Below are 65,112 nucleotides of genomic sequence, written 5' to 3'. Positions count from 1 at the left end.
GTGCTGTCCTTGGCTGGAAGATCTAAGAGAGACAGACACACGGTATGTCCAGAGACACCCTGTTTGGGATCCTCCTCACCATTCAGACTGGTACTGGTTTCCTGGGGAACTCCTTGCTGTTTGCTTTATACATGCACACCTTCTTCTCTCTGCCACGCAAGAAGAAGCCTGCTGATGGGATCCTTGCCCACTTAACTTTGGCTAATGCCCTGACCCTTCTATTCAGAGGGTTTCCAAGTATAATTAGTTCCTTTGGAATGAGTCCTAGATAGGTGACACCGGGTGTAAAATAGTTCTCTACACTCAGAGAGTTACCCGGAGTATTTCTCTGTACACAACCTCCCTCCAGAGCACATTGCAGGCAGTGACCATTGCTGTCCGTGGTTGTAAGTGGGCGGGGCTCAAGAACAACATCTCTACACTCATTCAACCCTCCATATTTCCCTGCTGGGTCATCAGCATGGTCATCTATTCTGAGATTATCTTAAGAGTTGTGGCCAACAGGAATAAAACTGATGTTACATCTGGGTATTATGGGTTTTTTTGGAAGGTCAGTACATATGATCACCAGGTAGCCGTGACATTTCTCAGTACAGTGCTCATTCAGGATGTGCTCTTTTTCTCCCTAATGGCGTGCAGTGGCATCTACATGGTGACCGTCCTTTCCAGACACCCCAAAGTAGCTCGGCTCATCCGCAGTAGTGTCCACCCCTCACGAAGCTCTCCTGAGCACCGAGCCACCCACGTCACCCTCAAGCAGGTTTGCTGTTTCATTTTCTTTTACTGGACCAACAGCTTTCTTACTGCTTATTCACAGTTTGGAAATAAGAGGAATTGAAAACTGCAGAATGTTAATACCTTTATTTCTACATGTTACCCAACCATCTGTCCTTTTGTACTGATGAAAAATGAGAACAGGATTGCCAGAATGCATTTCATGAATAGAAGAACCAGAATTTTCTTTTCTCAAAGTAAGTTAAATGATCCTATGAACAGTCCTCTGTATTTGTCTTCACAACATGATTCATTTATATGTGTCCAGAGTCACTACGTTATCAACGACCTCATGAATATATTTAGTCCCCATTGTGCTGAGTTAACAGGAAGTAAAATCAATGCATTGTCCATTTATGAAACTTTTTAGACATTATATGTAACATTTAGTGTTTAGAATAACACTGTTCTACGTGATTGAAGCTTTAAAACAATAGCATATGTAATCTATGGTGTTTTCTAATATTGGAAACTTTATAAAATCATAAAATTATAAAAACTAATAAACCACTCAAAGGGCAGTGTTTTCTTTTGAATGTAAGTTCATTATAACCCTAAGTTAGGTGATGAAATATATGTGTGTGTTAAATTGTACTCTACACTTTAGTATGTCAGAAATAATTTTGGTTTAGTTTTTTAAAGCTAAATTCTTTAGATGTGTATATCAATTCAGAAATGCCTTCAAACTTGCAATAATTATTTACCTACAGTGAGGTAGAGCAGGGACACTGAGAGATAAACACCATTTTTCATGAAGACTGTTGACCACACAGGCAAACTATGTCTTTGAATATTCAAGATTCAAAGAACAAAGGGACCAAAAGGTCCATGCTCTAGACCTAGGGACGCCCTCTGGGCAGAGACAGATTGAAGGGCTTCTCAGTGTTACCTGTTCCTCCAAGGGGCGCATGCTAACATGCAGAATAGCGGCAGTGTCTTTGTCAGTCCCTTTGGTCTTCAGGTGAGGGGTCAAGTTTAAGTTCAGGTTCAGGTTTGAGGTTAGTGTCAGAGTCCAGTTTGGAGTTTGCATTCGGGTTAGGATTAGAGTTGGGGTTGGTGTAGGGACCAGGGTCAGAGTTAGGGTTAGAGTTGAGGGTGCAGATTTCGGCTGGGGATAGGGCTGAGTATATGGCTTAATGTGAGAGGTTATGGTTGGGTTTGGTGTTAGGGTTTGGGTTAAGGTAGAGTTTGATTTCTTTCTTGCTTGTGCTTTTGACTTCATGTTTAAGAAGGTTTTGCCAAATAAAGATTATTTTGTTTTCCCTCTGTTTTGTTATATAGTTTTATAGATTTCCTCCTACCTTTGGAAATGAGATGTTTTGTTTCACTTTTAAACTTAGGTTCCAATTTTCTTTTTTTTTTCATTCTTCACCCAAGAACATGCTTATTGATTTTAGAGAGATGGGAATAGAGAGACAGAGAGAGAAAGGCAGAGATAGAGGGAGGGAGCGAGAGAGAGAAGGAGACAGAGAGAGAGGGTGGGAGAGAGAGGAGGGGAGAGAGGCAGAGAGAGAGAGACATCAATGTGAGAGAGGAACGACGATGGACCCCTCTCAAATACACCCTGACTGTAGACTGAATCTGCTACATAGGCATGTGCCCTAACTGAGAATGGAAACCACCACCTTTCAGTCTGTGGGACAATACCCAACCCTCCGAGCTACAATATCGCAATAATATAAAACTAACCTGATTTCTAAAACAGACTAAAGACTTAATAGACATTTCTCCAAAGAGGACATATGAATGGCCAATAGCAATAGGAAAAAATGCTCAACACCACTAATCATCAGAGAAATAGAAATCAAGACTTATTATCATTTAGCACCTGTCGGGATGGCTGTTATCCAAAAAAGAGCAATATTGGCAAAGATGTGGAGATATTTAAACCCTTGCATTCTGTTGGTGGGAGTGAAAAATTGTGTGGTCACTATAGAAACCTGTATGAAGACTCCTTAAATATTAAAAATAGAATCACCACATGGTCTAGCAATTCTACTTCTGGGTATTTATTCAAAAGAATTATAATCAGGACCTCAAAGAGATATTGGTGCCCATATGCTCACTGGACCCTGTTCACTAGAGCCAAGATGTGAAAACAACCCAAGTGTCCATGACAGACACGTGAATAAAGAAAATGCCCTGGAATATTATTCAGCCATAGGAAACAGGGAAATTCTGCAGTCTGTGAAAACATGGCTGAACCTCGAGGATATCAGTTTAAGAGAAATAAGCCATTCACAGAAAGGCAAACGCTGCATGATCCCATTTATATGAGGCATCTAAAACAGCCAAATTCACAGAAATAGAGTGGAAGGAACAATGGTTGTCAGAGGCAAAGGGGGTGGAAAAATGAAGAATTACTAATCTCAGGACACAGAGTTTTAGATCAACAAGATGAATAAGTTCCAGAGACCTGGTGGCCAACACTATACTGTCCACTCAAAATCTCACTAGTTAGGTCTCCTGTTAAGTGTTCTTCCCACTGTAAAATAAGCTCAAAATGCATACTGGTGCTATATATCAATTAATAACATTATCTGATAAAAATTAAGCAAAAGATGCTAAAAGAAATCATAACAAATCTTTGCTGTTTGACTTCTTGTCTAAAACGCTGGCCACCTCTGGAGCCTGCTTCTTCATCTATGAGATGTAGACCATTCTGCCCTCCTTGCAGACCGATGACACAATGGAGTGAGGTCATCCCTTTAAAGTGTCTAGCACAACGCCTAGCACACAGTAAGAGCCCAATAATGATTTTTAAATGCTAGATGATACTTGAGCTTCTTTCCAGCCCAGACATAAGCAGCCAGCACTGCCTTACTGTTTTCTCTCTTTCTTTCTGACCCCATCTGTTCCTTCTTAAAATGCTGCAACATTGTGGTAAAGAAAAAAACTGATCCAGTCATTTTTGAGCATCAAAAATCCAACCAGCTGACACCAATAGCCCAGTGATGACTCTAAGTGCAACGAATGGGCCCCATCTTCTCTGATGGAAAGACGAGGACACAGCTCATTCAAGGTCACACATGTGAAGGAAACATGCAAGGGAGGTTTGAGGCTCGACCCCCACCAGGCCCTCTGGCTCTACTTGTAAACTTGTAAATAACTTACTAGAGTTACTAACACACTATTTCTCTCTCATTTGGGTTGTTTTCCAATTATACTTATAAACATACCCCTCTGCTCACAGCTCAAGGCCAAGTACTCAGTAGGCTGTATATTCCCACAGCCAAAGACTCTGTTTTAAACCTTTCTCTGTAGAGCCTTCTTTATAACATTTAGACCACTAGTACAAACAAATTAATATGCTAATGAGATATTTTATAATGTTACGGTTAAATACTAAAGGAAGCACTCCACACCTGAACTAGACATTTACATAACTGCATTACCAGCATTTGCATGAGCCACGATGAACATTAGGGGAGGGAACGTGCATATTTCCTATTAACTCCAGAATAGAACGTGGTTCTTCTTTGCCCTTACAAACAAAGCTTCACTGCTGTTTTAAAACCAGACACTACACATGGACTATTTTATGATTCCCAGGTACTATTGAGAAAACAGCAAATTTCATAGGAAGGAAGAATGTTTGCAGGGAAGTTACAGTTATTCCAAATGAATTGCATCAAATACTCAATTTTATTCTGTTTATGCACTTGCTTCCTGACTTTTGACAGATCAGCTTCTCACCTCACATATTGTCACCTGTAAAGATTAATTTCTCCAAGGTCAGATTTTCCCAAATCTCTTTATGTATACTCAGTAGATAAAAAGATCAGATGACAATCCTGGCCAATCCATACAATTGATTAATCAGTAAATACTTATCCAATATCCCTAGAGCCAACCCAGCACGCACTCAATAAGTGCATTTTAAAGGGAATTGGAATTAAATTCCTTCTGTTTAAGAAAGCAACTTTTGGTGCCTGTCTTGGTTTGGATGGCCCAAATGCAGACCTTTAGAGATAGAATTGGAGCGCAGGCACTTTATGTGGGAGATGATCCAGGAATCCTGACTGGGGCAGAGGAAAAAGAGAGTCAGGGAAGGCAGATAAACTAAACAGTACCAAGGAGAAAGGTAATTGCTCTGGGCTACTGGGCTTCGAACCCAGAAGGGACAGTAGGAAGAACCACATGAACAGAACCTTATGAAATCCCAAGCAGCCAACCCTACTCCCTTGCTGCCATACACGCCTCACCTGCTTCCCAGGTGCGGAGGACTACAGTGAGGGCTTGGGTTCTGCCAGTCCTCACACCACACTCTGCAGGTTCTATCATCCCCAGCCCCAAGCCCCATCTACCAACAGGGACAAGTCAGTTGTTCTTCCTAACGATGTTTTCCACAACCCCAGCCTATGGGTAATTAATCTCACTTGAAATCTCACTTTTAAATCATTATGGGTGATGCTTATGATCTAGTCCTCAACCTGTTTTGATCATATATTTCCTAAAATAGTTTCAAAAGACTGTGCACACCCTGCTTAAGTTGACATCTATACTTTTTTTTTCAAAAATTTAGTTCCTAGCTGGGACTTCCAGTGAGTTATAAATATTGAAAATCTAAATAAAATTGTTACTCCATTCTTTTAAATGTTTCCAATGAAATATATATCCAAGAAGAAATTGATACTCACTATGGTCCATTCAAAAACATAAATGCCCATGTGTTTCTTGTTTTAGAATGGCCCATATGTATCTTGTTTTAGAATGTTCCTTCAAGTCATATTTTCATTTCATTGTCCCCAGAGAACTTTATCATAATATAAGAAATATATCTGAAACAATTTGGCTAAATAAGCCTATCTCATGATTGAGTGAGAAAAGGTATAAATTGGCATTCATTTTTAATTTCCTGTGACCATACAAGTTCAAACTTTTTATTTTCTTCAGATAAAATGTCATTATACTTCTCATTTAGTACACAATTAATCAAAAAAAATCAAATACACTTAAAATGTTGATAAACATACAAATTCTGCCAGAAAATTATTTCTCAATGAAATGGACAGGATTAGTTTGTTTTTCCTAATTAGTCCATCTCTTCATGAATGAATAATAGTTGTTGCTAGGATGAGACAAAGCCATAATTAATGTTATTCCTCATTTTAGAAACTGACACTGAAAAGACTTGTTTTTAAACACATAAAATGAAGTGTGGCTGGAAATGGAACAGATTTTATTACAGCAATGTCTTTCAATTCTTTGAACTTTTTAAATTATATCCAAACATAGCCTAGAAGTGTGTCATCAGAGGTTAGTTTGAATAATCCTTAGTAGGTCTTCAGTTTGGTGTGGAGTGAAGCATTAAACCTGTCTGAACTGTAAGAGGATGTGCTTGCCAGTAATCAGAGCAGTTTGCCTTCTCAACATCAGCGTTTCCAACAGTCCCTGGTTGGAAAACCAGGATTTTTTCTTCACAACAAGCCCAAGGATGAATAAGGTAGATGGGAGTGGGAAAAGGGCAAGTGTGAAAAGAAAACAAGAAGAAACCCTACAGAGAGTAAATGTATCTATAGAACAATCCCCCCAAGAAAGAAGACACAGAGAATTTGAGGATCGGACAGGCTGACACTGCCCACGTCCCCACACAACCTCTTGGGGAGCCTGAATCCTCAGGGTGTCATACACTCTCATACACCCTGTTCACAGTTCACTGGCACTGGTAGACTCTGTGACCCCTGGGTCCTTCTGACCCCTGCCTTGTGAAATTCAAAGGCTGGCGTTTTGAAAACCAAACACTGAGAATTAACTCCTTGGTTTGGCTATATCATCATCCCTGGACAAGTTAATGAAACCCTAATGCTCTGCCAGCTGTCTGAAAAGGAAGGAAGGAACAGGGGCCAAAGAGTTACCCGAAAAAACATAGTGCATTAGTTAACATTTCAAAGTTGCACCTTGCCACAAATTAAAAGAGTCTGCTCAAAATAGTAAGCAAACAGCCTGCATCCTGAATGTAACAGGATTAACCAAGTCCAGATCATTCAGCAAATAATGTTGATTTGGGTTGCCAGTTGAGACTCAAGATTCCCATAGTAGACAAGGCAGAGGGCAACAAGATGACAAAATAAAGGTGCTGGAAATCACCCCTATTCAGGAAAAAGTGAAGAGAACAGTTTGGTTGATGTTCATACAACAGACAAAGGGGAGACAACACAGGCAAAGTTAAAGGGGCAGTGAGGAATCCGTGGAGAGGCCTGGACATGGGAAGTGCCTGCACTGCCCATCGTTAATGATCTTGACGTTCATTCAGGCAGAACCAACACAGGTCATGAGGATTTTATGTCTTTGAAAGTATGTCAGGAAATTGAGATTTCCGGCAACATGGAGGCAAGGAGGATGCACCATACCTCCACGCACAACCAAGATTAGAACAACAACAATTTAGAGGCAGAATAACACCCAGAACTGACAGAGAATTATCTGAATGGAAGTCAGATAGCCAAGAAGTTGAAGTAGACCCGTTCATCCAGACCAGAAGGAAGTGCGGAAAGGAGCAGCTGGGCCCGGGTCACGGCTCGCTTAGAACAGGGAGAACTGGGCGCATAAGGCAACCGGGAGCACGTAAGGCACCTGGGATATGCAAGATCACAGCGGGTGCATCCTGAGTAGGCAAGGAGCAACTGGCAGACCCAGTGAGGCGACGAGTGTGGACCAGGACAGAGCGCGCAACCCAGGATCCCAGAAAAGGGACTGAGGACCCAGGAGAACAGAGCTACCGCCATTGTTACCTCCCGCACCCGCCCCCACATACAATGTCACAATCTAGCGACTGGGGTGCCAATCCCTGGTGAATACCTCAGGCTCCACCCCTCACTGTAACAGGAGCAACCAAACAAAGACAAAAAAAGGAAAAAAAAGAAAAGAAAAAAAGAGAGAGAGAGATATGGCTCAAACAGAAGAACAGATCAATGCCTGAGGACTCATTATTTTAAGCGACGAAGAGATAGCCAATCCATCAGATGCACAGTTCAAGACACTGGTGATCAGGAAGCTCACAGAATTGGTTGATTTTGTTCGCAAATTAGATGAACAAATGCAGGTTACCATAAAAGAGATGAAGGAAAATGCACAGGGAACCAAAAGGGATGGGAAGGAAACTGGGACTCAAAACAATAGAGTGGAAAAGAATGAAGAAAGAAACAACCGAACAGGAAAGAATGGAGAAATGAGAATTCAAAAAACTGAGCAGAAGTTTAGGAACCTCCAGGACATCTTTAAACGTTCCAACATCTGAATTATAGGGTACCAGAAAAGGAGGAGGAAAAGCAACAGATTGAACACGTACTTGAACAAATAATAAAGGAGAACTTTCCCATTCTGGCAAAGGAAATAGACCTCCAGGAAGTCCAGGAAGCTCAGAGAGTCCCAAAGAAGTTGGACCCAAGAAGAAACACACCAAGGCACATCATAATTAAATTAGCCAAGGTAAAAATGAAGGAGAGAATCCTAGAAGCAGCAAGAGATAAGGGGACAGTAACCTACAAAGGAATTCCCATCAGACTGTCATCTGATTTCTCAAAAGAGACCTTACAGGCAAGAAGGGGATGGAAAGAAGTATTCCAATTCATGAAACTCAAGGACCTATGTCCCAGATTACACTATCCAGCAAAGCTTTCCTTTAGAATGGAAGGGCAGATAAAGTGCTTCTCAGATAAGGCCAAGTTAAAGGAGTTCATCATCACCAAGCCCTTATTTTATGAAATGTTAAAGGGACTTATCTAAGAAAAGAAGATACAGAAAAAACACATATAGTAAAAGGACAGCAAACTCACAATTATTAACAACCACACCTGAAGCAGAACCAAAAGAAACTAAGCAAACAATTAGGACAGGAACAGAACCACAGAAATGGAGATCACATGGAGGGTTAGCAACAGGGGAGTGGGAGGAGGAGAGAGGGGGAAAAGGGACAGAGAATAAGTAGCATAGATGGTAGGTTGAAAATAGATAGGGGGAGGGTAAGAATAGTACGGGAAATGTAGAAGCTAAAGAACTTGTAAGTATGACACATAGACATGAACTAAAGAGGGGGGATGTGGGTGGGAGAGGGTATACAGGGTGGAGGGAACTGAAGGGGGAAATGGGACAACTGTAATAGCATAATCAATAAAATATATTTAAAAAAAAGAAAGTATGTCAGAAAATTAAATAAAATCCACAGGCAGGTAAACTCAAAACAATAGGCTGGCAGGTCTTGCCTCTGTGTCAACTTTGCAGTGATTGGGTTAGATTTGGAAAGGTGTTAAATGGACCCTTATTTCACACGGAGTGTGTGCACACAGGTAATAATCTGCACGGGTCTGCTGCTGCTTCATCACAGCAAGGCACGTAGTTTCGGGCGGTCTCAACCAGGTGGTTCCTAATGATTTCTTGACTGAACGGTTTATTTACTGAATTCACAGGGATTCCTCCTATCATAGGGCAAGTTGGCATACCACAATGGTCTCAGATTGAGTTGAATCACCAAGATATTTCCTGGAAATTTAAAAGAAAACAATAAATTTGATATTTCTTTTCTAAACAATAACAATAAGGACTTTGTGGCATCCTACCCTTGACACCAAAGTTCAGCTAGAGACACTGGGACTCTCTTCTATTATGACACCGAAATAAACTTTCTTCCCAGAGCACCCGTGGTGAAGAGACTGATGCCCCCTCCACCCGGGGAGATGCCCACAAACTCATGCCCGGAGCCTGTGAGCATGTCCTCTTGTAGGCAAACGAGAGTTTGCAGAGCGATGAGGGCCTAGAGACAGGGAGGTTTTCCTGGGTTGCCTGAGGGAGTTCCATGGAACCACAAGGGGCAGTAAGAGTGAAAAGAGGCACACGGGTCCGAATCAAACGGAACACGATGGTGGAAGCAGAGACTGGACAGATGCGGGGCTGTGAGCCACGGAGTGTGTATGACATCCCGAAACCAGGAAAGGCAAGAGAGCAGATGCCACACCCACACCCCAACTCCAGTCTTCAGAAGGAGCCGGCCCTGCTACCACCTTATTTCTAGGTCAGCAAGACCCATTTCAAACTTCGGGACTCCAGAACGGTGGGGTAGAAAAAAACATGTTCTTTTAAACACTCAATTTCTGTAAATTTGTCACAGGAACATAGGAAACTAACACAGTACCCTAATTAGGTATTTTTATAAATTAACTGTGTAGGCATACTGCATATTAACTATAGATTAAAATTAGATGTCTCCTAAAATGCAATCCTTTTTAATAATTATCACCTGTGACTTTTGATTACCCTATGTAATCTAATGCAGATATGAAAATGTGTATATCACCAGGGTAGGCCCAAAGGAAACAGAGAGAGGAGGGTAGCAGAAACTGGGGGTTAATTCAAAATCGTAGGCCTCCCTAAAGGATGGGAAATTTATCAACTGTGCTTTTCTCTTCTACTCAAGAAGCTGCAAGTGTTTGCCCCAAAACCCAAGAATAAGAGAGAACTCTATGTATGTCTTCAGTGGACATATACATGTTTATTTTTTCCTAAATTCATGGTATAGACAACCGGATAAGAAGTCAGAGATCACTGGATGTGAAAAAGTATTAGGATTTTTAAAATGGATGAAATCCAAATATCATGGACCAACTTGAATTCTAGTGAACCTAATGATTTTTTTTCAAATATCTCTTAGAACTGCTCTCCATGCCAGGCCCCAGGGTAAAACCATCAGTAGAAACTGATTTGTTGGGTTTTGTAAAATCCAGATTCTGTTTTGTTTTTAACTTTACAAAAAAAAATCTGAAAGAGGATGTCATGGAGGAAATCCAAACAGCACATTTTAATCTTCTCAAGTGTCAAGCCACAAATTCCCCCCGGTGTCTCCAGAGGGGGTCAGGCAGTGCCCACCCTGCCCCCTCCAGGGGGCTGTGGCTCCTAGCGAGAAGCTATGTGTGCAGTGTCCACTCCTAGACCATGTTTGAAAAATGTCCAGGATTGGCCAAAGCTTCAGAATTGAGTTTGGGCCCATTTAAACACACAACTAAGAAAGAACAAGTAAGAAAACACTGAGGGTATCCAAATGATTGTAGCCTTGTTAATACTTTCTGGAAAGTGTTTAACTGTTCCATAATACTCTTAGTGTCTCGTTCTTTTTTTAATATATTTTATTGAGTTTGCTATTACAGTTGCCCCATTTTCCCCCTTCACTCCCCTCCACCCTGCCCACCCCCTCCCACCCACATTCCCCCGCTTTAGTTCATGTCCATGTGTCATAAGTTCTTTAGTCTCTACATTTCCCGTACTATTCTTGCCCTCCTCCTGTCTATTTTCTACCTATTGTCTATGCTACTTGTTCTCTATATCTTTTCCCCCTCTCTCCTCCTCCCACTTCGCTGTTGCTAACCCTCCATGTGATCTCCATTTCTGTGGTTCTGTTCCTGTTCTATTTGTTTGCTTAATTTGCTTTTGTTTTAGGTATGGTTGTTACTAACTGTGAGTTTGATGGGTTTTTTTAACATTTTTAAAATTTTATTTAAATTGTTGTTGCAGTACAATTTTCTATCTTTACTCCCATCCCAACCCTCCCCTCCTCCCTCCCATTTTCACCTGCCCCTAGTTTTATCCATGTGTTCTTACACTCGTTCCTGTAAACCCTTCCCCTTTTCCCCTGAAATTCCCCTGAAATTCCCTCTTCTCTCCCCTCTGAACTCTATCAGTATGTTCTTTATTTCAGTGTCTTTGGTTTTATTTTGCTTGTTTCTTTGTCTTGTTTTTTAGGTTCCTGTCAAAGGTGAGATCGTATGGTATTTCTCTTTCACTGCCTGCTTATTTGGCTTAGCATAATACTTTGCAGTTGCATCCATGCTGTTGCAAAGGGTAGGAGCTCCTTCTTTCTTTCTGCTGCATAGAATTCCATTGTGTAAATGTACCATAGTTTTTGGATCCATTCATTTACTGATGGGCATCTAGGTTGCTTCCAGCACTTGGCTATTGTAAATTGTGCTGCTATGATCATTGGGGTGCATACGTTCTTTTGGATTGGTGTTTTAGGGTTCTTAGGATATAATCGTAGCAGTGGAATTGCTGAGTCAAAAGGCAGATCCATTTTTAGTTTTCTGAGAAAATTCCATACTGTTTTCCATAGTAGTTGTACCAGTCTGCAATCCCACCCACACTGTACTAGGGTCCCCTTTTTACCACAACCTCTCCAACACTTGTTGTTTGTTGCTTTGTTTATGATAGCCATTCTGACTGGTGTAAAGTGGTATCTCATTGTAGTTTTAATTTGCATCTCTCTGATAGCTAGTGATATTGAGCATCTTTTCACGTGTTTCTGGATCCTCTGTATGTCCTCCTTGGAGAAGTGTCTCTTCAAGTCCTTTGCTCATTTTTTAATTGGGTTGTTTGTCTTCTTAGAGTGGATTAGTGTAAGTTCTTTGTATATTTTGGAGATTAAACCCTTGTCTGAAGTATCATTGGCAAATATTTTTTCCCGTACAGTTGGTTCTGTTTTTATTTTAATACTGTTTTCTTTAGCTGTGCAAAAGCTTTTTATTTTGATGACATCTCATTTGTTTATTCCTTCATTTATGTCCCTTGCTCTGGGGGAATGTATCAGTAAAAATGTTGCTGCATGAAATATCTGAGATTTTCCTACCTGTGTTTTCCTCTAGGACCTTAAAGGTGACATGGTTTACATTTAAGTCTTTTATCCACCTTGAATTTGTTTTTGTGTATGGTGTAAGTTGGTGCTCGAGTTTCATTTCTTTGCATGCAGCTGTCCAGTTTTCCCAACACCATTTGTTGAAGAGACTGCTTTTACTCCATTTTATGTTGCTGCCCCCTTTGTCAAATATTAATTGACCCTAGAGACCTGGGCTTATTTCTGGGCTCTCTGTTCTGTTCCATTGGTCCATGTGCCTGTTTTTATGCCAGTACCAGGCTGTTTTGATTACAGTGGCCTTGAAATACAGCTTGGTATCAGGTATTGTGATCCCTCCTACTTTGCTTTTTTGTTTCTCAAAATTGGAGCAGCTATTCAGGGTCATTAATGGTTCCATATGAATTTTTGAAGTGTTTCTTCTATGTATGTGAAATACGTCATTGGTACTTTAATAGGTATTGCAATGAATGTGTAAATTGCTTTAAATAGTATGGACATTTTGATTATATTAACTCTTCCAATCCATGAACACGGTATATGTTTCCATTTGTTTGTGTCTTCCTTAATTTCTCTCTTCAGTGTTGTGTAGTTTTCTTTATACAGGTCTTTCACTTCCTTGGTTAGATTTATTCCTAGGTATTTTATTTTTCTTTTTGCTATGTCAAATGGGATATTTTCCCTGATTTCTGTTACTGCTGTTTCATTGTTGGTATACAAAAATGCCTTTGATTTCTGGATATTGACTTTGTATCCCGCAGTTTAGCCAAATTCGTTTATTAGGTCAAGCAGTTTTTTAGCAGAGTCTATAGGATTTTCTAGGTACACTATCATGTCATCTGCAAACAGTGACAGTTTTATTTCCTCTTTTCCAATTTGGATGCCTCTTATCTCCTTTTCTTGTCTGATCGCTGTGGCTAAAACTTCCAATACTATATTGAATAGAAGTGGTGAAAGTGGGCCACCTTGTCTTTTTCCTGATCTTACTAGAAAAAATTTTAGATTTTGCCCATTGAGTATGATGTTGGCTGTAGTTCTCTCATATATGGCCTTTATTGTATTAAGGAATGCTCTCTCTATTCCCACTTTGCTAAGTGTTTTTATCAAAAATGGGTGCTGTACTTTATCAAATGCTTTTTCCGCACCTATTGATATGATCATGTGGTTTTTGTCTTTGCTTTTGTTTATGTGATGTATTACATTTACTGATTTCCGAATATTTAACCAACCTTGCATCCCTGGGATGAATCCCACTTGGTCATGGTGTATGATCTTTTTAATGTATTGTTGGACGCGGCTTGCCAATACTTTGTTGAGGATTTTAGCATCTATGTTCATCAGTGATATTGGCCTGAAGTTTTCTTTCTTTGTTGTGTCTTTAACTGGTCTTGGGATTAGGAGGATGCTGGCTTCATAAAGAGTTTGGGAGTCTTCCATCATTCTGGATTTTTGGGGAATGTCTGTGAAGGATAGGGATTAGCTCTTCCTTAAATGCTTTGTAGAATTCACTGGTGAAACCATCCGGACCTGGACTTTTGTGTGTTGGGAGTTTTTTGATTACTGCTTCAATTTCATCTGCTGTTATTGGTCTGTTCAGGCTTTCTGCTTCTTTTTTCTTGAGTTTTGGGAGATTAGATTTTTCTAGAAATTTGTCCATTTTACCTAGGTTTTCTAATTTCTTGGCATACAGTTCTTCATAGTAATTTCTTACAGTCCTTTGTATTTCTGTGGTGTCAGTTGTCATCTTTCCTCTTTCATTTCTGATCGTGTTTATTTGGATCCTTTCTCTTTTTTTCTTAATAATCTTGCTTAAAGGCTTGTCAATTTTGTTTGTCTTTTCAAAGAACCAGTTGCTGGATTCATTGATCCTTAGAATTGTGCTTTTAGTCTCTATGTCAATTAATTCTGCTCTGATCTTGGTTATTTCCTTCCTTCTGCTTGCTCTAGGCTGTCTTTGTTTTTCCTCGAGTTCTTGTAGATGTAGGGTTGGGTTCTTTGTTTGAAAAGTTTCTATCTTTTTTAGGTAGGCCTGTATCGCTATGAACTTCCCTGTCAGGACTGCCTTGGCTGTGTCCTATAAATTTGGGGTTCTTGTGAGTTCATTTTTCTTTGTTTTGAGAAACTTTCTGATTTCTTCCCTTATTTCATTCTTGACCCATTCATGGTTTAATAGCATGCTATTCAGTCTCCATGATTTGGAGTGTTTCGGGTTTCTTCCCTTGGGGAGGTTGGTTTCTAGTTCTTCCCTTGGGGAAGTTGGTTTCTAGTTTCAGTCCCTTATGGTCAGAGAAAATGCTTGGTATAATTTCAATTTTCTTAAATTTGTTGAGGCTTGTTTTGTGTCCTATCATGTGGTCTGTCTTTGAAAATGTTGCATGTGCATTTGAAAAGAATGTGTATTTTGCTTCTTTGGGATGAAGGGCTCTCTATAAATCAGTTAAGTTCATTTCCTCTAGGGAATTGTTCAATGCCACAATATCTTTGTTGATATTTTGTTTGGAAGATCTGTCCATTTTAGACAGTGGGGTGTTAAAATCCCCTACTATAATTGTGTTGCTGTCAATATCCTTGTTAAAGTCCTCTAAGATTTTCTTTATGTATTTGGGTGCTCCTATGTTGGGTGCATATATATTTACAATGTTTATGTCTTCTTGGTGGATTCTTCCCTTGAGTATTATGAAGTGACCTTCTGGGTCTCTTTTTATGGCCCTTTTTTGGAAGTCTATTTTATCTGATATGAGTATTGCTACCCTGGCTTTTTTTTTTCCTGTCCATTTGCTTGGGAAATTTGTTTCCAGACCTTCACTTTTAGTCTGGGTAGACTTTTGTCCTGAGGTGGGTCTCTTGTAGGCAGCATGTGTGTGGGTCATGCTTTCTTAACCATTCAGCTATTCTATGTCTTTTGATTGGAGCATTTAATCCATTTACATTTAAGGTTATTACTGATAGGTACTTATTCATTGCCATTTTCATACCTGTGTTCCTCACTCTCTCTCTCTCTTTTCCTTCTTTTCCTTAAAGCAGGCCCTTTAGCATCTCTTGAAGTGCTGGTTTGGCAGAGGTGTATTCCTTTAGACTTCTTTTGTCTGGGAAGCTTCTTATTTGACCTTCTAACTTGATTGAGAGCCTTGCTGGGTAAAGTAGCCTTGTTTGCAGACCTCTGGTTCTCATTACTTGGTATATTTCTTGCCAATCTCTTCTGGCTTGGAGTGTTTCCATTGAGCAGTCAGCTGTTAACCTTACTGGGGCTCCCTTGTATGTTACTTCCTGTTTCTCCCTTGCAACCTTAAGATTCTCTCTTTGTTTTGTAATTTTGCCATATTAATTATGATATGTCTTGAAGTGGACCTCTTTGGTTTCCTCTTGATTGGGACTCTCTGTGTTTCCTGGATTTGTGTGACTTTTTCTCTCATCAAATTAGGGAACTTTTCCATCATTACTTTTTCAAATAGGTGTTCTATCCCTTGCACTTCTTCTTCTCCTTCTAGTATCCCTATTGTACGGATATTATTACATTTCATATTGTCTTCCATTTCTCTTACTCCCTCTTCATTCTTTCTGAGCCTCTTACTTTTCTTGCTCTTTCTGGGTGTTTTCTTCTACTTTGTCCTCTAGTTCACTGATCTGATCTTCTGCTTCATCGATCCTGCTTTTCATTCCTTCTACTGTGTTCTTCAGTTCAGAAATTGTATTCTTCACTTCCTCTTGGTCCTTGTTGATAGTTTCTATTTCCTTTTTCATCTTGATGTCGTTTTCAGTGAGTTCATTGTAGCTTCCCTGTAGTTTCTGGCTAGCTTATTGTGAGCTCATTGAGCTTCCTGACAATCATTGCTTTGAAGTCAATATCTGATAGTTGAATTGCCCCTATTTCATTTAGCATTCTTTCTGAGGCTTCCTCCTTTCCTTTCATTTGGGGATTGTTTCTTTGTCTTCCCGTTGTTTGTGAGACTCTTCTTGTTAGCCTCAGCTTCTTAAATTGATCTGTTCTGGCTCCCTGGGTTTGTGCTGTGAACTTCTGTAGTAGAATAGCAGTGAGTTCAATGGTGCAGTTTCCTTGATCTCCTGAGCTCACTGGTCTTGGGCTTTCATTTCAGTTGGCTTTGTGTTTGTCTTTGGGTTTTTATTGTTGCTAGGTCTTTCTTTGGTGGTTCCTACCCACCAGCTGGTTAAATGAGGGTCACTCTCGCCACCACCTGTTGCATTTTGTTGTGCTGGTGAGGGCAGGTTGTGTTGAAGCTGGTTCTTCCGTGTGTATAAGGTTTAAAGAATTGTCTCTTGCTCTTGTTCAGTTGTTTATATTGGATACTGTCTCTACTGTTTAGTTGTATTTCCAGATAGGTCCTGGATGGAGGTTTGTGTGGTTACCACTCCTTCCTTCACCTTCTTCTGTTGTTATCTGTTAGTGGTTCCTTTGTTGTTAGGTTTCTTCTTCCAGTGGGTATCCTGGTGTTCACTACCTCCACCCACTCTTTTTTGTGACCAGTTGGAGGGGGAAGGCAAAATGATTTAAGACAGCAAGAGAGTATTCCATGCTATTTACAGTAGTAGCAAGTAGAGAAGAGACAGGAGATCCTCTGACCATGTTTAGTGTTAACCGTGATCTCCCACCCAGCTAGCTGATTTTTAGAAAGGATGGAAAGAAGATAAGACTCTTGTTGGGGAAGGAAGGATTGTGAGTTGGTTCTATAAAGCAATGAGGTGGTGGGAGATCAGATTCTGAGGTAAGATGAGAGTAAAGGATAGTAAATAGGTGTAGTGTGTGAGAGAATAGAGTTAACCACTACAGTAATAAAGTTCAGGAAACTTTGAAATGGGCTAAGATCTGGGAGGGGTGTTGTGAAGTAATTATAATTGCATGGAACAGAAATTATTTACAATAATATTAGGGCAACACTTATATGACAGAATCTATGAGATTTAGGTAACACGAATAGGGAGTAGAGAACCTCAAATAGTGTGCTAATGGGACACAGGTGAGGTATAGGACAGTAGATTAGCAATACACTATGAAAGAGATATCAGGGAAAATGTCAGGTCATACAATATAAGCAGCCTAGCAAAGCAGACTATACAAAAAGAAGAGGGATACAAAAATACTACTTAAAAAAGATGTAAGAATACTGGAAAAATAATAGTAATACAAATATGCAATAACTTGCAGGTTATCTGTAATAGCAGGGTGAAATTTGTCTCACTGTCCTAGCTGTTGTGATGCCCCTTCTTTGGGTTCAACTTTGGTCTTTTCACAGATCCAGGATTTTGTCTCACTTGTTGGTATTTAGGAAAAATTTTTAAAAATAAAGATAAAAGCCCTGGCTGGCGTAGCTCAGTGGATGGAGCGCGGGCTGGGAACCAAAGTGTCCCAGGTTCGATTCCCAGCCAGGGTACATTCCTGGGTTGCAGGCCATAACCCCCAGCAACCACACATTGATGTTTCTTTCCCTCTCTCTCTCTCTCTCTCTTTGTCTCTCTCTCTCTGTCTCTCTGTCTCTCTCTCTCCCTTCCCTCCCTAAAAATAAATAAATAAAATCTTTAAAAAAAATAAATAAATAAAGATAAAAAAGGCAGATGAAGGAAGGAAGAAGAGATAAAATTGGAGGAAAGGAAAGAGGAAGGAATAAAACAAGAAAGCAGGAAAGAGAGGAAAAAGAAGTCAAAACAGAATAAAGACAATAAAAATTAAAATTAAGAATTGTTAAAAAAATAGAATAAAATTGAAAAGTCTCTTGGATTCAAAGTGGCCACACCAGTTTTTCTGCTCCTGCTGACTGCGGCAGGCTGAGGGATGATTGGTATGGCTTTTCTTCCTCAGTCAGCAGCCCGCACTGGCTTCTGCACTGTCTGGGAAGCTAACTTGCCTCCTCAGCCTTGTGCCCTGGGTATGTGAATCAGGCTTTTGCCCACGGTTACTGCTGTGGACTGGGGTGGGGGGATGCTCTCTGTGTGTCCTCGGCTGGGTGTCAGGAAGGCTGGAGCAATTGATCACTTTAAGAGAATTCCCCAAACAGTGCCTGTCTCTTCTCTCCTTCCTCTTGAGAAATTCCTCCTGTTCAAGCCTGTTGCTCCACACAATGACCTGCCTTCTCCAGCAGCCAAACTCTCCAGCCAGACCAGTGACAATGGGGATCAGGGCCCTCTGTGACCCAGCCCCTTCGGTGTTTACAGCCTCCAAAAGTGCTCACAGCCCTTGTGTGTTTGCTAGCACTTGGATTCCTCCCAGTGCAGCTCACACCTTGTTTGGCTGTGGAGAGAGCACTTGTCCGGTGCTTTCCCAAGGACTCTGTGGCAAACCCAGCAGCAGGTGCTGGGCCTGGGGATGCAGCCCCCAGACCCTGCGCGTGTCCCTGGGACCCTACCTTGTTGCAGCACTCTTTTTAGGGTCCAGTTTTTTGGTTCTGCCAAAATCCTTGGTCCCCTATTTTCATATATGCTGAAGAATATAGGTTACTTGCTTCTCTACTCCATAGATCAGCCAGAATTTTCTCCACTGGGCAGAGGGAAGCCAAATCTGCTCCTTCCTACTCCGACGCCATCTTCCTAACCTGATGTCTTTTTTTACTGTTCCTATTTTTTATCTTCTTTTTCTTAGATAAGTCCCTTTAACATTTCATAAAACCGGGGCTTGGTGATGATGAACTCCTTTAACTTGGCCTTGTCTGAGAAGAACTTTACCTGCTCTTCCATTCTAAATGAAAGCTTTGCTGGATAGAGCAATCTTGGATGTAGGTCCTTGAGTTTCATGATTTGGAATACTGTATTCCAGCCCTTTCTTGCCTGAAAGGTCTCTTTTGAGAAATCAGCTGACATTCTGATGGGAACTCCTTTGTTGGTAACTGTCCCCTTATGTTTTGCGGCTTCTAGAATTCTCTCCTTCATTTTTACCTTGGCTAATGTAATTATCATGTGCCTTGGCATGTTTGTCCTTGGGTCCAAACTGTTTGGGACTCTCTGAGCTTCCTGGACTTCGTGGAAGTCTATATTCCTTGCCAGGTTGGGGAAGTTCTCCTTTATTATTTGTTCAAATAACTGTTCCAGTTCTTGTTTTTCCTCTTCCCCTTCTGATACCCCTATAATTCGGATGTTGGAATGTTTAAAGGTGTCCTGGAGGTTCCTACCCCTCTCCTCAGTTTTTGGAATTCTTGTTTCTTCATTTTTTCTGTTTGGTTGTTCTCTTAGTTCCTGTTTCCATTTCCCTCCAAAATGGCATGGGCATGCTGCTGTGATCATATGGGAAAGGCTGTTGTCTTCTTGAAGTGATCTCAAAGTTCAGCAGCTACTCACGTCTCCAGATTCCTTCTACACTGTGGCCATCTAAAGGTTCAGCAGGGTGAAGACTGGCTTCCTATCACTGACAGTTGGCAGGATTGAGCTCCTCACAGGCTGTTAGACTGGGGCCCTCAGCTCCTTGCTGGCTGTAGCCAGAGACATTAGCCCCTTGACATGGGAACCTCTCCATGGGACTACTTCCTCCAGGGCAGCCTGCTTCCCTCCAGAGCAAGGGCTTCATGACAGAGAGGAGAGAGAAGGCCAGAGAGACAGGGTCAACACCTTTTTGTAACCTTGTCTCAGAAGCAATATCCCATCACTTCTGCCACATTGTACTCATAAGAAGCAAGTCACCAGGCCAGCCCACACTCGACTAGAGTGGAGATTTGCACAAAGACCTAAATGCCAGGAGGCAGGGATCACTGGGAACCTCCTCAGAGGCAGCCTGCCATGGTAGAAAAGCCCTCGTCCTTCTAAGCAGCTTGCCCCCAGGACAGAGGATCCAGAAGGGGATACACTACACATGCTCTTCCATGCCCACTAATTGGGTCAATGAATTCAGTGAGGGAGGGAATAGTGGAGAGAGGCTATAAGCTTGGATCTAATAATGGGGAGAGCAGAAGGGGAAGGGACGAGGTCTTCCCCGTGGAAAGAAACACCAGGAGTGAGGGATGAGCACTTTCCAGCACTCACAATACCCTCTTCACACTACAAGGCCATTTTCAATAGAAAGAAATTCAAGTTTGGAGAGACTGAGTAACTCAAGGTCACATAGACACTACATCATGGAACCTGAATGTATAGCTGCCCGATCCCTAAAGAATTGCTCTATCCTGGATTATAATTATAGTTCTGCATATTCCGAATCTGTTAGGAAGCAACTCTTTGATGAGGACACATATACTTACCAGTGAATATATGTCATTTCAAGAACGGAAGGAAATTATTTCTTTTGTGTTTTTAAATGTCCCCCAAACCTGAATTTCTGTGACAGTGACGAAACAACAAATCTGCCAGAAGTTAAAATACGCACATGGGTTGGAAGTGAGCAGTGGCTGGAGCCCACTGCTGGCTCTCTGGAAATGCTGCAGGACTTCTGGTTGGTACTGTTGGGGTGTTCAGCCCAAATATGTGCCAAGAGCTTGTAGCAGAGACAGACATGGTGACATCCAAAGTTTGTCCAGAGTGCATGGACAGGTCACTCCTGTTAACTTAAGAGATTACAAAAGCACTGCTGTGAACTTGAAAGAAGATGCTTATTTTCATCAACTTCTAGTCTCTGCTGCCCTTTCATTCTTTTATATAGACTATAGATCAAAGATGGTGATGCTTAGCCTCCCCTGACCTTTGAACTGCGGGGCTGTACAGTGGCGATTTCTAGCCCTCTAGCTGCTCAAAAATATAAAGCCTAAGGACCTTTGTGTCTTCATAATTTTACATTCTTTTAAAAGGAAATAGCCAAAAAATATTTTAGCAGAAGTATCAACATAGGTGTAATCTCATATTTGGTCTCATTTTTGCCCTTGATACGTGAGTGCCCATTGCCTGCCAGGCACTGTGATGTGTGCTGCAACTCAGAGAGAACAAAACAGAAGACATGTGGGCCAGGAGCACAGGCTTTTGGCGTGGGGAATGGGGGGCGGACTCAAGCTGCCTCCCAAGACAACGTGGTGAATGCTGTTGTAGGATTGCTGATATCCTAGGTCGTGTGGGGTCTCTGAGGAGGGGCTGCACATGTGAAGGGGACTTGAAAAGGTAGAAGACTCTGGGTCATGGACATTCCTACATGTCTCTCTCTGGGACACAGTCCACAAAGCTGGTCTTCCCTTGCCCAAAGCAAAAGCCTTTGAGAGGTGGGGTGTGGAAAGTGACTACAGGTCAGGGTGAAGGAACTTGTGTGAATAATGATTCCCAGAGAGACTGGTGTAATGGATGATCAGCACATAGCTAAAATATATACCAAATCCTCTGTAATTTCCCATCCGCCAAGGGAAAAAATTCCATCTGAACAAGAAAATCCTAGACATTGGATGAGTCTCAGTTCAGATTATTATTCCCCTCTTTGGAATGCCCCAAGAAACCTGCATCTCCCTCCAGATCAAATTTTGCTTGTTTGTAATACACAGATTCTTCTCGAATAGGGACTATGCAGGACTGAGGCTTTACTGGGAGGTCAGTTTGCATCTGCTCATCACCTCCCCCTGACAAACAGTACAAGGGAGCAGCCAGAGTGTGTGTGCAATTCTCAGTCTTCATTTACGCGGATGTAGCAGAACACCTCTTAGGTAACATCGGCTGTTTCTTATCTAAGCATCCACAAGAGTCTCCAGCTGAATATCCTGCCCAGCACACTCAGCATCTAGTAGCCTCTTTTCCTGAGACACGCCTGCTGGTCACCGTACTGGTGAAACCAGTGATGCCCTGATGGGCCTCAGCAGTTGGACGTGAATTACTCACATCCTCCATCCCTGCCTCTCATTGTGTTCTCCTCTTCTCTATGGGTTACCAGTGTTTTCAGGTAACTTCCCTACCCACTCCCCACCCCACGTTTGTTCACACACAGATATTTGTCCTTATCTGTCCTTTTAATAACCTGCTTGTTCTTTGTCAGCCACTGTCTGCTGTCCTGCCTCAACACTCTCCCTTCCCAATCCACCGCCACTTGAAACTTCTAGACCCCAAATCCCCAGTTGCATATCAGGGGTTCAAAATGAAACTGCATCTGTGTTTCACAGACCCACCTGGTCACCTAGGGAATATAAAATAGGTCAAGTTTGCAAAACAGGCTCCCTGAGTTTCCTGAGGACACTTGAGACTCTCATACAGAGACACATTACATTTACTTGTACAATAAATGTCTGCAACTTTCAACTCTGACAGCCAGAGTACACCATTGAAATCTTCTCATCTTCACAGTTGTCTGCCATAGTCTGTCTGCTGTTGGCCTTAATCAGAAATGTGCCAAGGCAACCTTTTTTTTAATGTATAAGCATATTTACAATTTTGAAAACTTGGGTTGCTAAAATAATTTACCCTGAGCTTCCAGTCATGACAAATGCTTCAAAATGGGTTATGCTGCACAAGTCAGAGGGGCAGTGAGGAACTGTGCCGAGGCCTGTGTACTCACATGGATCAAGCCCGTACCACAGCCAGCACTCTGAGGTGATAGGCTGCCTTCATAGCTCGAGTGGTCACTGGGAAGGGAAGAGCTTCGCATTCTCAGCACAGTCCATTCCATCCTTTCTAACTGTGCTAATGTACATGTTTGCATTAGGTATAGACATTCAAACTGTGGTACCTGCTCATCAAGGTAGACAGTGTGTTAATTAGGTGCTGCCATGTAACACGCTGCCCCAGAACATACTGGACCCTAAAAACAGCCCTTTATATAGCTCAGTGTCTTAGTACACTCAGTTTACTGTCATAGAATTCCACACACTGGGTGGCCTACAACAGCAAGCTTTCATTTCTAACAGTTTGGGATGCTGGGAAATCCAAGACCATAATGCTAGCAGATTTGGTATGTGGCAAGGGCCTGATTCTAGGTTCATGTGGCCATCATTTCACTGTAACCTCAAGTGGCAGAAGGGGCAATGGATCTTGCTGGAGCCTCTTTCATAAGAGCATTAATTCCATTCATGAGGGTTCTTCTCTCACGTGTTAATACCTCCCAAAGGCCACACCTCTTAATACCATCACATTGGGTGCTAGGATTCAACACAAGCATCTGGGGGGCACACAGACACTCAGACTACAGCCTTCAGGATTCTGCAGGGGAGCAACCTAAACTACAATAAGCGAGGTGCTTCTAGTCTGGGCCAAACAACCTCAGGCATCAGGGATTAGCTACAGGTTGGTTTGTGGCTGTGCTTCCAGAAGTCAGCAGGCTGTCAACAGGGCTGCTTGGCTCTGTGCCATGTGTTCCCTCTTTCTCCAGCAGGCTACTGGGCATGGCCTGGTGACCTTGGAAAGGCCCCAGGAGAGAACAGAAGGGCCCAGGTATTTTGAGACTGTCTTAGCTTTATATGTCTGCATTACAATTACCATGAACTTAGCATCTTAACACAAAAATCATTTATTCACTCATGGGTCTTTAAATCTGAACTTCAGCACAATGTGACTGCATTCACAAGGCTACAAACAAGTCAGGTTGATTTCTTATCTAGAGCCTGGGAGGGAGTGGGTGAGAGGAATCTGCTTTCAATCTCATCTTGGTGTTGGAAGAGTTTAATTCCTTATGGTTGTAGGACGGTAGGCGCTGTTTCCTTGCTCGCTTTCAGTCAGAGTTCACACTCAGCAACCAGAGGCTACCCACACTCCTACCACAAGGCCTTCTCCAAGAACAAGGGCACTCCATAGCTTTCTCATGCTTCAGATCTCCAACTTCCTCAGTCTCTGACCTCTACATCCAGATTTTAGGGACTCGTGTGATTTGGGCAAGGGCCAACTGGACAATTTCTTCATCTTGAGGTCAACTGATTTGGAAAGTTAATTATATTTGAAAAATCCCACCTGCTAGAACATGGGTCTTTGTGTTCACAGGTGCTCGCTGCAGTCAAAATGAGATTGCAGCATGGGTGAGGATCACTGTGTTCCTTGTAGGCAACTCTGCCTCCAGCAGAGGCCTGGACTCTGCTGGCTCATCATCAGGTCAACCACATTCTAAAGACTGAGGGAGATGCGCCCAAATGCAAACTGTGAGGAACTAGATGCTACCTTTTGGTGGAAGGAACTGCAAAGTCAGTTTGTACAGGGACACAGACAGAGGAGAAGTGAAGGATTGAGTCCCTTTTTTTATTTTTTGCCATCTGCCAGAAAGAGTATGCCTGAGACTTGCTTTCAAAGTCCATGCAGCCATACTTACCATAGCTCTTACTGCAACAAGGCAACCTGGAGAGCAAGCCCATTTCTAATAATGAGGATGAGGATGCGGACAGGCAGACAGTAAATGTCTGGCATACACTGTTCCTAGGGCAGACCCAGCCTCCTTTACCTCCTGATCTTTGCCCCCGGCTCTCTATTCAGCAATAAAGCATCAGGATGCTCTCCCACCTCACCTAGAGAGGCTCCAAGTGGGGGAACTTGCTGCAGCCAAACCAGAAACCCGAGGAGGTTAATATCCTTTCTAGAAACCATGCTGAACCTCTTCCCAGAGGAAAGGATGAGAGAGGCAGGTGCAAAGGAAATAAACCAGCCCAGATGGGAAAGTCAAAATGTGTACATAGGTTTCTATCGAGATTTCAAGATTCCTAGGGTTCTAAATATTATCTTTATCATAGTCCTAGGAGCCCTCGTCTCCCTTCCACACTTCAAATGAGAAGAGGGGGAGGTTTAAAAAGAGCCACATGTCAATTCTGAACTAGAATAGAAAGAAGCAAGGGTCTTGACTAGTACAAAACTGTTAGAAGGAAAATATTTTCTGTCCTTAGTGAAGTTTTATCTATTTATATTTAATGTTTTTGAGCCTTTGGGGGTAGGTCCAAAGGAAACAAAACTTCAAATATCAATCAGCCTCTTTTTTGGTGGGTGGGGGTCAGGTGTTGAAATCATGGCCTATTCATGTTTAAATGGTTTTTCAGAGCCTAATTAGTTTATAGGATGTTAAAAAAGAAAAAAGGTAAATTGCTCTATGATTTCTGGGCTGCCTTGGAAATACACATGTATTTCAGAATGAAAGCTTACAGGGAACATGTATTTCTTTTCAGAATTCTCAGCAGCTGTACAGAATCATGCCTTTACATACATCACTTTACTGCTTTCACGTCTCAGCCAAATGGACTGAATTTACCAAGCTCTGCATAATTTCACAAGCTGGGTCTGCCAAAACCCTCAGGAGTTTTGATTGCTGATTGGAATCCAACCAGCAATACACACCTAACATTCAAGAAGGGCAAGAGGGAAGCTCAAAACAAAGAATCACATTCAGGAGAAATGCAGTGAAGAGCAGGTTGAAGAGAGACACAGAACAGTGAATTGCACTGTGTTTTTATTTATTTGGAGATGGAATTATTGGAGGGCTCCAGGGTTGTCTGTCAGCTTCTTGAGATGCCACTCAGGTCTTCATTACAGGTGGAGAGGTTGGAATAGCAATAACTTGCTGGCAAATTTGAGCCCCTTTCTATGTACTATTCTTTTTCTACCTTCTATTTATGTATGTTTTTAAGTAGCAACAGGCATGTTTAATTTCCTTTTTGAAAAACTATTAGGTTAGCTGGTGGTCTATACTATTTCCATATTTAAGCAATAAACCAGTGTTTCTTTTTAAAAATCCCACTCTTTGTTTCAGTTAAGGTGGTTGCCAGATAGCCCCAAAACACAGCTGAAGTCTATTAAATATGTTGATCGCTATTATTCAGATGAGGTGTTGCCACTCTCAAAAGTGGGTCACAATGTGGCTGAGGTATTTATCTTCCAGTGTAAGGATGAGACCAGACAAAGGGAAAGGAACAGAACCTGGGTTTTGATGTAAAGCTAGGGAATGACTCCCCTCTCACTGTCCTCCTCCTGCTTTCTACCAATCAGAAATGTTGGATATCTCTTGAAAGAGTAAATCCCGGCAGGGACACTCAGGTCAGCCTTTCAGAATCCTGTCTCTGACCCAGGAAACAGCCCCATGGAGAGGCTAGAAACCTAGACCCTTACTGTCTGGACCCCAAAACAATAAGGCCTGGGACCTAGAGAAACCCTCCAGGAGGACCCTGGACCCCAGTGTTTCTACTTCAGATCATTCCTCACCCCATGGTGATACCTAAACTGACTCTCACATTTAAACTCATTCATACAATAGAAGCCAACAACAACACAGACATTTTAGGGACACTTGGGTTTACAATGAGGACAAAACAGACAGCACTGGTGCCTTAAAGGGCTTGCTAGTAATTTTAATGCATCTTGCTTTCAATTTCTTTTTGCTAGTAGAATTAGAAAATTACCATTTTGACCATTGTGGCGGTGTGTGATAATTTTTGAGATCATTAGCTACATCCTAAACTACGAGGTCTATCCACAAAGTATCCAGCTATGTAATATGAAAAACAGAGACATTTATTGAAGAAGACACAAGACATAAGAAACAACGTTCACAGGACTATGTTGTCTCAGTTGTCTTCACACAATTCTCCCAACTGCCATCAGTTGCCCTGTGATATTTTCCTGAATTTCAATGATGGTCTGAAATCTCTTCCCTTTCAAAGGTGATTTTAATTTTGGGAAAAGCCAGAAATTGCAGGGCACCCAACCTGGGCTGTAGAGGAGCTGAGTCACCTGGGTGATTTGATGTTTCACCAAAAAACTCAGCATGAGACATGATGCATGAGCAGGTGCATTGTCATGATGAAGTTGCCAATCACCAGTTGCCCGTAGCTGCAGCCTTCTGAATCATCTGAAGAGTTTCCTTCAAGCTTAATACCAAATTTGATGCCAATTAGTGGCTCTACTTAGTCAAGTCATTTTGAATACGAGAGCCACACAGGACACATGCTCACTCCACAGTGAGCCCCACTTACTAGCCCCACTGACTAGTATAGTGAAGTAGTTATTGTTCATTCATGCTCATTCCAGTCCACTCTCCTTGGCTGCCACATTACATCGATGTAGTGCAAACTGTTCTTGTTATATTAACAATGGTTGGACTCTTTTCAGACGCACGTAGTCCTATACCTATACTAGGTTGTAAACCATGATTAAGAGTTAAAGGTTTCACTTCTGGCCAAGATGGAGGTGTAGGTAGATACACTTTGCCTCCTCCCGCAACCAAAAGAAGGACAATAAATTTAGAAAGAAAAAATAACCAAAACTGCCAGGAAATCCAACTTTATGGAAGTCCACAAACTAAGGAGTAAAAAAAGAAACATTCTTCCAGACTGGTAGGAGGGGCAGAGATGGGCACTTGGGGCAGAGAGGACTTGTGGCAAGGCAGTGGCTGGAGGACCAGGCAGTCCTACATTTGCATGCAGATAAACTGGGAGGAACAAATGTAGAGGGAGACAGACCTCGGACTCCAGGGTTCCAGTGTGGGGAATTAAGCCTCAAAACCTCTGACTGAAAACATCTATGGGGGATGTGGTGGTGGGAGAAACTCCCAGCCTCACAGGATAGTTCACTGGAGAGACCCACAGGGTCAGAGAATGTACTCAAACCCACCCACCTGGGAATCAGCACTAGAAGGACCCAATTTGCTTGTGGGTAGAGGAGAAAGTGACTGAAAGCTGGTGGAGAGCTGAGCAAGAGGCATTGTTCCCTCTTGGACCCCTCCCCTAGAGATTACCTACAGTTCCACACCTTACTGCATAACAGGCCTACTGAGACACAAAAATATGGCCCATATTGAAAACAGATCACAAGCCCAGAAAAAATACAACTAAGCAATCAAGAGATAGTCAACCTATCAGATGCAGAATTCCAAACACTGGTAATCAGGATGCTCACAGAAATGACTGAGTATGGTCACAAGGTAGAAGAAGAACTAAAGCTATGAGAAGTCAAATAAAGGCAAATGTACAGGGAACCTACAGAGAAGATAAGGAAACAGGGTCTCAAATCAATGGTTTGGACCAGAAGGTAGAAGTAAAGATTCAACCAGGACAGAATGAAGAAACAAGAATTCATAAAAATCAGGAGAGCTTGAGGAACCTCCAGGACAACTTTAAATGTTCCAACATCCCAATCATTGGGGTGCCAGAAGGAGAAGAGGAAAAGCACGAAATTGAAAACTTATTTGAAAAAATAATGAAGGAGAACTTCCTTAATCTGTCAAAGGAAATAGACTTCCAGGAAACCCAGGAAGCTTGTAGAGTCCAAAAGAAGTGGGACCTAAGGAAGCACACACCAAGGCACATCATAATTACATTAGCCATGATTAAAGAGAAGGAGGGAATCTTAAAAGCCACAAGAGAAAAGGAGACAGTTACCTACAAAGGAGTGCCCATAAGACTATCAACTGATATCTCAAAGGAACCCTTATAGGCAAGAAGGGGCTGGAAAGAAGTACTGTGAGTCATCAAACTCAAGGACCTACATCCAAGATTGCTCTATCCAGCAGAGCTATCATTTAGAATGGAAGGACAGATAAAGTGCTTCCCAGACAAAGTGCTTGTCCCAGACAAGGTCAAGTTAAAGGAGTTCATCATCACCAAGCCCTAATTATATGAAATGTTAAAGGTACTTATCTAAGAGGAAGAAGAACAAAAATACAAACAGTAAAATGACAACAAACTCACAACAATCACCAACCAAACCTAAAAAAAAAAAATGAACTAAGCAAACAACTAGAACTGGAACAGAATCACAGAAATGGAGATCACATGGAGGGTTATCAGCAGGGAGGGAGGAGGTCGGGGAAGAATGGGGGAAAAGGTGGAAGGAATAAGAAGCATAAATGGTAGGTACAAAATTGACAGAGGGAGGGAGGTTAAGAATAGTATGGGAAATGGAGAAGCCAAAGAACTGATATGTATGACCCAAGGACATGAACTAAGGTGGAGGAATGATGGTACAAGGGCGGGTACAGGGTGGAGGGGAATAAAGGGGAGAACAAATGAGACAATTCTAATAGCATAATCAATAAAATATATTAAAACTTAGAGTTAAAGGTGTCTTTCCTGATGATAACGTCTGCTCAGAGTGAAACCAAGAAAAATCTAATTTAGGTGTTCACAGATGTCCTTGTGGGAAGTTATCGAGAGGACCAAGGTAACTGACATGCACATTTCTGGCTGCATTTTGAAGACCTGAAAAGTTTCCTCCCTCTTAATTTTCCTTTGCTACACCACACCTTTTCGTCTTTGACACACATTGAATCAAATAAATAAGTAAACACATAAATAAATAAATAACACAGGTGTTCCGTTTTTGTTTCTTTTTCCCAAAGAGAATATGGAATTTGCCAGTTATTCTACTAAGGACTAGTGAGGACATTTAAAATACAACTAATTAAGGAAATGTTTCTTGGAATTAGCATTTTATATTTAACTACATGAGAAGGAACTAAATATAAAATATCACACCCAGAAGTAAACAGAATTATTCAGAAATAGGGCAGGGGGAGTTGTGAGCAAGTGTTAATTAGGGTTGAAGAAAATGGATGTTAAGTTGTCTTCTCCAAAGTATTCTTTTTTAAAACTTCTCAGTTGGAGAAAAACAAAGTCTTCAACATTAAAAACAACTCCATAAGCAAAAATTTGCTCTGTCACACTCTGGAACAGGGCACTGCCTACTTAGAGTGGTCTGTGACAGTGAAAATGTCCTGTGGTAAGGAAAATATTCTATATTTGTTCTGCCCCAATAAGGTGGCCATGAGCCCCACGTGGTTATTTAAATTTAAGTTGACTGAAATGCATTCAAATTCACAATTCAGTTCATGAGTCACAGTAGCCATATTCTAAGTGTTTAATAGCTACGAGAGGCTAGTGGCCGCCTTACTGAGCAGCACGGCCAGAAAGACCAGGAAGGGTGTGTTGGCCCAGGGTGAAAACACATATTCAAGGTTTGCCAAAGAAGGCTGGAAGTGGAAAATGTTTCCCAGAAAACCTATGTGGAGCCCAAGAAAAAAGTCCACTTTGTATCATCTGGAGGATTTTTTTCTCTGTCCATCAAGTTCCAGCCAGTAAGTGAAACAAGTTCGCAGTGCTCTTCATCCCAAAGCATTGAATAAATTCTCAGGTCTTTCCCGGAGCATTCCTTGGATATGCTCTTACACAGCCTGTCTGTAGAAATCTCGCTTTCCAAGCACCCAGTGTACGTTTTTCATGTGAATCCTCTCTCCTGGTCCTTGCGCCACATATTTCAGTGGCAATTCCCCTTGCAGAGAGCCCATCTGTATCTGTGCAGCCGCACTTCCCAAGGCCAGCCCACGAAGCAGGCTTCTCTACGTGGTTTTGTCTATCTCTGCAGCCCAGTCCAGGCACTCAGATTTCCAGACTGGGAAGAAAGATGAAGATAGACGAAGTCCTTGGTTGGACAGGTAAGCCTCTGGGATGCCTCTACTTCCCTCGGAGAGCTGGCAGAAAGCTGGAATTCACATGACCCCATGTGGGGATTGGAAGGCCAATCCCAGATTTTTGCCTAGTTTTCAGTCAGTGGGGATCACACTCCACACACAGGTGATAGTTTGTTCATAAGCTAATCCACACCAAGTTCCTTCTTACAAAATGTAGCTTGAGGGGGTTTTGTGTGAGACAAGAGGTGACTTCAACCAGCCTCAGTTTCATGCTCTAAGGCTTCACTCTGACAATGTTCTTAATTTAATTAATATTTCATTTATTTATTTTTAAAGAGAGCAGAAGGGAAGGAAAGAGAGAGAAACATCAATGTGTGCTTACCTTTTGCACGTCCCCCAGTCGGGACCTGGCCCACAACCCAGGCATGTACCCTGAATAGGTATGGAACCGGCGACCCTTTGTTTTGCAGGCCAGTATTCAATGCACTGAGCCACACCAGCCAGGGCCCTGTAACATTCTTACAAGCTGAAAATTAGAGTGAGTACAGTGGCTATTAAAAGCATCTCTCTGTGCCCCTGAAAACATGTACCAGTGTGAACTCTTAGATGTGATTTGCCTTATTTTTCTGGGGTCTGCCCCAGTCTAGATAGTCGGGAAATAACCACAAGTTCAATCTCCTCAAGAAATCTTAAGCAAAACAGCCTGGGGCCACTCAGGCCTGGGGCTGCCTGCAGGACTCACATTCACTGATTTCCACGAGCTCATGGACATATGGACATGACCTACATCTGGACCATCTCCAACCAGAGAGGATTGACACGGGCAAATGAGCCACATTTGGTCCTGACACCTGTGGGACCCGCCTATCCATAAGTGCATCTCCTTTTTGAAAACTGTTCAGTGCATTTTGTTACCTTCAGGGAGGGTGTTGCTCGTAAATGTGTCTCCATAAATCTTCTAATATAATCACCAACCTCATTTATGTCCCATGTGGTTGTTCCTTAACAGGCACACAGGTACCAACAAGGTACCTGAGAAGCATCTCCTCCATGACCTTCATACTTACTTAGCCAGTTCCAAGCACAATCTCAAGTCCAACCCTTTATTCCTCAGGTTAAGCCCCAGGCAGGAAGTGATGGGGAGAAATAAGTAAAAAAGGAGTCATGCCCAGGCCAACATCACGCTTAGACTCATCTCCAATATCAAGTTCAAGAGTCAGTTCCCTAATCCACCCATCCTCACATTTCACCTCCAAAAAAGGTAACATGAGCTCCTGCTAGAAACATATGTGGAAAATAGCAGCATTTGGGAAGAAGGAAAAAAGCAAGGGTGGAGAAAACGTCCACAGAGGTGTTCAGACCTAAGGCAGTGAGGTCGTTCTCAGAAGGATAGTAAGCCCCGGCTCAGAACAGACCAGGCAAGCTATGGCCCACTGCCAGCTCTGCCTGCCTGCCCACCTTTGTAAATAAAGTTTTATTGGAAAACAGCCATGCCCATTGGTGTCCCTACTGCCTGCAGCTGCTTACCAGAAACAAGGGGCAGAGTGAAGAAGTTACCGTAGAGACCATATGCCCCCCTCCCTGAAAAAAGCTGAAAATATTGACTGTGTGCACCTGTAGAGAAAACCTTTGCTGACCCATAGTCTGGAGTTTTAGATTTTGCTGAGAACAGTCATTATCAGCGTTCCATGAACTGACTGTTTTTTCCGATAAGAATATGAACAGAGAGAAGTTGAACTGTGTCTGAATGTCTGTCACAAAGAATAAGGAGGCGTCTGCCTCAGTCTCAAACGTGGCTCTCAGCCTCGTTACTCTGTTGCCCTGAGTTCTGAGAATTTTTCTTGTTCCTGTTAACATTTGGTAAACTTCTCTTTAGGAACTTGAAAGGTGGTTGGGAGCATCTCTGAGGTTTAATGTCAAAATTAAATCTAAAGCTGGGGTTCAATCTAAAACTGGGGTTCTCCACGTGGGTAGCTAAAATAACAATGTATTTGCCTCCAGCTTTTCAAGGGGGTGTTGCTGATGGGCGCTTTGTAGTACAGGCCTCGGGAGCGAACTCAAAAAACAGGCACAATTACTTTTTCAAGACTTCACCATAAATACTCATTTTTTAAAAGGTTCCAGTAACTCGCCCACTAAGGGAAAAAAGAAAAAGAAATAGGAGGGGAAAAAGTAAAATAGGACAATGACACAGTGGTTTTGCTCTAAAATAATCCTGTGTGATGTCAGGCTGCATCTACAGTATTTCAATATTTTCATCCAAACACGGACATTTCAATGAGCACTATAGATCCAGGCCATTCTATGGAGGGAAGGGACATTTTGCCAGAAGGACAGCGAGAGAATCTCTTTGGTCACATTCTTTTCCTCCCCACCCAACACAGCACTGTTTTTAAGTTTGCTCCACTTTCTGATCACGCGTGTGTAAGCAGGGACACGAAAGAGTATCACGAATCCGTACTGCGAGGTGGCGGCTGGGAGCGCCGCGGAGCTGTTCAGTGATGCTGGGAGTCGCCGCCTCTCACACTCGGGCAGAGGCGGGCACTCACTGCTGCAGCAGTGGACTCGGGCAATGGCTGCAGTGAGCGTCGCTGAAATCCAGGAACGTCCACTTTTACAAAGAACCTGGGTAACTTCTGGAGGTTAAAGACTGAAAGGGCAGTGTTACTTCGGCAGCACATATGCTAAAATTACAACTACACAGATAAGATTAACAAGCCCCGTTCAAAGAGGAGGCACAAATTCCTGAAGTGTCCCATAGTTTAAAAAAAGGAAAGAAAAGAATCTGCTGTAACAAAGTACCACAGACTACGTAGCTTAAACAACAGAAAAGTATTGTCCCACTCTCTGAGGGTTGGAAGTTCAAGATCAAGGTGTCAATGGGTTCATTTCTTTGCAGGGTCTTCTCCTTGGCTTGTAAGAGACCTGCCCTCTCACTGTGTCCACACACGGTCTCTCTTCTGTATCTGTCTGTGTCCTAATTTCTTTTCATAAGGACACCAGTCAGTAGATGAGGGCCCCCCGCCCAATGAATTCATTTACTCTTAATCACCTTTTCTAAAGCCCTATCTCCAGATATGGTTACATTCTGAGGTACTTGGGGTTAGGACTTTAACATGTGAATGTGGAAGAACATTCATATAGTGATCAGTGGTATTCACATCCAATGTTACTCGGTTCATAACAGGAGCTAAGAAATGAAATAAAGTAGTTGCTTTTAAAGTCTGGACCTAATAGGAATGGCATGGAGTAAGTAGCGAGGCATTGGGTGGCCAAGAAAGAAAAGAGGGAGGAGGAGGAAGGAAGGAAGAGAAAAGCTGGATAAATGACTGGAGTCCCAGTTGGCCCAAAGAAGATCTGGCCTCATTAAGGAATTCACCCTATCTCTCCATCTACTTCAGGAGGAGGAAGAAGTCTAAAACAAGAAAAGATGGTGAAAGTTGGGTGACCCCAGTGGGTGTGGCCACTCCTCTGTGCCTGGCGTGCTCTGGACCATCTAACACTGTCTTGCACCTGGCTGCATGGCACCACAGCTACCGTTGCTCTGTTGCTCTGAGGGTATAAGGAAAGCATCTCCTAGGCAGATCCTGGGGGACAGAGAACTGCCTTCAAAAGTGTTCTTGTGCATTTACATTGCGGATTTGATCCAAACTGAGCAAAAATGGAACATGCGCATTTGATCTTCTCGAAAGGAGTGAATGGTTGGTTGGTACACGCTGGGCCCCATGTGCCTACTGAAGGGTAGGGCCCCAGGTAGGTTTTCCTGCCCTGACTTGGTCAGCCAGGCAGGCCTGGAAGACAGTGCACCCTCGGAGGGGTCCTCTGAAGCAACAGCCTGCTACTTCCCTGGCCCCTCCTGGGCCTCGCTAGTGAAGGGCTATTGTGTTTAGTCCTCGGTCTCTCATTGCTTCTTAACAACTGGACCCATCGCCTCCCTTTATTCTGATCCCTGCTATGCATGAGGTAGTTTAGAAAAATGATCTTATCTGATAATCACCTTTGCAAACGTTTCACCCACGCAAATGCATTGAGCAGAGAACTGATTTATACAAATGGTTATAAAATATGTAAGTCCTGTAAACCATATCATGTAACCATTTGTTTTATGCTTTTAGGAAAAATCCATAGGCTGAAAATGCAAGAGTAAATTATGAGCTGAAGGATTTTATGTTGTTTTTGCAATGTGATGAAGTTTACATATTCTGGCCACAGGGATATTGTACATCAAGTCACATGCTGCTTAGGTTTTTTTCCCCACTAATAATTTGAATCCTAAAATGCACAAAGTCACAGACAATATAAAGTTTAGACTCCCGTCTTCTTCAGGTAACTGAAGTAGACCTAAAGCAGCCATTCCTAACTACAACGAACGTAGTATTCATTTATGGGGCGAATGCAAATGTAAGATAATGCTTGTTTTAAGCATAATTGCACTTACTATTGCAAAGGGGAATGCATGTGATTGTAGTAGTTTTTAGCTTACAGTAAGATCGAGCTGACTTCTGACCAAGATGAAGGCGTAGGTAGACACACTGTGCCTTATTGCACAACAAGATAGAGACAGCATCAATTTAGAAACTAAATAACAACCAGAACCAACAGAAAATTGATCTGAATGGAAGTCGGACAGCCAAGAAGTTAAAACAGACACGTTCATCCAAACCGGTAGGGAGGGCAGAGGCAGGCAGCTGGGCACAGGTCCTGGCGCAGAGAGCAGAGAATGTTGGGACGAGGCGCCTAAGGCATCCGGGGCAGGCAAGACCACAGCAGGTGGTCCCTGGGCCCGAAAGCCACAGCTAGGAGACCCCGGCCAAGGGGTAGCAACCAGCAGACCCAGCGAGGTGGCGATTGTGAAGGAAGGCACTGCTTGCAACCCTGGATCACATCGCTGGGAAACAGAGCCTCGGGGCACAGACTGAAAACACCTGTGGGGGTTGAGGTGCAGAGAGAGACTCCCAGCCTAACAGGAGAGGTCCTTGGAGGGTCCCACAGTGTGTAAAAGCACACCCACATGGGAATTGGCATCAGAGGGGTCCAGTTTGCTTGGGGGAAGCAGCAGAATGGACTGAGGCCCTGTGGAAAGTGGAGCAAGCACCATTGTTTCCTCGCGTACCCTGCCACCATGTACAGCGTCACGACCCAGCGACTGGGGTGCCCGGCCCTATTGAACACCTAAGGCTCCGCCCCTCATATGTAATAGGCACAACCAGGCCAAAGTGGGGAGGGGGGGCGGGGAGAGATGGCTCAAACAAAATTGAAAACTCAGCAACCAGTTTTTTTAAGCGACAGAGAGATAGCCAACCTATCAGAGGCACAGTTCTAAGCACTCGTAATCAGGATGCTCACAAAATTCGTTGAGTTTGCTTGCAAATTAGATGAATAAATGAAGGCTACAATAAGTGAAATGAAGAAAAATTCACAGGGAATCAATAGTGATGGAATGAAAGCTGGGCCTCACATCAAAAGAATGGAGTAGAAGGAAGAAAAAAACATACAACCAGAAAAGAATGAAGAAATAAGAATTCAAAAAATGAGGAGAGGCTTAGGAAGCTCCAGGACATCTTGAAACGATCCAACATTCGAATTATATGGGTACCAGAAGGAGAAGAGGAAGAGCAATCAGTGGAAAACTTATTTGAACAAATAATATGGAGAACTTTCCCATTCTGGCAAAAAAAAAAAAAAATAGACTTCCAGGAAGCCCAGGAAGCTCAGAGAGTCCCAAAGAAGTCGGACCAAAAAAGGAACACACCAAGGCACATCATAATTACATTAGTTAAGGTAAAAATGAAGGAGAGAATCCTAGAAGCACCAAGAGAGAAAGAGACAGTAACCTATAAAGGAGTTCCCATGAGACTGTCACCTGATTCCTCAAAAGAGACCTTGCAGGCAAGAAGGGGCTGGAAAGAGGTATTCCAAGTCATGAAAGGCAAGGACCTACTCCAAGATTGCTCTATCCAGCAAAGCTTAATTTTAGAATGGAAGGGCAGATAAGTTCCTTCCCAGACAAGGTCAAGTTAATGGAGATCATCACACCAAGCCCTTATTTTATGAAATGTTAAAGGGAGTTATCTAAGAAAAAGAAGATAAAAAACCATGTATAGTAAAATGACAGCAAACTCACAATTATTAACAACCACACCTAAAACAAAAGCAAAAAGAAAATAAGCAAACAAGTAGAACAGGAGCAGAACCACAGAAATGGAAATCACATGGAGGGTTAGCAACTGGGGAGTGGGAGGTGGAGATCGGGTGGGAAAGATACGGAAATAAGTAGCATAAATGGTAGCTAGAAAATAGGGGGAGGGCAAGATTAGTATGGGAACTGTGGAAGCTAAGAACTTATGACACATGCACATGAACTAAAGGGGGGAATGAGGGTGGGAGAGGGTGTGCAGGGTAAAGAACAATGTAGGGGGTAATGGTCCAACTGTAACAACATAATCAATAAAATAGATTAAAAAACAGATTGAGCCTTTTAGTTTAAGCTTTTTGTAGGGCAATACTGTCATCTGGTTGTTGATATAAAATATTTCACATCAGTTGGAGAGGGTCTCTCCCAACTCTTCAAAATGTTCCAGGTCTCCTCTTGCCCATTTTATTACTCCCCTGATCTGTAACAGACTCTGACTTGTACACATAGGCAGTGTAGCCCAGAAAGTGGATGAGGTTCTTCCCAGCCATCACTGCCTTAGACCCAGACAAGAGGGGAACATGCTTTGCACCCACCTCACCCCCTGTGTAGAAGGTTCAGCTCCCTGACTTTTCCTGCCTGTGCCCCCTGCCCCCAACACATCAAGGAGTCCTGAGGCCAAGGGATATGCCTGTCCAAGCCCACACCTTTTTCTTCCTACTCTTCCCCCTCTACCTCACCTCCACCACTGCTTGAGCTTACTTGCGTCCTATTAATGCATTCATGCTCTCCTTTTGCCCAAGATTTTCATGAATAATAGCTAGCCCCCTCTTCCCAGATATCATTTGCATTAGAACAGCTTCCCGAAGTACCATGGCACACCCCTTCCCAGCACCAGTAATAATAAGAGGGAATTATACAACCCCAAAACACACTAGTGGATAGCTCTTCTCACCCTTCCAGATCCCACATTGCATGCACAAGAACCAGGAGCATTCTCCAAACCTTAGACCTCTGCTAAGGTTTGTCATAACAGCATGCTCTACTGCAGCTGTTTACTTCATTAAAAACATTCCATAATGTTTCAGTTGTACAACATGAGTGAGCTGGACATATCTGCTGTGCAACATCGTGCGTATGGGTAACGATACTGTTTTGTGCACTGGAAACTCGTTAAGAGGGTAGATTCATGTTGAGTGTTGAGTCTTCTTACAAGAAATAAATAAAAGCTACTAAAAATAGGCAGAGGTACAGAGAGGGGGACAGGGAAGGAGGGAGACTGTCAGAAGGAGGAACCCGTCCCAATCTTCTAACAGAGACAGCTGTGAAGGAGTGCCCGGCACTTCCTTTAGGCAAATCTAATGGTATATTTTATTTGCTACTTTATCAAATAATAGAAAAATATAACAGCTAAAACTGCATGTATTGTAGATATGTCAACAAAGCATAGAAATGTCATATACATACCACAGATGTATAGAACAAAGTCAAGTGCATTTACATAATATATACAGTCAGGACAGCAGGCACTTGCATGGCTCTTACTGTGTGGCAGGCAGGGTGCTATGCACTTCATCACTGTTGCCATATTCACAAATTCAGTTGTCTGCAGCCTCTGTGGGGTGGGCCCTATTATTAGCCCTATCTGCTTACAGAAGAGGAAACTGAGGTTCCAAGACACTAAGGTGCCGAAAGTTCCCTAGCTAGTGCTTGACTGAGCTTGGATTTCAGGCCTGTATATCTGCCTTCAGAATAACAATAGATAACAGAGAAAGAGAGGAGATAAAAGGAGGAAGAAAACTAAAGAAGAGAAATAGAAGAGAGAGGTAAGAGGGAGTAGAGACACAAGGAAGAGGGGAACAAGACGAAAGAGATGAGAGAGACGGGAGGAAAGGAAAAGACAGGAAAGAGGGAGAAGAAAAAGGAGAGAGGAGGGAGAGAAAAGAGAGAGAAATGAGATGAAAGAAAAGTAGGGGAAGAGAGAGGAGAGACTGAGAGAAAAGAAACAGAGAGTAAAAATGAAAAAAAGAGGCAGCTGAGTAGAACAGAGAGTGCAGAGTAAAGAGAGCAGACGTGAAGACAGAGTAGAAAGAAAAGAGATAGAAAGAGGGAGGCAGAAGAGAGACAGGAAAGAGGGACGAGAGGGGAGAGGGCAGAGGGATGGAACATACCCGACGTGGCCCTCTGTTTCATACACATAGCACCAGCTGGCTTTGCTGAAGGAGCGGGGCGGGGATGGGGGGGAACGGACAGGTTGAAAGAGCTGATTTCCCATTTTTTGAAATAGCTACTCTCCCCTGGCTGGCGTAGCTCAGTGGATTGAGCGCCAGCTGGGAACCAAAGTGTCCCAGGTTTGATTCCCAGCCAGGGTACATTCCTGGGTTGCAGGCAATGACCCCCAGCAACCGCACATTGATGTTTCTCTCTCTCTCTCTTTCTCTCTCTCTCTCTCTCTCTCTCCCTCCCTCCCTCCCTCCCTTCACATTGATGTTTCTCTCCCTCTCTCTCTCTCTCTCTCTCTCCCCCTCTCTCTCTCCCTCCCTCCCTCCCTTCCCTCTCTAAAAATAAATAAATAAAATCTTTAAAAAAAAAAAAAAGAAATAGCTACTCTCTTTGTCTTCAAAGTGAAAATCTCCCTGACAGATTCAGGAGCCAGGGGATAATAATTTTTTAGTTGTTAATTACAGTTGGTATTCAATGTTTCTGTTTTGTTTATTTTGTTCTTTAGATTCAATATATAATGTTCCTTCCAGCCCAGACAGAGGTGTAGGTACATACACTTTGCTTCCATTCACCACTGAAAGAAGGGCAACAACAAATTTAAAAACAAAAAATAACCAGAACTGCCAGAAAATTGAACTGCATGGAAGAACTACAACCAAGGAGTTAAAGAAGAAGCATTCATCCAGACTGGTAGGAGAGGTGAAGCTGGGCAGCCAGAGCTGAGAGGACACACCGCAATGCCACAGTGGACTGGGGTGGGCAAGACACTGGCTAGTGGACTGAATTTCCCACATTTGAATGTGGATAAGCAGGAGGAACAACTGGGGTACAAGACTAACCAAACAACCCAGGGCTCAGTGCAGGGGAAACACAGCTTCAAACACCTCTGTCTGAAAACACTTGTGTGGGCAAAACACAAGTTTTGTGGTGGTGGCAGAAACTCCCAGCCTCACAGGTGGTGGCAGAAACTCCCAGCCTCACAGGAGAGATCACTGGAGAGACCCACAGTGTTCTGGAATGTACACACACACTCCCCTCCACCCCCAGGAATCAGCACCAGAAGGGCCCAGTTTGCTTGTGGGTAGCAGGGGAAGTGACTGAAAGCCAGCAGAGAGCAGAACAAGAGGCACTGTTCCTTCTCAGAACCCCCATCCCTGGGAATACCTAAAGCTCCTCCCCTCATTACCTAACAAGCACACTGAAACAAAAAGAATAAGTCCAAAATGGAAAAAAGATCATAGTTCGAGAAATAGAACTAAGTGATGAAGAGAAAGCCCACCTATCAGGTGCAGAGTTCAAAGCAGTGGGGATCAGGATGTTCACAGAATTGAGTTCAGTCACAAAATGAAGGAAGAAATGAAGGCTATACAAAGTGAAATAAAGCAGAACATATAGGGAACCAAGAGTGAAGGGAAGGACACCAGGACTCCAACAAAGGAGTTGGAGCAGAAGAAAGGAATAAACATTCAACCAGGGCAGAATGAAGAAAGAAGAATTAAAAAAAAAATGAGGAGAGACTGAGGAACCTCTGGGACAACTTTAAACATTCCAACATCCCAATCATAGGGCTGCCAGAAGAAGAGGAAAAACAGGAAGTTGAAAACTTATTTGAAGAAATAATGAAAGAGAACTTCCCCAATCTGGCAAAGGAAATAAACTTTCAGGAATACCCAGGAAGCTCAGAGAGTCCCAAAGAAGTTGGACCCAAACAGGAACACACCAAGACACATCATAATTACATTAGCCAAGATGAAAATTAAGAAGAGAATCCTAGAAGCAACAAGAGAAAAGGAGACAATTATTTACAAAGAAGTTCCCATAAGACTTTGAGCTGATTTCTGAAAAGGAACCCTGTAGGCAAGAATGGGCTGGGAAGAAGTATTTCAAGTCATGAAAGGCAAGGACCTACATCCAAGATAACTCTAACCAGGAAAGCTTTCATTTAGAATGGAAGGGCAGATAAAGTACTTCTCAGATAAGCTCAAGTTAAAAAAACTTCATCATCACCAAGCCCTTACTACATGAAATGTTAAAGGGACTTATGTAAGAAAAAGAAGATCACAAATATAAACAATAAAATGACAACAAATCCACCAACATCAACAGCTGAGTCTAAAAATAAATAAAAACAAACTAATCAAACAACTAGAACAGAAACAGAATCACAGAACTGGACATCACATGGACAGTTATTAGAAGGGAGGGTTGGTGGAGAATGGAGGAAAAGGTCCAGGGAACAAGACACATAAATGGTAGGTAGAGAATTGACAGGGAGAGGTTAAGAATAGTATAGGAGATGGAAAATCTGAAGAACTTACATGTACGACCCATGGACATGAACTAAGGTGGGGGAAGGCAGGTGGGAAGGGGTGTGCATGGCACAGGGAAATAAAGGGAAGAAAAAAGAATGGGACAACTGTAATACTAGAGTCAATAAAATATATTTAAAAATAACATAAAATCGATAGGAGAAAAAACATTTTACATTTTTATGATTTTATAATGTTTCCAATATTACAAAATACCATACATCACACATGTTATTGTTTTGAAGCTTGAATCACATATAACAGTGTTATTCTAAAAACTAAACACTACATAAAATGTCTGAAAAGTTTCATAAATGGACAATGCATTGATTTTATTTCCTGTTCACTCAGCACAATGGGGACTAAATACATTTCTCAAGACACTGATAACCTTGTGACCCTGGACACATATAAATGACACTTGTCATGAAGACAAAAACTGAGGATGTTCAAGGATCACTTAATTTACCTTAAGGAATAAAAGTTTTGCTCCTTCTATTCATGATATTCATTCTGGAAATTCTGTTCTCATTTTTCATCAGTACAAAAGGACAGATTGTTGGGTAACATGAAGAAATAAAGTTATTCATGGACTGCAGTTGCCAATTCCTCTTATTTCTTAAGTGTGGATAAACAGTAAGAAAGCTGTTGGTCGAGTAAAAGAAAATGAAACAGAAAACCATGATGAGGATGACGTGGGTGGCTCTGTGCTCAGGAGAGCTTCGTGAGGGGTGGACGCTACTGCGGACGAGCCGAGCTACTCTGTGGTGTCTGGAAAGGACGGTCACCATGTAGACGCTACTGCACGTCATTAGGGAGAGAAAGAGCACATCCTGAATGAGCACTGTACTGAGAAATGTCACAGCTCCCTGGTGATCATATGTAGTGACCTTCCAAAAAAAACCATAATACCCAGATGTAACATCAGTGGTGTTCCTGTTGGCCACAACTCTTAAGATAACCTGAGAATAGATGACCATGCTGATGACCCAGCAGGAAAATATGGAGGGTTGAATGAGTGTAGAGATGTTGTTCTTGAGCCAGGCCCATTTACGACCATGTACAGCAATGGTCACTGCCTGGAACATGCTCTGGAGGGAGGTTGTATACAGAGTAATACTCCGGGTAACTCTGTGAGTGTAGAGAACTAGTTTACACCCAGTGTCACCTAGCTCAGGACTCATTCCAAAGGAACTAATTATACTTGGAACCCCTCTGAACAGGAGGGTCAGGGCATTAGCCAAAGTTAAGTGGGCAAGGATCCCATCAGCAGGCTTCTTCTTGTGGGGCAGAGAGAAGAAGGTGTGCATGTATAAAGCAAACAGCAAGGAGTTCCCCAGGAAACCAGTACCAGTCTGAATGGCGAGGAGGATCCCAAACAGGGTGTCTCTGGACATCACTGAGTGTCTGTCTCTCTTAGATCTTCCAGCCAAGGACAGCACATCCTGCAGACAAATCATTTGACTATGAATGTAAACATAAAACAATTAAGACTGAGAAGTAGTTTCAAGTTTCAGGGACATATAAATGTAAAGGGGATGTAATAACAAGCCCTGTGGGGAAGGAATAAATTTGTCAGAAACATAATTTCAAATTCAGGTATGCAGAATGGATTAGGGTTTGCAAATGAATTTAACCTTAAAGTGAATAGACTTAAGCATTAAAAAAGGAAAATGAGGAAGAAAAAAGAACAACAATTATACTCCTGAAAATATGGACAGTAGCAAACATCTTAGAGACAGCAGAAATTCTGTCAATAGCAGGAGAAAGGACTGGTATATGCCACAGAAGCAGGAAAATAGGACAATGAAGAAAATGACATATGATTACTGGTAAGGAAAAGGATTACAGGTGAAAGAAATAGAACACTGTCGAGTATTTAAACTGGGCCCTGAAAACAAGTGAATACAAACCGAACAGAAAGTGTAGCCAAGAGGGAGAAGCAAGGATTCAGACAGAAGCCTGCTGAGACAAGCCCTTGTGTGGGGAAGGGCCCCAGGAGGGCTGGTCAGAGAGGGATCCTGGGGTAGATCAGGGCACCAACACCTAATGCCTTTCAGTTTGTAGTCCAGTGTGTGAGTGAAATAATCGACTCAGGAAAAATATCTCAGTTCTATGTTGGGAGATTTTTTGAAATCAGTGTAAAAAAGAAAACTGAAAACAATCACGAACACAAGCAGAAGTGTTAGAGAAAAGAAAACTCTAAAAATGAGAAATTAACCACCAAAAAAGAAAACAAAAAATGAACAAGAAATTCTTGAAGCTCGTATTTCAAAGCAGCCCGATTGTGCATTAGAGCGAATAAGAGGAAGGAAGCTGACACCGAGGGACACACAGCTGTAAGACTGGGTTCACATTGGGAATGGCGAGAACAAAATAAGGGGCACAAACTCTGGAAAACACTCACCATCCCCTTGCCTCCCTGAGCCGCCAGTCACAGCAGCATCCTCACCACAGCAGGTCTCCACAGGCAGCCCGGTGCAGGGGGGTGGCTCTCAGCTGTGCTGCAAGGCAGCAGCAGGAATCCAGGTTATGAGGAGGGGCCTGAGTGACTTCATCTCCCTCTGGGCACCAGCCACTTTGTTATCCAAGCTGCAAATTGCCTTGTGGACAGTGACTCAGCCTGGCATGTCCACAGGAACCTAACTGCTGTCCCCAGTGCACTGTGTCCCCTGTTACGTTATTAGGATCAGCAATTACAACTCTGCCATCTCCTCCTGAGCTGACACATGGCCTCTGGGTGGAACTAAGTGCTCAATTACTCCTCGGGGTCCCAGAGCAATGATGGGAAGCTCATCAGAAGTTCATGCTCCCTGCTAACTGACAATTTTCAGTGTGACACTGGCCACAGAGCAGCAGCCCTGAGCTGGGTGCTGACTGGCTGCTCAGGGCTGAATTGCAAGTTTCTGAGACGATCACACAAAACAAGCAGATTGCATGTTTTCTTCCATGACCAAAGCAGAGATTTTATTGGAATTTCCAATAAATATTCAATGATGTCACTTCAACAACTTTAAACAACAGGAAAATCACCATTTTGTTTAATTTAAGCTTCCATTTTGAAATAATTGTCCATCACAGGAAAACATAAAGGTAGTACAGAGATCCCCACTCATACTTACTCCCCAACCCTAGTAGTGTATCTTTCATAATCACAGTCCCATCTGAGTACAGTGACTGGGATATGTGCAGCTGTAGCCTTACGTCCTGTAACCATGGGGCACAGTCATGTGACAGCCACCTCCATCCACACACAGGACTCTTCTATCCCCACCAAGGCTTCCCTCCTGCTGCCTCTTCATGCCCACACCCACTGCACGGTCACAGCCCTCTGCTCCATCTCTGTCAGTTTGCTTTTCCAAGAGTGTTATATAGTCATGTAATTACACAGCTTATAATCTTTGGGATCAGCTTTATCATGGGCATTATTCTCTGAACCTCTCCTATCATCCCATGTATCAATAGCTGGATCATTCCTATTATAGAGTGAGATTCCTCATGTGGATGCACCACACTCTGCTTAACATTGCCAACTGAAGGACATTCGAGTAGTCTTGCAGTTTGGGTTGTTAGAAATAAACAAGTGTGTCTACTACAGGCACAACTGTGTTCAGCATTCGGGGTGAACAGAAGTTTTCATCTCTCTGAGATGAATGCTCAGGAGTGCAATGATGGAGTGCATGTATATGCATGTATTCCATTTTGTACAAAACTGACACCTGTTTCCAGAGTGGCCTACATCTTCTCACATTTCTACCAGCCATGTGGCGAGAGATCAAGTTTGTGTCCATCCTGTCCCACTATTCACTGTTGTCATTATCTTGTTAAACTGTGTGCATAACACATGACATAAAATTCACCATCTTAACTGTAAGTCCACAGAGTAGTGGGGTTTCCTATACTCACCGTGTTGTTCAAGAGGCCTCAAAGCCTTCTCATCTTGCAAACTGAAAACTCCTTCCCCATGAAATGAAAACCCTTTCCCCCAGGCATGGGTGACTACCATTCTCCACTCTGTTCCTATAAACTTGACAGCTTGAGATGCCTCATATGAGGGGCTCACTAAGTGTTTGTTTCTTCATGGCTGGTTGATTGCCCTTAGCTTAATGTCCACACTGTAACATGGCCTAGGATTCGGTTCTGTTTTAAGGCTTCTCCATTGTACGTATGCATCATATGTGCTTTATCCTTTCATCCATCTACAGACACGTGTTTTTCCACTTCTTGGTTTTCATGCTGGATGAACGTGATTGTACAAACACCCCTTCAGGTGCTGTTTGCAGTTCTTTGCAAACTGTCCTGAAAGTGAAATATCTGAATCATGTGGCAGTTCTATTTTTAATTTTGGGGGAATGGTCATACTCTCCCACGGTGGTTTTAACATTGATCTCTGAACTTACGGCCTCAGTGCACAGCCAGCACTCTCTGACCATGGAGCCTCCTCCTCCAGGGGTTCTAGAATCCCACACATGATGCCCTTGCTGAGTAAGGACATTGCGTAGCTGCACATCAGTTGGGGCTTTTGATACATGGAAGGGGAAGGACACACGTTAATCCAACCATAAAATTAAGCCTGCATCCTGGTTCATTTAGGAAGACTGCACCCCTAATCATCTAATTATTACTAAGTTCCCTTGTTATAACATCTAGGGGGACTCAGTTTCATCCCCACATTGTCCTGGTTATCTTTTTCCAAGATCTCCGCAGGGAAGTGACTCTGGGTGTCCTGACAGATAGGGATATTATGACATCATCATTTGAGCTCCAGCAATTCTAAGAAAGAAGTTACCAGTGAATTAGGAAGCAGAATATTTAAGAGCACTTTTTGAGGAAAGATTAGCAGGGACTCAGAGACCCCCTTGTGAGGGCCCCTCACGTTAGAGATAAAGACAGAGTCCACAGAACAGGGCCAGCGTGATCAGTGAAGGGCACTGACCCCTGGACCTGTACTTCCTGTCCTCTGTCCTTGCCCAGACTGTGAAATGCCTTTCCAGATTTGGGGGCATTAGCCCTCTGTCCATGTAGGGAGGGAGGAAGGAGGAGCAAGGACAAAGGGGGACCTGGGAAGCAGGTGAGAGTCTCTGTGGAATCACCATGACTTTCTACCACGTTTGGGGTTTTCCAGCTGTGGCCTAGGAGGGGCTGCAGGGGCACTGCTGGTCCTGGGGGCACGAGGCCCCTTTTCTGCCAGCCTCCATCTCCTCAGCCCCTGCCCACACTCCTCCCACTGCAGGTAGGACTTTAGGAGATGGTTTTGGAAAGGGGGGTCCTCCCTGTTCTCAGATGTGGAACAGCTGGAGCAGCCTGGCTCCACGGCCCTTCGAGGCTCAGGGGAAGCAACACTGTTTTTGTCCTCCACTCTCTCATTTACTTCAAAACCTTACACAAGATATTCAATACACAGATGCTTGTTGTGCTTTCTGAAGAATCTAGAGCCACTAATGTATGACTGTGTTTTCAGTACCCATGATGTACACTAGCACAGTAACAAAAATGAAAAGCACTTCTTGTTCCACATTCCTAGGCCTAGAAGTGACCAGTTCTTTACTGTATGTGAGGGGCCAGATACGCCAAGGCTCCGCAGGTTGAAGACCCCCCAGCAGGTAGGCACTGGGCCCGGCCTCTCTGATTGGGTCATGTCCCCTCCACAGTTCTTAGGGTCAACTCGACAGAGATATGAGTATGTGCTTGGCTGGGGTGGCCCTTCTGGGTAGGCAGACATTCCTGGAGGCATTAAATCAGAAGTTCTGTGGAGGGGACACTTCTTGGACCAAGTCCTTGATCCAGAAGTTGCAGGATCTTCGTGTGACCTAAAGCATCTGTGCAGAGACAGAGAGAGGACCACAGCTGCGGACTGAGAATCCAGCTCCAAGGAGACCCCTCCCCGGCTCTGCGGACCACCCCATGGGTCTTTTGGGCTCTTCCCCAGGGAGGTGGGCCCCAGGTGCCCAGCCCGCACAGCCAGCAGGGCCTGCTGCCCAGACCCCCGAGGGTGAGACTTGGTCTGAGGAATTTACAGTATCTCTCAAAATACTAGTTCTAATTCCAGCTGGCTTGAAGACATGTAAAATGACATGAAAAACAAAAAACAGATACAAAAGATCAAACACCCTATGACAGAAGCCATAGCAAATTCCCAGACCAGGCAAACCCAGAGCCTTAGAGCAGAAGGGCAGCTGGTGGGGGGCAGGGCAGAAGACTGCTAATGGGCTGGGGTCTCCTTCAGGGAGAAGAAAAAGCTCTGGAACTAGGCAGGGTGATGGTTCCACAACACGGTGAATGTACTAAAAGCTCCTGATCGGTATATCTTAAAATGTTTAAGACAGTAAAATTTATGTTAAGCGCATTTTACCACAGTAAAAACTAAATGGCATGACACGTCTCAGAAGGGGCATGGCACCCCCTCCCCCCGCACCACCCCCCCCTCCCGCCTCAACCAAGCTCACCGGAAGTTGACCACGGGCAGTGGAATGGGTAATCGTTGTTGAAATAGGAGAGATATGTAGAGGGGATTGGGGGTGGTCACTCAGAGTGTTGTGAATACCTTACCTTTTTTAAGTGAAAAGATCAACATCTTCCAATTTGCAAAAATCCAGGTGCTGATCCGGTCCTCTTCTGTTTTATTGTGTAACTCGCCCCACAGGTGTCTGTGGGACCCTCACAGCCCAGACCTGGAGGTTTTCTCCAGTGTTCCACACTCACACCTAATTCAGCAGCATCTTTTTTCCCAGCGTACTGCACCCAGCATGGTTTTCTGTGCTGTCGACTCAGGAACAAATACAAGAAGAGCTGACATTAAACGTTCCTGGGGACTTTCTGGTAATGATTCTTGGTTAGCACTCAGCTCACCCAGTAAGAGAAAACCGGAGGGGTGGGAGGCCCGGAGACCTACAGACCTCAGGGGGCTGGGGCACTGCAGAGGGGCTGAACAGCACCAGCAGACAGGGCACAGGGTCCACTGGGTGCGGGTGTTAAGAGCCATCTCTGGAAAAACATCTTTCTTATCTGTGAAAACTGTACACTTCCTGTTCTCAGAATCATCCCGAATAGGATTGTTGTATTTGATCCTCAGGCAGCCTGGGACTGGGGACTTCTATTGTCATTCATTACCTAGGTTGAGGCTCTGTGGGTAGAGGCTTGGGCCATGTTCCTTGCCCACCACCTCCTTTGTCCTGGCCCTTTCCCCGCCCCCACTCTGTGGCTCCTGGAAGAGGCTACATGGGATGCTGCTGGCCAAGGCTGGGGCAAGCCTGCTGGTAGGACAGAGCTGCCTGATCAGCAGGGTGAAGAGCCTTGGGGAATGGGTGCTGCACTATTGAACCCCACCCCTGCTCCTTGGCCCACAAGTCCTCTCCAGAAACTGTGTCACAGCTGAGAGGAGAATCCTCGTGGCCCCTTCTCAAGCCAAACTTCCCCCAGGTTCACCTCTCTCAGCATGATATATGGAGCCACAAGGTGGAACCTTGTGACTGATGTTAGGGTTGCTACCAATTTCAGTGTGTGTTCTGTGACTGTGTTGTATAGGAACGTGGAGAATTTTGCTTTACATTTGAAAGAATTGGGTGCTAGGAGATGTACCTCATCTGGAAGGACTTTGGGTAGATCATTTGTCAAATCTGCATAAACTCCTTGAAAGCAGAGCCCTGCGGAGGTGTGTGGAGCAGGAGGGGGGACTGCAGCTGGGCAAAATACTGTGTTTTGGGGGCTTCTGCCACCAGGTTTTACCATCGTGGTGTTGCTGACAGGTTGATGGGAACCTCCTTGGTCTGCCCTTTGATTTGGCTGATGGCTGACAACCCTGGGCCTGGGCAGGGCAGAGCTGCCTACTCCCTAAGCACATGTCCCTCACGTAAGAAGAGTTGAGTCACCCCAGCTCAGTAGCTACAGATTTAAATTCTGGGGCACACAGAGCTGGGGAAGCAGTGTGGTTGGGGTGGGAAGCGCCCCTGTGTGGGGGATTCCCTGGGAGGTGGGTTCTCCAGGTGAAGACTGCACCTACCCAAAATGAGCACCCTGGGAGAAGGACTCACCTCCCAGACTGGTCTTAACTGCAGCCTTTCCCGCTCCCTGGACCCTTGTCAAGGCTGCCACCCACGCCCTGGCCTTTATCATCACCAAAGTTGGAAATCAGGTCCCTCCATTGATGCTGTCTTTGTGTGTTTGAACACGTCTGTGCAAAGATGAGTACTGTGGTTTTCTTCCCACAAACTTCCTTATAGGAATTCACTGCTTCACAAGAAAACTGGCTCTCTCTGGCTCGGGTTCCCCCACTCTGTCTGCACCACCAAGCAGGTCGGGAGCTGGGGCACATCACGTGCAGGCTCATAGGCCATACCCACTTGGGTCGGTCCTTCATATTCTCTACAGGAAGTGTCTTTTTACCCTCAAGGCTGAAAAAAGTGTCTCATGGTTTGTTTTTCTACACTCTAAGTTTTTTGTTACGTTGAAACAAGTTGACTTGTTTCTTTTTAATTGAGTATTTGAGTGGGATGAGGTAGCTTTTCATAGTATCTGAGGGATTTGTTTTTGGAACTGTGTCTTCAATGACCAGGATGCTCAGCTGTGCTTAGCCACTGTCCCCTGCCCCTCTGTCCCAGCACTCCGGAAAAACACTCAGCAAAGCAGGGACAAGGGAACTTCCTCAAAGTGATCAAGGGCATCTACAGAACACCTCGCAGCTAACAGCCACTCAGAGAGAATGGATGTTCTCCCCAGATCAGAGACTAGAGGAGAATGACCAGTCTTGCCCTTTCTCTCAACACCGTACTGGAGGCGCTACATGGAGAAATAGGACAAGAAAGTTAAAGGAAAGGAGCATGGATTGGAAAAGGAGAAGGAACATTCTCTATTGACAGATGATATGATCCTATACATAGAAAATCTTAAGGAACCAACTACAAATAATTGGAATTAATGAAGAAGTTTGGCATGGTTGCAGAATAAAAAGAGTGTGCAAAAAACAACCGTATCTGTCTGTATTTGTACTTTGAAATGAATTGTTTAAACCAAAATATATTTTGAGTCTCTAACCATCTTCCAGGCAGGAGGATAGGTCTCAGGAGGACTAGAACTCTGCTGGATCCTTGATCTCAGACTCTCCAGCCTCCAGAAAGGGGAGAAAATATGTTTCCATTGTTTAAACCACCTGCTCTACAGCATTTTGTTATAAAAGCTCACGCTGCCTAACACAACTTGTAATAAAGAATTTGGAAGTAAATAGAGGAAAGCACATTTATTCAAGCAACATCAAAAAGAATACAATACTGAGAAATGTTTTCTAAGGAACTGCAAAACTTATACTCTAAAAACTACAAATATAGTTGAGAGAACCAAAAGATGTAGGTGTATGGAGAGACATCCCATGTTCTCATATCAGGCTGCTAACAGCTGCTGGATGGGAATACGCCCCCAAACAAAGTGCAGGATCAACAGGAATGCTCCTGGAATCCCAAAACACTTCACTGTAGAAACTGGCAACCCGATTCCAAAATTTATATAAAATCACAACAGACTTAGAATTGCCCACAGAAACCATGAGAAAGAAGAATGAGGTAGAAAGAGTTCTACTTCCCATTAGAAGGAATATAGTGCCCTCCCACACCTTATCTGCAGGCTCCATCCAGTCTCAGTTGCCCATGCTCAAACCTGGTGGAAAATTATAAATGGAAAATTCCAGAAATAAACATTTCATGTGTTTTGAGTTGCATGCCATTCTGCATAACATGGTGAAATCCTGTGCTGTTCCACGCTGTCCCTCCTGGGAGGTGAATCCTTCCTGGGTCAAGTGTAGCTACGCTGTCTACTCTACCTGCTCCTCAGTCCCCCAGGGGCCGTGTCAGTTGGCAGATGGACTGCAGCACTGCACTGCTGTGTCCAGGTGACCCTTACAGGAGCCAAATGCTGTGACACAAAGCCTCCACCTCACTCAACCTCATCGCAGAGTTGCTGCAGCATCTCACAGCATCACATAAGCAAAAGGGAGCACAGTACAGTGAGATACTTGGAGGCAGAGAAACCACATCCACATAACTTTCACTATAGTAATTATTATAATTGTTCCATTTTATACTTACTTATTGTTGTTAACCTCATACTGTGCCTATTTCATCAATTAAACTTTATCATAGTTGTGTATTTACAGGAAGAAAGAGCATGTACAGGGTTCTGTACTAGCCATGGTTTCAGGCATCGACCTGGGGTCTTGGAACACGTTCCCCATGGGTAATGGGGACTGTTGTGTCACAAAGGAACAGGGATCAAGACAGTGTGGTATTGGCAGAGAGACAGATGGTTGACTGATGGGATGGAGTTGAGGATTCAAAATAAACCCATACATCTACAGCAGGGGTGTCAAACTCATTGTCACCAGGGGCCACATCAGCCTCGCAGTTGCCTTCAAAGGGCTGAATGTACTTGTAGGACTGTATAACTGTAAGTCCTCCTTAACAGTTAAGTGAGAACTCGGTGCTGCTGCCAGGTAGAATGAGGTGCGGGGTCAGATAAGAAAAGGTGGAGGCCCAGATTCAGGCCATGGGCCTTGTTGTTGCCACCTGTGATATAGAACAACAGGAAGAAAAAAGATCCCAAACATAAGGACAGTGTAAACAGCCTCTGGGACAACTTCAGAGGCTCAACATTCACATCATAAGAATGCCAGAAGGAGAAGAGAAAGAGCAACAAATTTGAAATCTATTGGAAAAAATGGGAAAGAAAACTTCCCTAATTTGGTGAAAGAAATGGACATGCAAGTCCAAGAAGCACAGAGAGTCCTAGTTATGATGGATGCACAGACACCCTCTCCAAGACACGTCATAATGAAAAGGCCAAAGGTTAAAGAGAGAGAGAGACTCTTAATAGCCAGAGAAAAGAAGTGTGTTACCAGCAGGTTGCCAGATGGGAAGGGGAAGGGGGAGAATGGGTGAAGAGCTGAGGGCATTAAGAAGTACAAACAAGTAGCTAGAGAATAGCCATGGGGATGTAAATACAATATAGGAAATGGAGCAGCCAAAGAACTTACATGCATGACCCATGGACATGAACAATGGTGGGGGAATTGCTAGAGGGAGTGGGGGGGGTGCTGGATTAAAGGAGGCAAAGGAGATAAAATGGGGATAATTGTAATAGCATAAACAATAAAATGTAAAAAACATTAAAATGCAGCACTGGGGTGACTGGGGAAACTGAAGAGGGCCAGGGGACTAGATGACAGCCCGATATCAACGTGAATGTCCTGGTTTCCAGGGACACGTTGTGACTATGTGGGAAGTCTTGTTTGTAGAAAATACACAGGAAAATATTGAGGGATGAAGAGGTATCAAGAAAGCAATTTTCTCACAAACCTATGTCTGCATTTTCTTTGGGACTGTTTCAAAATGATAAGGAAAAATGAATTTATAACTTCCCACTGAGAAAGGACCAGGCCTAACTGATTTTACTTGGTTAATTCTATCAAGAACTTAAGGAATAATTGAGGTCAGTATTGTGCAAAATCTTTTAGGAAATAGAGGAGGGAATACTTCCCAATTCATTTTATGAGCCCAGCATAACTCGAACTAGACAAGGATATTAAAGAATAGAAAATCACAGGCCAGTATCCTTCATGAACACAGGCACAAAAATCCCCACCCCCCCAGAATATTAGCAAATTGAAGCAGCAATATGTAATAAATAGGAAGTCCCCACTGTCTTGTGCCATGACCTTGGCATTTTACTTAACTGCTCTGAGCCCCACTGTCCTCTTACACCCTTCCTGAGGACAGGGCCTGGAACATGTGGATGACGAATTCCCCACCCCCTTCTCAGTGGCAGGTGTTAACAGAACTTCAGCCCACCAGGCACGGGCATTGGGTGAAACAGCAGGAATGTTACCTGGCTGGGAACAATCAGTTTCTCCCTTCCCAGGACTTGAATCTGGAGCAGACACATCTGGTGACCAAAGGCAGAGATGACAGACCCTGTTGGCGGCACCCACAGTTCCCAAATCAGACTCATCCCTGTCCTTCGGGCTGCCAGCTCTCCCTTCAACAGAGCGGGAGGGACGCTCCCCACTGCAGCCAGTCCCCACTTGCTTGGGCAGTCAGAAGTCCTTTCTGTGGCTTGCAGTCAGCTCTTCTAAATGACACCAGAGGCTCATCACCTGAATTGGGAGAGAAGACATGGGGAAGTGGGTGGGGAGGCAGCACACTGAGGTGCGGTCCCCTGAGGGTCTGGAGGGGGTGTTGAATCCATAATGGGAGGCAATGGTGTCTTCGGGGTGGGCAGTGGAGGCTGCAGCATGTACACGAACAGCAGGCCAAACTTTCATGTTTCTGGTGCCTGTCTGATCACGTGGGCTGCTTTCCTGTCCCCAGAACAAAGGAGTGAGGAAAGACACTGTACCTAAGAGTGACTGAATATTGGGTGTTGGACTGTGACAGCTTTCAAGGCTCACCTCTCTCTGCCCTTCGTCCCCTGTGTCTGGGTGAGCTGTGAGAATGCTCAGCCCTCCCTCATTGGGTGCGTGGGGGGTTCAGACCGAGAACACTCCAGCTGCAGCAGGAATGCTCTCCCTGGCCCACCCCAGCCACAATAAAAGGCCAGGCTGGTCTCCTTTCTCTGCCCTCCAAAGCCTTTTTGGGGACTGCGTGGTCTTTACATGCACTGAAGGCATCAATAGGAAGGTTTGGGGAATGAATGGGGGCAGGTAGGAAGATGCTCCTTCACCACTCCATGCTGTGGAGCTGGTCAGGGTGACTCCACAGGGGACTGACGGAGCTGAACAGGTGAGGACCTTCTAAAAGGTTGTGTGGGACCAAGGGGTGGGGCACAAAAGAGACTGCCACATGTGGAGGGGGAGGGTTTGTTTGTCTATGGCTCAATCTCTCCAAGCTCAAAAGGGGCCAGTGGAGTTGAGGAACAACTTCCACATCCCGTTGTCCCCTGGCCTCCGTATTACTCAAGGTCCCTGTCTTAAACGTCAAACAAGGCTTCATGTGGTTTGGCCACGTGCGGGTGGGGGCGGTTCTGTAGGAGGCTGCAGGAAGCTGAGTCACGAGGGTGGCCGTCAGGCTCTCAGGACGTTTTGCCCCACAGACTCCTGTCCACGACAGGGCTCCAGGCCCTCATATGGATCACTGAGCAGATCACACGTGGGCAATGCGAGGATCCAGGGAGTGGGACGGGGTCGCATCGGGGCTTCACTCCACATGTTTGGGCCTCACTGGTGAGCACAGTGGCTCTGTGACCACATGGGGTGAAGGGGCAGTGTTGCAGTGTCCACCCAAGTATTTGGGCTGTAGAGAAGGCTACTATGAAAACTGAGAAAATTACAAGTGTTGGCAAGGATGTGAGGAAATTGGAACCTCTGTGCACTGTGGATGAGATGCCTAAAAGGGAAAACCACTATGAAAAACAGTATCACCATCACTCAGCAATTAAAAATGGAACTGCCACATGATTCAGCAACTTCACTTCTAGGTATAATTCAAAGGCGTCAAAAGCAGGTCAGGAAGAGGTACGTTATTTGTGTGCCCAAGTTCATTGCCGCACAGCCAAGAGGTAGCAGACATGCAAGTGTCTACAGATGGATGAATGAAGAAACCACATGTGGTACACACATACAATGGATCAGCCTTAAAACAGAAGGAAATCCTAGCCCATGTTACAGTGTGGACATTAAGGTAAGACCAATCAACTAGCCACAAAGAGACAAACACTGAGTGAGCCCCTCATATGAGGCATCAAAAGAAGTCAAATTCATAGCAAAACAGTGGAGAATGGTCGTCACCCATGCATGGGGGAAAGAGTTTTCTTTTCATGGGGACAGAATTTTCGGTTTGCAAAATGAGAATGTTTTGAAGCTCTGTTGAACAATACGGTGAGTATATGAAACCCCACTGAACTGTGGATTTACAGTTAAGATGGTGAATTTTTATGTCATGTGTTATTCACACAGTATAACAAATATAATGACAACACTGAACGTGGGACAGGATGGACAGAAACTGGATCTCTCACACATGGGGTTAGAAATGTGAGGAGATGTAGCCACTCTGGAAACAGGTTTCAGTTTTGTAAAAAATGAAATACATGCATATCATGTAATCCATTGTTGCACTCCTGGGCATTCATCTCAGAGAGATGAAAACTTATGTTCACCCCGAATCCTGAACACAGTTGTGCCTGTAGTAGACACACTTGTTTATTTCTAACAACCAAAACTGCAAGACAATTCGAATGTCCTTCAGTTGGCAATGTTAAGCAGAGTGTTGTGCATCCACATGAGGAATCTCACTCTATAATAGGAATGATCGAGCTATTGATACATGGGATAATAGGAGAGGTTCAGAGAATAACGGCCATGATAAAGCTGATCCCAAAGATTATAAGCTGGGTAATTATATGACTATATAACCCTCTTGAAAATGCAAACTGACAGAGATGGAGCAGAGGACCTTGGCTGGGGGTGGGTGGGGCATAAAGAGGCAGCAGGAAGGAAGCCTTGGTGGGGATAGAAGAGTCCTGTGTGTGGATGGAGGTGGCGGTCACATGAGTGTGCCCCCTAGCGACAGGACATGAGGCTACAGCTGCACATCTCCCAGTCACCATACTCAGATGGGACTGTGATTATGAAAGATGCACCATTGGGGGAAGTGGAGGAAGGGTGAGTGGGGATCTCTGTACTACCTTCATGTTTTCCTATGATGGACAATGATTTCAAAATGGAACCTTAAACAAAATGGTCATTTTTCCTGTTGTTTAAAGTTGTTGAAGTGACATCATTGCGTATGTATTGGGAATTCAAATGAAACCTCAGCTTTGGTCACAGAAGAAGACAATGCAATGTGCTTGTTTTGTGTGAACATCTCTTAAACTTGCAATTCAGCCCTGAGCAGCCAGTCAGCACCCAGCTCAGGGCTGCTGCCCTGTGGCCAGTGTCACACTGAAAATCACCACTGTTAGCAGGGAGGGAGCATGAACTTCTGATGAGCTTCCTGTCATTGCTCTGGGACCTCGAGGAATAATTGAGCCCTTAGTTCCATCCAGAGGCCATGTGTCAGCTCAGGAGGAGATGGCAGAGTTGTAATTGCTGATCCTAATAACATAACAGGGGACACACTGCACTGGGGACAGCAGCTAGGTTCCTGTGGACATGCCAGGCTGAGTCACTGTCCACAAGGCAATTTCCAGCTTGGATAACAAAGTGGCTGGTGCCCAGAGGGAGATGAAGTCACTCAGGCCCCTCCTCATAACCCGGATTCCTGCTGCTGCCCTGCAGCACAGCTGAGAGCGACCCTGCTGCACGGGGCTGCCTGCTGGAGACCTGCTGTGGTGAGGATGCTGCTGTGACTGCTGGCTGGGGGAGGCAAGGCGATGGTGAGTGTTTTCCAGAGCTTCTGCTCCTCCTTTTGTTCTCTCCATTCCCAATGTGAACTCAATCTTACAGCTGTGCGGCCCTCTGTGTCAGCCTCTTTCTGGGTATTGGCTCTTATGCACAATCAGGCTGCTTTGAAATACGAGGCTCAAGAATTTGTTGTTCATGTTTTCTTTTCTTTTCTGCTAGTTAATTTCCAGTTTTTTTAAGTTTTCTTTTCTCTTTCTTATATTTCTGCTTGTGTTCATGGTTATTTTCAGTTTTCTTCTTTACCTTGATTTCTAAAAATCTCCCAACATAAAACTGAGACATTTTTACTGAGTCTATTATTTCACTCACACACACAGGACTGCAGACTGAACCCCACTACGTGTTGGTGCCCTGATCTACCCTGGGCTCCCTCTCTGACCAGCCCTCCGGGGCCCCTCCCCACACAGGGGCTCCTCTCAGCAGGCTTCTGTCTGCCGTCCTTGCTTCACTCTCTTGGCTGCACGTTCTGTTCGGTTTGTATTCACTTGTTTTCAGGGCCCAGTTTAAAACCTCGACAGTGTTTTCTTTCTTTCACGTATACATGTAATCCTTTTCCTTACCAGTAATCATATGTCATTTTCTTCATTGTCCTATTTTCCTGCTTCTGTGGCATACACCAGTTGTTTTTCCTGCTATTGACTATTTCTGCTGTCTCTAAGATGTTTGCTACTGTCCACATTTTCAGGAGTATAATTGTTGTTCTTTTTTCTTCCTCATTTTTTAAAAATCCTTAAATCTCCTATCTTTAAGCCCAGGCTGGTGTGGTTCAGTTAATTGAACACCAGCCTGCAAACCAAAGGGTCATCAGTTCTATCTTAGTGAGGGAACATGCCTGGGTTCCAGGCCAGGTCCCCAAGAAGGGGTGCATGAGAGGCAACCACACACTGCTGTCTCTGTCCCTCTCTTTCTCCTTCCCTCCCCCTCTCTAAACTAAATTAATAAAATCTTTTTTAAAAATCTACTATATTTTGGGATAAATTCTCTTGCAAACCCTAATCCATTCTGCATACCTGCATTCGAAATTATGTTTCTAACAAATAACTTCCTTCCCCTCAGGGCTTGTTATTACATCCCCTTTACATTTGTACGTCCCTGAAACTTGAAACTACTTCTCAGTCTTCATTGTTTTTATGTTTACATTCATAGGCAAATGATTTGTCTGCAGGATGTGCTGTCCTTGGCTGGAAGATCTAAGAGAGACAGACACTCAGTGATGTCCAGAGACACCCTGTTTGGGATCCTCCTTCGCCATTCAGACTGGTACTGGTCTCCTGGGGAACTCCTTGCTGTTTGCTTTATACATGCACACCTTCTTCGCTGCAGCCGCACAAGAAGAAGCCTGCTGATGGGATCCTTGCCCACTTAACTTTGGCTAATGCCCTGACCCTCTTGTTCAGAGGGGTTCCAAGTGTAATTAGTTCCTTTGGAATTAGGCCTGAGATAGGTGACACTGGGTGTAAACTAGTTCTCTACACTCAGAGAGTTACCCGGAGTATTTCTCTGTACACAACATCCCTCCAGAGCATGTTCCAGGCGGTGACCATTGCCGTAAGCAGTGGTAAATGGGCCTGGCTCAAGAACAACCTCTCTACACTCATTCAACCCTCCATATTTTCCTGCTGGGTCATCAGCATGGTCATCTATTCTGAGATTATCTTAAGAGTTGTGGCCAACAGGAATACCACTGATGTTACATCTGGGTATTATGGTCCTGTTTGCAAGCTTCGTACGTATGATCACCAGGTGGCCATGAGATTTCTCAGTACAGTGCTCATTCAGGATGTGTTCTTTCTCTCCCTAATGGCGTGCAGTAGCGTCTACATGGTGACCGTCCTTTCCAGACACCACAGAGTAGCTCGGCTCGTCCGCAGTAGCGTCCACTCCTCACGAAGCTCTCCTGAGCACAGAGCCACGCACGTCATCCTCATCATGGTTTGCTGTTTCATTTTCTTTTACTGGACCAACAGCTTTCTTACTGTTTATCCACAGTTTCAAAATAAGAGGAATTTGCAACTGGAGACCATTAATGCCTTTATTTCTTCATGTTACCCAACAATCTGTCCTTTTGTGCTGATGAAAAATGAGAACAGGATTTCCAAAATTCATTTCATCAATAGTAGGAGCAGAATTTTCTTTCATCAAAGTAAATTAAATGATCCTATGAACACTCCTCAGCATTTGTCTTCACAATAAGATTCATTTATATGTGTCCAGAGTCACAAGATTATCAATGGTTTGAGGGATATATTTAGTCCCCACTGTGCTGAGTGAACAGGAAGTAAAATCACTGCATTGTCCATTTATGAAACTTTTTAGATATTACATGTAATGTTTAGTGTTTAGAATAACACTGGTATATGTGATTTAAGCTTTAGAACAATAACATATGTAATATATGGTGTTTTGTAATATTGGAAACATTATAAATCATAAATTTATAAAAACTGATAGAGCAACCAAAGGGCAGTGTTTTCTTTTGAGTATAAGTTCATTATAACCCTAAGTTAGGTGGTGAAATATATGTGTGTGTTGAATTGTACTCTACACTTTAGTATGTCAGAAATACTTTTGGTTTAGTTTTTTAAAGCTAAATTCTTTAGATGTATATATCAATTCAGAAATGCCTTCAAACTTATAGTAATTATTTACCTCCAGTGAGGTAGATCAGGGACACTGAAAGAGAAACACCATTTTTCATGAGGACTGTTGAGCACTACAGGCAAACTGGGGCTTTGAAAATTCAAGATTAAAAGAACAAAGGGACCAAAAGGTCGATGCTCGAGACCTAGGGATCCCCTCTGGGCAGAGACAGATGGAAGGGCTTCTCAGTGTTACCTGTTCCTCCAAGGGGCACATCCTAGGCATGTGAATAGCGGCAGTGTCTGTGTCAGTATGTTTGGTCTTCGGGTGAGGGGTCGAGTTTAACTTCACATACAAGTTTGAGGTTAGTGTCAGAGTCCTGCTTGTGGTTTAGATTCAGGTTAGGATTAGAGTTGGGGTTAGGGTAGGGACCAGGGTCAGAGTTAGGGTTAGAGTTGAGGGTGCAGGTTTGGTCTGGGGCTAGGGTTGAGTATATGGCTTAATGTTAGATCTTATGGTTGGGTTTGGTGTTAGGGTTTGGGTTAAGGTAGAGTTTGATTTCTTTCTTGCTTGTGCTTTTGACTTCATGTTTAAGAAGGTTTGCCAATTCAAGATTATTATGTTTTACTTCTGTTTGGTTATATAGTTTTATAGACTTGCTCTTACCTTTGGATCTGAGATGTTTTGTTTTACTTTTAAAGTTAGGTGCCAATTTTCTTTTTTTAATCTTCACCCAAGAACATGCTTATTGATTTTAGAGAGACGGGAATAGAGAGAGAGAAGAGAGAGAGGGAGGGGGGAAGAGAGAGAAGGGGAGAGAGAGAGGGTGAGAGACAGAGGAGGGGAGAGAGACAGAGAGAGAGACATCAGTGTGAGAGAGGAACGTCGATTGATCCCCTCTCAAATACACCCTGCCTGTGGACCGAATCTGCTACATAGGCATGTGCCCTAACTGAGAATGGAAACCACCACCTTTCAGTCTGTGGGATGATACGCAACCCTCCGAGCCACAATATCACAATAATATAAAACTAACCTGATTTCTAAAACAGACTAAAGACTTAATACACATTTCTTCAAAGAAGACATACAAATGGCCAACAAAAATAGGAAAATTGCTCAACACCACTAATAGTCAGAGAAATACAAATCAAGACTTGATATCATTTTCCACCTGTCAAGATGGCTGTTATCCAAAAAAGAGCAATATTGGCAGAGATGTGGAGAAATCGAAACTCTTGCATTCTGTTGGTGGGAGTGAAAAATTGGGTGGTCACTATAGAAAACTATGAAGACTCCTCAAAAAATAAAAATAGAATTACCACATGGGCCAGCAATTCTACTTCTGGGTATTTATTCAAAAGAATTAAAATCAGGACCTCAAAGAGGTATTGGCAGCCCTATGCTCACTGGACCACTGTTCACTAGAGCCAAGATGTGAAAACAACCCAAGTGTCCATGAGAGACACGTGAATAAAGAAAATGTAGCATATACGTGCCCTGGAATATTATTCAGCCATAGGAAACAGGGACATTCTGCAGTCTGTGAAAATGTGGCTGAACCTTGAGGACATTAGTTTAAGAGAAATAAGCCATTCACAGAAAGACAAATGCCCCCTGGTCCCATTTATATGAGGTATCTAAAACAGCCAAATTCCCAGAAACAGAGTAGAAGGGACAATGGTTGTCAGGGGTGAAGGGGGTGGAAAAAATGAAGTTACTAATCTCAGGACACAGAGTTTTAGATGGACAAGATGAGTAAGTTCTAGAGATCTTCTGGCCAACACGGTACTGCCCACTCAAAATCTCACTAGTTAGGTCTCCTGTTAAGTGTTCTTCCCACAATAAAATAAGCTCAAAATGCATACTGGTGCTATATATCAATTAATAAAGTTATCTGATAAAAATTAAGCAAAAGATGCTAACAGAAATCATAACAAATCTTTGCTGTTTGACTTCTTGTCTAAAACGCTGGCCACCTCTGGAGCCTGCTTCTTCATCTATGAGATATAGACCCTTCTGCACGCCTCACAGACCGATGACACAATGGAGTGAGGTCATCCCTTTAAAGTGTCTAGCACAACGCCTAGCACACAGTAAGAGCCCAATAATGATTTTTAAATGCTAGATGATACTTGAGCTTCTTTCCAGCCCAGACATAAGCAGCCAGCACTGCCTTACCGTTTTCTCTTTTTCTTTCTGACCCCATCTGTTCCTTACTAAAATGCTACAAAGTTGTGGTGAAGATAAAAAGTGATCCAGTCATTTCTGAGCATCAAAAAGCCAACCAGCTGACACCAATACCCTATCACAATACGTAGAGTGATGACTCTACGTGCCACAGGTGGGCCCCATCTTCTCTGATGGAAAGACGAGGACACAGCTCATTCAAGGTCACACATGTGAAGGAACCATGCAAGAGATGTTTGAGACTCGACCCCCACCAGGCCCTCTGGCTCTACTTGTAAACTTGTAAATAACTTACTAGAGTTACTAACACACTATTTCTCTCTCATTTGGGTTGTTTTCCAATTGTACTTATAAACATACCCATCTGCTCAAAGCTCAAGACCAAATACTCAGTAGGCTGCATATCCCACAGCCAAAGATTCTGTTTTAAACCTCTCTCTGTAGAGCCTTGTTTATAACATTTAGACCACTAGTACAAACAAATTAATATGCTAATTCGATATTTTCTAACTTCGCAGTTCAATAGTAAAGGCAGCACTCCACACCTCAGCTAGACATTTACATAACTGCATTACCAGCATTTGCATGAGCCATGATGAAAGTTAGGGGAGGGAACTTGCTTATTTCCTATTCACTCCAGAATAGAACGTGGTTCTTCTTTGCCCTTACAAATAAAGCTTCACTGCTGTTTTAATACCAGACACTACACATGGACTATTTTATGATCCCCAGTTACTATGAGAAAACAGCAGCAAACTTACGTTTGCTGGAAAATTACAGTTATTCCAAATGAATTGCATCAAATGCTCAACTTTTATTCTGTTTATTCTGTTTATGCACTTGCTTCCTGACTTTTGACAGATCAGCTTCTCACCTCACATATTGTCCCTTGTAAAGATTAATTTCTCCAAGGTCAGTTTTTCCCAAATCTCTTTATGTATACTCAATAGAAAAAAAGATCAGATGTCATTCCTGGCCAATCCATACAATTAATTAATTAATCAATAAATAGTTATCGAGGGTCCCTAGAGCCAACCCAGCATTCATTCAATAAGTGCATTTTAAAGGGAATTGGAATTAAATTCATTTTGTTCAAGAAAGTAACTTTTGGTGCCCGTCTTGGTTTGGCCATCTCTTGGATGGCCCAAATGCAGACCTCCAGAGATAGAGAATGGGAGCGCAGGCACATTATATGCGAGATGATCTCAGGAATCCTGTCTGGAGCAGCAGGAAAAGTGAGTCAGGGAAGACAGATAAACTAAACAGCACCAGGGAGAAAGGTAATTGCTGTGGGCTACTGAGCTTTGAACCCAGAAGGGACAGTAGGAGGAACCACATGAACAGAACCTTACAAAATCCCACGCTGCCAACCCTACTCCCCTGCTGCCATACACGCCTCACCTGCTTCCCAGGTGCTGAGGACTAGAGTGAGGGCTTGGGCTCTGCCAGTCCTCACACCACACTCTGCAAGTTCTATCATCCCCGGCCACAAACCCCATCTACCATCAGGGACAAGTCAGTTGTTCTTCCTAATGATACTGTCCACAACCCCAGCCTATGGGTAATTAATCTCACTTGAAATCTCACTTTTAAATCATTATGGGTGATGCTTATGATCTGGTCCCCAACCTTTTTTGCTCATCTATTTCCTAAAATAGTTTCAAAAGACTGTGCACACCCTACTTATGTTGACATCTACATGTTTTTATCAAAAATTTAGTTCCTAGATGGCACTTCCAGCGAGTTATAAATATTGAAAATCTAAATAAAATTGTTACTCCATTCTTTTAAATGTTTCCAATGAAATATAAATCCAAGAAGAAATTGATACTCACCATGGTCCATTCAAAAACATAAATGCCCACGTGTTTCTTGTTTGAGAATGGCCCATGTGTATCTTGTTTTAGAATGTTCCTTCAAGTCGTATTTTCATTTCATTTTCCCCAGAGAACTTTATCATAATATAAGAAATATATCTGAAACAATTTGGCTAAATAAGCCTATCTCATGATTGAGTGAAAAAAGGTTTAAATTGGCATTCATTTTTAATTTCCTGTGACCATACAAGTTCAAATTTTTTATTTTCTTCAGATAAAATGTCATTATACTTCTCATTTAGTACACAATTAATAAAAAAAAATCAAACACACTTAAAATGTTGATAAACATACAAATTCTACCAGAAAATTATTTCTCAATGAAATGGACAGGATTAGTTTGTTTTTCCTAATTAGTCCATCTCTTCATGAATGAATAATAGTTGTTGCTAGGATGAGACAGAGGCCATAATTAATGTTATTCCTCATTTTAGAAACTGACACTGAAAAGACTTGTTTTTAAAAAGATAAAATGAAGTGTAGCTGGAAATGGAACAGATTTTATTACAGCAATGTCTTTCAATTCTTTGAACTTTTTAAATTATATCCAAACATAGCCTAGAGGTGTGTCATCAGAGGTTAGTTTGAATAATCCTGAGTAGGTCTTCAGTTTGGTTTGGAGCAAAGCATTAAACCCGTCTGAACCGTAAGAGGACATGCTTGCCAGTCATCAGAGCAGTTTGCCTTCTCAACGTCAGCGTTTCCAACAGTCCCTGGTTGGAAAACCCGGGTTTTTTTCTTCACAACAAGCACAGGGGTGAATAAGGTGGGATGGGAGTGGGAAAAGAGCAAGTGTGAAAGAAAACAAGAAGAAACCCTACAGAGAGTAAATGTGTCTATAGAACAATCCCCCCGAGAAAAGAGGACACAGAGAATTTGAGGATCAGACAGGCTGACAGTGCCCACGTCCCCACACAACCTCTTGGGAAGCCTGAATCCTCAGGCTCTCATGCACTCTCGTACACCCTGTTCACAGTTCACTGGCACTGGTAGACTCTGTGACCCCTGGGTCCTTCTGACCCTTGCCTTGTGAAATTCAAAGGCTGGCGTTTTGAAAACCAAACACTGAGAATTAACTCCTTGGTTTGGCTATATCATCATCCTTTGGACAAGTTAATGAAACCCTAATGCTCTGCCTGCTGTCTGAAAAGGAAGGAAGGAACAGGGGCCAAAGAGTCACCCGAAAAAATATAGTGCATTAGTTAACATTTCAAAGTTGCACCTTGCCACAAATCAAAAGAGTCTGCTCAAAATAGCAAGCAAACAGCCTGCATCCTGAGTGTTACAGGATTCACCAAGTCCAGATTATCCAGCAAATAATCTGATTTGGGTTGTCAGTTGAGACTCAGGATTACCATAGAAGACAAAGCAGAGGGCAACAAGATGACAAAATAAAGGTGCTGGAAATCACCCCTATTCAGGAAAAAGTGAAGAGAACAGTTTGGTCGATGTTCATACAACAGACAAAGAGAAGACAACACAGGCAAAGTTAAAGGGGCAGTGAGAAATCCATGGAGACCACCGGATGTGGGAAGCGCCTGCAGTGGCCATCGTTAATGATCTTGACATTCATTCAGGCAGAACCAACACAGGTCATGAGGATTTTATGCCATTGAAAGTATGTCAGAAAATTGAGACTTCAGGCAACATGGACGCAAGAAAGACGCAATGTACCTCCACGCACAACCAAGATTAGAACAACAACAATTTAGAGGCAGAATAACACCCAGAACTGACAGAATTTTTCTGAATCAAAGTCAGGCAGCCAAGAAGTTAAAGTAAACCCGTTCATCCAGACCAGAAGGAGGGGTGGAGAGGAGCAGCTGGG

The 65,112-nt window shown here is 43.3% G+C and overlaps 2 protein-coding genes, 1 long non-coding RNA gene, 1 other non-coding gene and 1 pseudogene across 4 annotated transcripts; 3 read left to right on the top strand and 2 right to left on the bottom strand.

Annotated features, from left to right (window-relative positions):
- Window positions 1-6: 6 nt before the first annotated feature.
- Window positions 7-972, top strand: LOC114490730 (vomeronasal type-1 receptor 3-like). Its single transcript, XM_028504774.2, is given in 2 exon segments — window positions 7-264; window positions 267-972. Coding segments are annotated over 2 exon segments (792 nt in total). The 5' UTR covers window positions 7-44; the 3' UTR covers window positions 839-972.
- Window positions 973-25,764: 24,792 nt separating this feature from the next.
- Window positions 25,765-28,105, bottom strand: LOC118498681. The gene is made up of 3 exons (XR_004901150.1): window positions 27,956-28,105; window positions 25,970-25,973; window positions 25,765-25,779 (listed from the first exon to the last, which is right to left on the bottom strand). It is a non-coding gene; the product is annotated as an uncharacterized LOC118498681 (long non-coding RNA).
- Window positions 28,106-33,251: 5,146 nt separating this feature from the next.
- Window positions 33,252-33,355, top strand: LOC114491204. Its single transcript, XR_003684011.1, has one exon. It is a non-coding gene; the product is annotated as a U6 spliceosomal RNA (small nuclear RNA).
- An 8,370-nt stretch (window positions 33,356-41,725) lies between these two features.
- On the bottom strand, window positions 41,726-44,093 carry LOC114490727 (vomeronasal type-1 receptor 3-like). The gene is made up of 2 exons (XM_028504772.2): window positions 43,663-44,093; window positions 41,726-42,700 (listed from the first exon to the last, which is right to left on the bottom strand). Exons 1-2 carry the CDS (start codon window positions 43,663-43,665, stop codon window positions 41,726-41,728), a joined length of 978 nt encoding a protein of 325 aa, XP_028360573.2. The 5' UTR covers window positions 43,666-44,093.
- A 13,713-nt stretch (window positions 44,094-57,806) lies between these two features.
- LOC114490726 lies at window positions 57,807-58,973 on the top strand (annotated as a pseudogene).
- Window positions 58,974-65,112: the final 6,139 nt, after the last annotated feature.

Source organism: Phyllostomus discolor, chromosome 2, assembly GCF_004126475.2.
Source record: "Phyllostomus discolor isolate MPI-MPIP mPhyDis1 chromosome 2, mPhyDis1.pri.v3, whole genome shotgun sequence".
Classification (NCBI taxonomy): Eukaryota; Metazoa; Chordata; class Mammalia; order Chiroptera; family Phyllostomidae; genus Phyllostomus; species Phyllostomus discolor.
This window is presented reverse-complemented; position numbering and strand designations above follow the sequence as displayed.